This window comes from Ischnura elegans, chromosome 11 (genome assembly GCF_921293095.1).
Source record: "Ischnura elegans chromosome 11, ioIscEleg1.1, whole genome shotgun sequence".
NCBI lineage: Eukaryota > Metazoa > Arthropoda > Insecta > Odonata > Coenagrionidae > Ischnura > Ischnura elegans.
The window spans coordinates 46,959,732-47,024,558 of NC_060256.1; the positions used below are offsets into that span (position 1 = coordinate 46,959,732).

Here is a 64,827-nt window from a genome sequence, read left to right on the forward strand (position 1 = left end):
TCATTGTGCCCCCCCCCCCCCCAGAACAAAATCCTGGATACGGCCTTGCTTGTGCCTCCCCCCCCCCCCCAGAAGGAAATCCTGGATCCGCCCCTGACTTCTACTATCTGTAAATTATACATGCAATCAAGGGCGTACCGAGGATCAAAACTAGAGGGGTGCAATTCGTGGCTGTTCAAGTTATAACACAGAAAAGGTTAAAGAAACTAAAATTTCAAGAAAATTATAATAGCACTTTATTAGTTTTTAAAATTGTTTGCTCAAAAATAAAATATTTTATTTTAATTACATGCTTTATACTAATATCACCTTTCTTTGATTGAAAGAAAATATGTTCAAAACTTTCGCTGAGAGCTACATTCACTTTCGCTTCTAGAGGGGGGCAGTTCCCCCCCTCCTTCCCCCCCTAAAAGCCAAAATCGCAAATGTCTTTAATGAAAATAATATTTTTTCAAGCAAATAATTTTTAAAACTAATAAAAAGCTGTTACAGTTTCCTTAAAATGTTGGTTTCATTCACCTTTTCCATGCAATAAACTTAGGTACCTATAACTTGAACAACCATGCCCCCCCCCCCTTAGTTTTGATCCTGGGTACGCCCATGCATGCAATTATAATAAAACTAAACGGAAAATGGTAGTGTATAGATTATTTTAACTCTCCTTCATCTGAAAATATTCTTTTCCTGAAGATTCATCCTTCCTATCGATGTCACTTGCAGAAATTGAACCACAATAGATTATGATCTGGCTACCATGGTACCCATAAGGTTACCATGGGTACACCCAATGGAACTGTGTGGCTACGGGTAACTCTGAAGAAACAATTTGATGTATCAACAAAATATTTGATAGGATTACTAAATACGACCATAAGAGAAACATACCAAAATATCTTCACAATTCCAAGCAGAAAGTTTTCTGTGCGGAAATAGGGTGGTTTCCTATTATTTTTTTATTGCCTAAATCGAAAGATTATTACTCCTGGAGTACGTATTTCACGCTTTTATATTTTTAAATGACGATATCTATTAAATGAAAAGTGAAAATATTCAAGCGCGCGAAAACGCGACGCGTAAGTATGAATGCCGGGAAATCTCTCCGCGTGACGTATTTCTGGTTCCCGTTGCCGCCCTGCGAGGTGACCTTGAGGCGAGGCTTAGCGCTGATACGACGCAGGCTGCTAGTGGGTAGCCTAGTACCCTGCTGGCTGGTAGCGCTTGGCTTAAATAAGGATTATTAATAACTTATCAAACGAGGAAAACTTTCCGACCTTAGCCAGTTTTAATAAATGATTATTAAGACATGTTTCCCTGAGCTCTGCGCCTCATGCATGCATTGGTAACCTCAGACGATGTATAACTCCTATCTTCTCCTATAGAAACTAGGTCCCTGTGACGTCACGTGGAGTGGCATCGCATGGGCGCCAATCTGGCCGTTTTCAAATGAGGATAAAAATGGACCATTGCCATTCGTCTAACCCGGTATTTCTAAAACAAAATAATTTGTATATTATGAATACACTAACAGTGGGTAACGAATCGCAATCAATGCCTTTCGTTTTCTTTGATGAAGGAAACTACCCTATTGAGGATCCCAGAAACCAAGGGGTACATGTGCAATTTCTATAATTTCAGAGATGAATTCAGTCATTCATTTATATTCCTTTGCCACGCAACATTGTGTACCCCACCAGCCATAAATTATCTGCATTTACCACCAAAATTTAAAAAATGCACTCGTCCCCCTTGGCTTCTAGGATCCGCCATTGGTCATTCAAGAAAACAGGGATAGTAAGAGGTAAATATGGTGTATAAATTCGACAATTGAAAGAGCAGAGTCAACATTTCCTGAAAGACAAAATAGTCTTAGATTTTGGGAGTTTAATTGTAGATGATAATTGGTAGAAAATGTTGCTTACATACCTGCATAGTAAATAAGGAAGGAGTCAGAGTTGAGTGGAGACTCAATTATGTACTTCGGCTGTCAGCACCAATATTTGATTCTTGCATTTACCTTTAGGTCTGTCTAAAAATTTTCTAGTTGACAATTGCATAACCCAAGAATATTTTCCAATGATCAAATGCCAAAGCGTTGAATCACAGATGACTACACTGTGAACAACTATATCGCTACCAAGAGCAGAACATCAACTTTCCATTCAATTCATGGGAAAGCGTTCTTACATATTGAGGAACAGCTTCCAATATAAATGGGATAGCTCATTTATTTCATCTGTATTTCTTGGTGGAAAAACAAGTAAAATGACAATGTTTTCCACATATATGTATACTTTCACTATACAGGCATCCCCCGAGTTACGTATGTCTCGACTTACGTAAATCCGTACTTACGTAAGCGATAACCGTATTTCAAATAACTACGTTAATTTTCGAATGCGAGCGCGAAGAAGTAGATATTCGCTCGTACAACCTATGGTAGAAAAAATATCGAATAATTATAGAGTTTTTTACGTGCTAAAAATAACAAAGTGAACCATTTTTGTCATTCCTCGAAGGAAATTTCATTTATTTCTGTAGAAAAATTGCTTATAAATCCCAAGTCAGCAATCAACGTGAAAATTTGCAGTTCTAGCGATGGATGTGGTGGCGTATGTGGTTGCGCTCATTCCTGTGCGATACAACTTGTTATACAGCAATCTCTGAAGCGCCAACGCAAAGGTTCGACTTACGTAAATTTCGACTTACGCATAGTCTGCCGGAACGCATCTCTTACGTAACTCGGGGGATGCCTGTACTATAGTATTGGGTAGTTCATGTGCATTACAACACAATTGAGAACCTGCTTTTGGTGGAGTAAAAAGGGAAGACTTTTATGGTGATTGAGAAGGCCACAAAAATTATTAAAGGAAAGGATTTTAAATTATTTCGTAAATAATTTAATGAGGAAGCCCCAACGCATGATCTAAAGATCAATTAAATTATTCAAGAGCACTACCTTGAATGCCATTGACACTTTGATCTTCTTGACCTGGGTCTTCTTCATTAATTTTGCAATTGACCACACATTTTTCTCAGTTCCTCATGACTGTTTTTTCTAGAAATATCAACAAACATGGAATGACATGGAGCAACTTGCTATATGTAGCAAAAATAACACACTTAAGCCATAACGACGCTGTATCTTTCAAAATTTTTATGCAAAAATCTGAGTCAAAAGATAATTTGATGCATGCAGATTGAGTCCAAACATTAGCATTACTGACAAAGCATCAGAGAGAGATTAAGTTCAAATATTACAGGGCTCTTGCCAACTTTCTACTTTCATATAATTTGTTGTCTCACACGTGAATTCATGGAATCGACTAAACATAATGAAAAGTAAAACTTTGTAATTCCACAAAAATTGAAGGGATCAGGTCAAGAGAGTGCCAACAATCACTTTTGTCCAAATTGGATTGGCAAAAAATACAAGAACCACATCAGTTTAGCAAGGATTTAACTTATTACGTTATTAAACATTTAAATATATATGTAGACTTAATACTAATGTGTTGAAATCCATGGTTAAATAATTACAAAGATTTATGGATTTAACAAAACTTAAAAAAGTTAATACATACCTCAAAAACTAGAAATGACTATAAATGTAAACTATATTAGGTGTGACATAGGTTTCAATGTGGCACGATGCATGTGATGTCCCTAGATGATGACGTACCATCTCAAAACCTAGGTCGCTCTTTAATAAATTGATATGTAATTACTAAGTTTTACTTTTCACTATTTCTATTTTACGAATATTCCTGAGTATTCCCTCATTTTCCAGCCAAAATATTCAAATTTCCCTGACAATCAAAGGCAACACACTCAAATTTTTTTTAAATGCACACAGTATCGAGGTATACTTTGAAACAAGGTCAAGAAAAAGTAGTAGCACCCGAAATATTGTAGTGCCAAACCAGCATTACTTCTTTTCACCCAGCCAGGATAGCAACAAAACACCTACCTTATCCCTCAAATGCAGGACGTACCATGGGTTCAGCCATGATTTTAGTCTTTTACTGTGACTCAGGAGTTTTCCTGAACCATAATCCAATTTACCTGAAATTTCCAAGACTTCAAGTCTCAATTTTTATCTCTCTGACCAACATGAACCCTATATAAATATGACCCATGTCTATTGAGCTCTTCATCTTGTTCATTTTTTCAATGGTTTTGATAAACCTGCACCACCTGAGTCCTTTCTATTAATAACAAAAGTTCCGACCATTCCACAAAAATATTTAATCTACAGGGAATACAATAAATATTTGGCAAATAAATGAGGACTGCAGTCCATGCGGACTACACTATTCTGTTACCACAACATATCTTGCACTTCACAAGTACAGTAGATTCCGGTTAATCGGGACATATCGGGACTTGTCCACTTTGCCCCAATTAGGCGAACTCTCTTGTATATGGGCATAAAAACTTTGAAATGGTTGAAAGAAGGCTAAAAAATTATTATAATGCAATATAAGTTTATTAAAATATTAATTTGATTAATAAATCAGCGAATTTAGTTCATTTATTATCATTTTTAAGAATTATAACGTTTTCCTCAAAAATATTTTTCACAGCCACGGGCGACGCTGAATGAATGTCTATTACTAAGTCCTATTAAAGAAAAGTCCTATTCTCTTACTGATACTATAACAACCCACTTTTCAAAATAAAAAATCTTTTGAGCTTTCAAAATAGGGCAAGAATAGGAACATTTGTGAAAAATAAGAGTAAATCAAAAGAGAAAAATAAAAAAAAATAGTATTCTGAAAACAAATACAGTGCAACCTCGTTATAACGACACCCCACGGTGCACTAATAAACACTCGCTATAGCGAATTGTCGCTTTACCGAACGTGGAGCAAAAAAAAGCCAATATACCTGTTGCAAAGAGATATACAGGAACAGGAGTGGTGCGGCGACAGATAAACATCTATCCGATAAACGTAAGCATAAATCCAGACGGAAGGCGATGTTTTATTGCATCACTAAATTTCCTTACTCAAATAACGACTAAGCTTTCAAACAATTTATAAGCGCCGCACTGAATAATAATCATGCAAAGCATTGTTTCGTCAATCATTATATTTATCGAACGAAAGTTTACCACATAAATTTTAGACTAAGCACTCCATTAACCTCATTTCTAACAGATCGCTAGCAGTTACAAAGGTTAAGGAGTCTTAATGAAAGTCTTCCGGCGGTGAAACCCTCGCTATGGCGAGAGCCAACACCGAAAGGGTCTCGTAAAAATGAATTTTTTAACACGCTTATTATTGGGTCAATTGACGGTGCATCGGCTATCTCTCATAATAGCGGGGGTGTCGCTATAGCCCGTACTCGCTTTAACGAGGTTCCACTGTATTTAATTTCGTCGCAAGTATAGAGTCTATGTCGCCGACTCTTGGCCCAATAAAGCGGCATGCTGTCCCAATTAAGCGGAGAATACTCTGGGATATTCCTCTATTGGGTTCTGTTCTTCAAGATCTGCCCCAATTAAGCGGCTGCCCCAAGTAACCGGTGGACCCATTAAACGGAATCTACTGTATAAGGCGTTTATCTTTAGTTCAGGTGCAATGCAAATTGAAAATCCCTAGAGTAAAAAACCCATGTGATTACTATACCCCTTTGCTTCAAAGTATTAATGTTAATAAAACATATAGCAAACCCTCACTGCAATTTTACAAAAACCAGGGAAAATTATGCCTAATACCACAGAAGGGTTTCCGAAATGCAAAAAAATAACTAACACGCAATGAACATTTTCAAGGAAAGGAAAAAAATATTAATAAATGAGAGATTTTTTTTGTAAATATTTTATGTCAAGGCTAAAATTCACACAGATGATTTGGTTCATCGTGGCTCCTCCTTCACATGGGTAAGGATATTTTTCCAAATTGACAATCTTTTAAGTCATTCGAATATACAATATAATACCAAAAATAGTATCACAGACATGACATGCTGTTCAAACCTAGTTCTTATAGGAGGTTATCACATATGTACTACAAAAGACACTTGAACATTCACACATGCACACCAACACAAGAGAGATGTTTTTCTCTTCAACATACAAACGACATCCCTCCTGCAATTCTCCCTCAATAATATCCACGCATATAATAAGATAGATATCAGATCAAATAAATGCAAGGATTATATTATCCACTATAATCCCCCACTGATTCTCTATTCTAAACTATTACATTAGCAACACCTGTACATAAATGATACATGAGACTCAATAAAGATAGTATCACATTTCCATTTTTGAGCCCCGAAACGCCTGCAGGGCAAATTGAATATTTCGAACAAAGAAAAACAAGGGAAATAATTGAAACTACAAGTTACATACAATAATATAGAGAAAAAGAACTACAATGGAACCAAGTAATTATCACACACATGGAATAATTTCAATATTAATAAACATTGGTGAAAGATAAGGCCTCATATGACTCTTATGCATAGAAGACAACACAATTACTAAAGGGTTTTCAGAAAAAAATATATGAACAAAAAAAAGCTTGCTAATGAATCATTCCAAAATATTATCAGTACATATACCAAAGGAAAACCTAAATTTGCCAATCAAAAGAATCAACAGTGATTTAGAATATAATAGTCCTACAAGTAAACATTTTCATTCATTTCACCCACTCAATTAATACAGTCAAATATGCTCATGAATTACCATTTTATCATTTATATATAAAAAAATATTGAACAATACTCCCTCTGTACATCTTCTTGGGAGCTGAAAAATGACACAGTTTAACGAAAAATACTTTCAGCTCTCAAAGTACACATTTGTAACAATTTCCACATTGGGCGAAGCTCGATTACCTCAGAGCACGATACGCAAGGCCCTTTAAACTGCTATTGTAGTGAGGTGGCAGCTGCAAAGTAAACCAACAAACACAATGAGGTGAATCATTCAATGGTAAGCAATCATCAATGAAAAGATATCATAAATAATGTAAAATTAACACTATAAAAAATATAAAATTAAGAGATAGACTATAAATTCAAAAGTAAAAGACATGAATAACTATTCATAAAAGAAAACATATAATAATTAAATACTATTAAAACATACACCACCAAAGTTTAACAAAAAAAGATAAACTACATATAAAATAGAAAAAAAGATCAAAACTAACAGAAATTAGTTATAAATATTAAGTCTTTAAATCCAGTTCTCACATTATCATGCCTGTAAGTATTACTAGCATACAGCAAGATCATACAAATAGATACTACTAATGCACACAACATATTTCCAAATAGAACCTGACTACACCCACTAAGGCTTCATCCAAATCCATCAGTAAAAATACTAATAAGAACCTAACACACAACCTTCTCCACAAACAACATTTATGCAATCGTTTCCTCATTTTGCAGAAGACCCTAATTCTCAGACAGCACTTTACGTAAAGGTTACACTCAAGTGTAAAATCATTGAACTTAAAGGAATTGGTGATATGACAAGATAGTATGAATCACAACAAACGCTAAGAAAACCTTGATACAAAAGCATTTCAATTTCAAAAAGGCTACTCATTTTGAAATTTTCAAAAACATACACATCATTTACCAATTTGGTATATATAAATATTTCTCCAACTAAGAACATATCAAAATTTTCATTTTATAAACAAGTTTACTCTTCCCCTAGCTGGTTAAACAACTGCCTTGATAAAATTTATAAATACAGTAGAGCTTCGATTATCCACTCTAATGGATGTTTAGTGTAAACATGATCAAAAGATGGAAAATTCATTCATGATACTGGAACAACTAACAAATAGGATTCATTCCGAAGACTTGGTCGTAGGTCGTATATTCTGACTGGATGAACTGACTTACATTTGCTCTATGAAGTAAATACAAATAATTTTTAAGCACGATCCTATAATCTAAATTTTTCAAGAACTTTAGTACTAATGAATTAAAACAAAATTGTGAGAACTTTTACCCACAAAACAAAAATCGACACGGTATTAATTAATGGTTATTTGCATTATCTAATGAACTTCACAGTTGCAAGAAAGAGCTAACTTATTGACTTCAAAGAAGGAATTCGGCACATTTTCAAAAGTCATTTTCATAAATAATTTTGGTCCTAACTTTGGATGGTCATAAGTCAGACGGTCGCCAGTCAAGTACCTGCATTTGCTTATCTATTTTTATATTTTCTCCGTGCCATGCTTTCTCTACTTTTTTGTGCCCATTCAGTGGGTAAGTCAGTAACTTAAGTTAATTGAAAAACGGATACTCGAGGCTCTACCGTAAAGTATTACTCATAGTATTATTTTCCAAATTGAAAAGGGGTCAGTATGACAGGCTTCAGATACAAGTACAGCATGGGCATTTGCTTCCTATCAACCATTAACTAAGTTCAGTATAAAAGGGTAAGAATATATGTATCTTACAAAATATAAATTCTGAAAAAATTGCTTTTCACGACAGTTGGACTAAATCCAAACATCGTAAAAGGGTGGTATCCAAATACTGCAGCACACTACATTTTTTACACATACATATGTATTCCCAAATGACCACTAGAATGAAATCATTCTTCCTCACAAAAAGTACACTTTACAAAAACTTCTTAGTGCAGAAGGTAATTTACTTTTTTTTAATCCCCATAAGTTTAGAATCCCAACACAATATCAACAACTAGCATTTTTGTGATAACAACAAAGCAAAAAAAACGTAAAATTAAAAAATTACAAGCACATATCAGGGCTATGGTAGGCTTGCCTACAAGAGTAGGCTTTTGAAGGGGCTCATTAAACTATGTATGTATAATTGGTAGGATAAAAAATTAATATAATAAATTAATAAAATTGCCAGGAAAAATTATATAGAGTATAAAAAGAAGCCTAGAGAAATATGCATGAGATGATTTTTGGGAGAGAGAGGTAGATGATTCATTTTTGTGAGTTTAGCCATCTAGTTTGGGAAAGAGAGCTGCTAAGCCATGAGGAATGGAATCTCGATGCCATGGTAGAGATTAGAAAGAAGATCTTAAAATATCTACAAAATAAATTGAGAAAATGGGCTAAATTTCTTGTGGGCAAAGATTCACACTTAGTCCATCAAAATAGCCACTAAGAGGCAAGTTGCAAGGGGCACTGCATATTAAAAAGGGATATGTAGCATGTCAGGTTTAATATACAGTTGAAATAACCACATCTCTTAAGTGTGATATCATCAGCTTAAGCTAACAATGCCTGTATCTTTCTCATTTGATGTAAAAAAAATTTAAAAAAAATAATCAACTAAACTAAAATCATCAACCGAAGTATGTAAAAAGTACTGGTAAAAGACCTCTAGAATTATAGTAACATTTTCTCCAAAGAAATTGCCGGATATCAGCATTGATTACAGTTCAGCTTGACTGAAACATGAAAAGCATTATTATTGGTCAGTTTTTTCTTGCATAGTAAAGTAGACGGTAAAGATAAATAATAAAATTAACATGGGGACAATTATAGAACTTCCTCATCTACACATAAATTTAAGGCATATTATGCAGTTAGGTACTTAACAAAAATGAAAATACCTCTCCCAAAATTCCTAGCACAAATATCATATGTTTTCTTTGGCTTCATTGCTAATCAGTCAAAAAGCAGTTACATAATTAACATTGAGAATATATCCTATGGTTTTTCCTATGCCATGTCATATTTTAAGACAGTGAAAATTACTACAAAAGCATGGGATTCATAATGACTTGGAAGCCAAAGCTTTTGTGAGTACTCCCTAAATGCATCACTCTGAAAGTTCACAGAGTAAGTATACAACTTTGTACCCCTGAGATAGTTAGGATTGGTCATCACTAGAAATGACAATTCAGCCACAAAGACAAATTTCAGCAAATTATACAACAAATTACCCCATTTAACCAATACCATTTTCAAATGGAATGGGCTTAGCCAAATATACATAAGTGGACATAGCATACAATAAGATGAGACTAAAACCTTTGATTTTGAGACAATTTGACACTATTAACTTCCCTTAGAATTCACTCAATTCAATCACTCTTTCACGTACATGAAATAAAAGATAGAACAAATCTATGACAGCTGATGACAAATGATTATCATATCTCCACAAGCTTAACGCAGAATAATACTGAAAAAAAATTTTGACTTAACATTCTGAGGAAGATTTCCATTTCAGTAAGTATCGCCCTGGGAAAACACCACAGTGACATAATTACATACAACATTCATTCCGTCCCCTTGCCTTTTTTTGGCACAGCAGGGAGACGTAAATTAAGAGTTCTATCATCCTCACGCCAAAGTTCTCATTCTAAGGCTATCGCTGTCTCCATCACAGTCAGATTCTTCGCTTTCACTTGGAATCTTAATGAATTTTATGTGCTTCCTATTATCACTCCCACCAAAAGAATTCCACAACGATCCGAGCCAACCGCCTGGATCGCTTTCTTGTTCAATCATTTCCTCCGTCGTCCTACCTCTTCCGCCCAGTGGCAAGTGTGCCGAATCACACTGAGGCCTTGTGTGTGTACCTCGAGCGGTGGGGAACGGCCAGCAATTGCCAGAACTGTGCCCGGTTTCTCTGGATCCCTTTGAGGGGGAAAAAAACCCCGCCACCAGACCAAGTTCATGAACGTGGTTTCATAAGACTATGAGTCAATTACGACATTCATTGGTCAAGCTCCCAATCACTCCCAACCGAAACATGTAGTTTTCAGCATGGTGCAAAAAAGGAGTATGGTTTCCATAGAGGAATGAAAAAGGCACAGCTTGTATTTTGGCATTTCCTCAATATCGACCAACATCATTTTTCGCAAATTCTTTGCAATCATTTCAAGTTTCTTCAGGCAAAAAGTGAGAGCAACCATCTCTTGCTCATGCTAGTAGAAACACCAGCTAAACTGTGGTGACATACTAACCATTACAGAGGATAACCCAAAAAAATTAGCTGCACCCTACGTTCATATTCAAAAATAGGAATAAGACTTAAAAATGAAAGAGGTACTTTGAGTTTTCCACAGCATAAGCAATACACGAATCAAAATATTAACAACCACCACAGAATGCCCAGTGAATGATAACAGAGAAGCCTTTGACCAGAAAATGGGTCATGACCATGACGGAAAACTTTGTAGAGTAGGCCAAAGATATGTCTAGCCGAAACAAAAATTCTGAGCTGTGGCCCAAAGTTACAAAAAAAATTAACTATATAAAAGAGTTTAACTTTCTTTCCCCAACCCTATTCATTCCAGAGAATAATATATAGTGCCAAAAAAAATTGATACCTTGATCCAGACAAATTTGCAAGAATTTTTGCAAAAATACCACACTTAACTTCCTGGCCAGCATTACGCAATGCAACCATTCTAAGGCAACGCAGACCATCCATACTACATTTTCAATGCCACAGGGAGGCAGTGACATTAGTTCCCCAAAAAATTAACCCAGATCTCCCGATTTGCAGTTGAGTGCTTTAGACAGTTAAGCTACCATCTTTCCCCTACGTGGAAATTAATGGACTATATCGGACAAGGTGGTCTGGACTGCTGAGCATATTATGCAACTAGCAGCCCAAATCATGCGCACTACGCCACAGCCAGAGAGCAACTCTGAACACTAAGCGGAGTTCGCTGTTCACTAATTTATGTATACCAGGCCTAGCCAAAGTGAAAACTTTTCCGAGTCACCAGCAGTAGTGATGGGCACTGTGCGAGTGAGTCAGTTAAAATGAGCGACTCAGCAGAGCTGTGAGGCAAGAGTCTTATTTGATAAGTCGCGACTCCCTCCGTGCACACTGTGCGGGTTTGAGTCGTGAGCGGTAGAAGTCAGCTCCCTGCGCACACGACTCCCTTCGAGCACAATGTGCGCTGGAATTGTGCGAGACAAAGTCAAGACTGCGGTGCTCACGACTCCTTTTGCACACACTAAGCGTGCTGTAGTCGTGAGCGATAGAAGCCAGACTTTATTTTAATTGAAATAATGATTAAATTAGTATAATTTTGTTGTTGGTTTTTAAAATATTTTATATTGTAATTAAGGAACTCGGCAAATTAAATTTCCGCCTGTTTATCAAAAACATGTCCTATTGTATTATTTAATAGGTCTGGCCTGCCCAGTGATAATTTCAACGGCCGCGGTATATGCGCAACGATTCCTTCCACAAGCATTTTTCATGTGAGGCTCATCGCAGGTTTGGCGGGTCAAAGGGAGCACATGGCACTTTTCGCGGGTAGCCCACTGCTCACCTTTTTATGACGCTTGAAAGATTCTCCTGATTAATTTTCTGGGCATTACTCTCAAGAATCGCTCAAGACCTTGATCATAATTCTCTCTCCTGCATGTCCCATGCATCGTGAAAGAAAAATGGTGGAAGATGCTCGTGTAAAAGTTTTCGGTTACGGCAAATTTATGAAAATAATACGAGACAAAAATTAAAATTAGTTCCAACACAAACAACGAAGATTAATCAATGAAATTAATTATGAATTGTTAACATGATCATGTAGTTTTGGAGAGAATATTTTGTTCCAACAGAATTTTTTTAAATTGCCGTCATCCATAAGCACAGGAGATGGAATACATTTTCCATCTTCCATGAAAGATATAGCATATCGGCAGAAATGTTTCCTCAGTTATATCACCTATTAACCCTTTTACTGCCAGCCCATTTCAGGTGGGATGTATGAAGACTGCCAAGGCTATTTTCTGGAATTTGCAACATTTCAGATTTCAAAATTTTTCAGCAACTTCATTTTATTAAATACATCTAATTTTTTTCCCCATTCTTAAGAAATAATTATATCTTATAACCATAGATAGATTATGCGGGTTTACTTAAATTACAGCCGTTGAAAACGCCACAATCACGAAAAAAAAGTGAAATCAGTCGGGCCAATAAATCAGCCCCTGGCAGTTTTCGCTCAACCAGCGCGGGCCGATATATCGGCCCGGTGCCAGTAAAAGGGTTAAACATTTTGACTATGCAATAGGTGATTGATTTGAATACAATTTTTCAAATTGTTATCTAATGTTGCATTTTAAACGTTCGTTCAGAAATTCCCCCCCTCACCACTTTCCCCTCTTCCCCTTTCTTCCACTCCCCTCTTGCCCCCTACCCTTAACCTAGAAGTGCATTGCTGAGTCGCATTGTGCGAGCAGCTCTCAGGAGTGTGCTATGAGCGGTGAGGCAACTCCACAAAAAGTCATTATGCCATCACTAGCCAGCAGTGCATAAATTGTGCGAATATTTCCGTAAAGTTTTCACCATGGCTAGTCCAGGTATACTTAAATGAGCTGCACGATCTTGGAGTTGCATCATACGTAAGTGCTTCTCAGGAAACTTGTGCACGGCAAAACTGCGTGGTGTGGTGTTAGGCAATTTAGTTCCCAATGACAAACATTGGCGTGATGCATCCTTGCTAGCTACTTTCCTCAGATCAGTGATCACGCCCCCATGCAACAAGCAACCACTGAGGCTTGGTTCTTGGAAACCAGTTATTAAGATAGAGGAACTCCCAAAATTTGTTCAGAACTAGAAGGCAAAATCTATATTTCATCATTGTTTTGCACTTTGGATTCCCAAGACTTAACTTTTTAGTTGTCATTCACTAACATGCCACACAGATACCGACCTACCGACATCTGGAAATGCCTCATGTGTGCAAAACATGGAAATGGAGAATGTATTAGCTATTGAATAAAATACCAATGTATGAATATGCACCTAAACTAACAAAGCATTTGAACTCAAATGCCCAAGCCTAACTTACATTTGCACACTAATTTATGTAAACCTATCTTAATCTGACCTTTACCTGGAAATGTCTATTTCAACTAGGCGGAGTACCACAACTGCATTCAAATTATTGTCCACTTTTCCACACCAAGTCAAGTATTTTAATTCAGGAACTCGGATTCAATAGAAAACAAGGGATCTCATGGCTGATCCCACATGCATAATTGCACTTAAAAGAAACCTCAATCATGCCTCTTCTAACACCTATCGCATAACCAACCTAATTAAATTTTCTCATGTAAAGCACAAAACGTATTTATTATTTCATTAATCATGCAGTTCCACCAAATACCTTCAGAAAATTTCAGCGCATGGACTTAAATTGTAATAGGAACATTAACAATTGACTTATGTAAAGATTTATGCATAAGATGTTTCACTAATGCACACATTTTTGCCATACGATACCCATGAAACAGGCCATTATCCAATAGAATATGTCATCACATTAAATTTAAAATTCTGAATGTGGAAGATACAAAGTACCACCTTTATTCTGAAGTCCCTTAATACTCAAAGATAATTGAGCATAATTTTGTATACTTCAATAGTGGAGATACGAGAATTAATGATAACACCTAAACATACAAAAAAAACTCCACAGATTATCTAACTAGGAGTGTAGAAATACGAGAATCTCAGCTGCAAAACAGTGCAAAAGAATCAACAAAAGATAGTAAGGAAACTCTTAAGATGATATCAGTGAGGGGAGGATGAGAAAATTATGCTTGTATTCAAAATAATGATAGTTTTTAAGATGTCACTTCTACTTAAATGAAAAATAAATAGACAAAAGCTAACAAAAATATATCCTCAAAGGAACTATGAATCTACATTTGAAAAGAAAGCTATACAGTGAATTATGTACTTCTTCCTTCCTTTGCTTGTTTTTGAACAACTTCAAGCCTTCAACAAAGCATCCTTAAAAGTCACAAAGGAGGCTACAGCATTACTTGCCTCTCTTAAACTGAAAATGGAATAAAAATCTAAGGTGAGAAATGCTTTCCGATGACGAATTAATGATTTTAATGAATTTTTGTAAGTGAGCAGACAAACAAAGAACAAAAACAATAGTAAAGCTAAATGAAGCAGCCTTGATTTCTGAGCACAAATCAAAACTAAAAAAAAAAAAAAATTCTCCACCTTCTGAAGTTGAAATTCTTTCCCATACGGAATAAGGTATGCACAAGCATGTACTATACTGAGCCAGATAATAAAATGTACACATTTCTTTATGATGTAAGAGATTGGGACCTTGACGCCATGCTTTGACAGATTACTTAAACATGTAAAATCGGACATAGGTACAACTTGAGGAAGAAAAGTAAGTCATAATGCGACCTAAGATAAGATCTTTGCGATTGATCCTAATTCAAACGCACTATTTCCTCCTTTTATGAGAAGCACTACAAGCAAGTGGCATCAAGTCATTCCACCCTTTTATGTACAGCCGTACTCTCACATACGAAAATTAGCTCACACTGTCTACCAAGCAGAGGCCACACATGGGAATAACATAAGCCTGAATCTATTGCATCATTTTTAATCACTTAATTGAATGGTTATTATTATTTTCTCTATCGACAGAACAATTTGCAGGATAATAATAATGATCAAAAGTTCCTGGATTTTAGGCCAAACATACAAAAAAATTCCACACATTATCTAACTATGAGTGTAGAAACACAAGCATCTCAGCTGCAAAACAGAGCAAAAGAATCAACAAAATATACTACGGAAACTAATAAGTGGATATCAGTGACAGGAGGATGAGAAAATTATGTATTAAATTATTGGCCTAAACTTCTGGAACTTTTGATCATTAATAAATAGAGGTCAAGACAGGAAAATAGTAATAATAACATCATTAATGATTACATGTGCCCCCAATTACGTTCAATATATTCCAAAAATGCATTTAAAAACACCCATTCCCAGGTAGGACTGGAACCCACAACCTTTGGTTTAACAGGCAAGGACTTAACCTCAGCACCACCAATGTCAGCAATGTGATCAAACACTCAAAGACCGCAAAAAATACTGTTTTCATTCGTCCTAACATGATAGATAGAATATGGAATTAGAGGAATTGCTAAATGATGCAATTGACTAGACTTTAAAGGAGTTGAGCAACTAATTTTAAGCAACAAAGCTTTTTAACTCCATTAATAATTAGTCCAGGGTTGTAAGGCCACTTAACACCAACCAAGAGCTGGTACATATGTGAGAATTTCACCTGGAATTGAAAGTACTGGCAATCTTCCGATAATTAGGCACAAGTATTGTGGAGCTACAAGCAAATTTAGAATTAATCTGAAAAAAAACCTTAACCAATTAATTATGTTAGGATAAAACTTAACCATACCTCAACCAGGCCAAAGACACTGGAATTAATTAAAATGATAAACCTCGGAGCATAATTGACTCCTGCAGAATACCTTTTATGCACCAAATATGACTTCATGCAAAAATGTTTTAGCACTATGGAAGAAACAGCTGAAAAACAATTCATTAATGCTAACAGATAAAGTTTAGCATGGTCCTCTAAGGGACATTTTATGATGCCGAGTTGGAATTTAGCAGAGAATGAAAACCAGAGTTAACGAATTCTTTCATTTTTAGGTAATGAGCTTAGCGAGACATAATCTTGAACTACTTTACTAAGTGCCACTTCAAAATATTCCCAGGTTAGGACTGGCTGAATCATGATCTAGTTAACACTAACCAGACATTATAAAACTGCCCCTTAGAGTGATAAAAATTCATAAAAAGTAACGTCTTCAATTTAAAGAAACATAAACACTTCAATCCACAAAAATTAATGCCATCTATGAAAAACCATTAGTAATTTCTAATCAAACATATTCTTAGAGAAATCAAATCCATTACCAGCAGGAGTAAATGCATTCTTCACGATGCTGAAAGAGTTGCTCATGAAAGATAGTCATGTACAGGAAGTTAAAAGATGACTAAAAGCCAACTCTCCCTAGATGAAAACATAAAATCCCTGTCAGAAGGGGTAGGAATTCTATGCATACTTAAGATTTTTTAACAGCAGTCCAGTTCCAGTTTAAGGAACAAATGTGTTATGATCATTTACTAGGGAGTCTACAGAAGAAAATTAAAGCAGATCAAATTGGGTTTTGGAAAGAAACAGCTGCAGAGCATGCTTAAATCAAAAATAATTAAAGTAAAAAATAATGGCATTTTTCTTTAAAAGGTATGCAATTGAACAGAAGGAATGCTTTTCTAATTTGTTTAGCTCATAAGAAAACCTAAGCAGTTGATGCAACACTATCCCTTTAATGGTTGACTAAGCTTGAAGGATGAAGGCTAAGAGGATTACAGAAGTCCTTTCTCAGAATTGAATGATTTTTCCCCATTAATTTTTATGGGCAGAAATCAATGCTAACCCATCACATATAAGGAATTACCAGATTCTCTACACCATTATAGAGAGTTATTTCAGACTTAATCTGGTGGAATTCTAAAGTATTAGCAAATTAAAAGTAACCGACAATTTTCCACAAATACTTTAATTTAACTTTACATTAACTGATTTAACAATATGTATTTAAACCACTCCTACAGTGAAATTTAAGTATTTGCGGAAAATTGCAATAAAATCTTAATTTACTATTACCTTGGAACAATACTTCTTGAGTGGATAGGATGTACTTCATCCTTCCACTACCTGTTTATATTGCTCCCTCTAATAATCCCAGATCACCTTCATCACCTTCCCTAGAAAGTATTGTAGGGAATTCTCTATTCTCTGAACTGTTTTTATCACATTCTTTTCTACACAACAATCTCTCTTGGAACCAAAAAACATTACTACCTTTCTTTTGATGACAATTCACCGCCCAGCAATATGTGCTTCCTTCGGCGAGCTTCATATTCCCTTTCTGTGTCACAAATGCATAAAGTCTTTGAATATTACATTTTCCATAACTTGTAGGTGAGCTAATATATCCTTTGGTTTTTAACTGTATATATGATGGGTAATGTAATCATTGTCAAGCTCTTATGGTACTGTGTCATGGCTATAAAACAAAAGAAAGCATGAGAAACGTCCAAAAAATAATTAGCTGCTGTTTTATGAAAGAAACAGTAAACTAAAGATCTAATTAAACAGGAAATCAATAGCGTAAAATAAATGTTAGTAAGCTTCTAGTGTTTTTATGTATGAAACATTCACCGTTTTCACAGAAAAACATGATCATAAAGACAATGCAAAGAGTAAGGTATATTTTACAGTATATTTGTTAGTTCCCATTAGCCTTAAGCCTTTCAGTGATAATGTACATTAAAGGAAGCATTAAAAGCAGCAAGTAGCACAGCTGAATATTTAAAGACAAGGTTTTTGCCACACTTAACACAGATATATAAATACCTAATGGTGAATACCGATTAGGTAAAAATCATTGTGATACAAAATGTTTGCCTTAAGCGCTGTTAAAGTATTTCAATTTTATGTCAGCAAATACAGAAAGAATCTTCATTCGTGGAAAGACTGATTTTGTTAGACAAAAATATTTTTAACTTTCTAGTAAACTATTTATTTTATGCAAAGTCCAATATGTAAATTGTATGATGATCTATTGCTTGCCATGAAGCAGGTTTACAACATGAAAACAAATACCATGATTCTAATAACTACAGTGGAACCTCGATCTATTGTTCTCGCATTCATCATTCGCCTTTCCTGGTCCCAAATAAAGTCCCATGCAGACAATATAATTTTTTCCAGCATCTATCGTTCCCTGAAGTTTCAGTGTACATTTTCTCGCATCCATCGTTTGACAAAAATGAGAAAAAGTATTTACAATGTGTCATTTGTGTGTTTGAATCTTCCCCATGAGATGGAACTACCATAGGGAGAAGCTTAGTGCCGTGGGATAGTGACTACGTAGCACATTTCCCAAAATCTGATATCCCCCTCCCATCAGCCCTAGGAAACCCCTCCGACGCTTTCTATCCGAAATCAAACAAAAGGTCCCAACTCGCGCAGGGTTCATATTATGAAGACCATAAATCAAAAACTTCAAAAGAAAACATCAAGTCACAGGAGAATAATAGAAACCTGTTTCACCCTTCCCTCTTTTTCCCCCACTGACCTTTTTCAGCTGACCTGCTTCAAAGTTCCGCATTTCTGGAGGTCAACTGCTGTAAGGTCATCTATTACGCTACCTTGGTTTGACAAGGTTCTAACCGACATTTTTGCAAAATTTGGTGCTTTCACTCAAGATAGCTAAGTTTACGTTTCTCTATGTGTTGCACCGGTTTTTATTCCTCTATGTAAAATAATAACAGATTTAGAACAGTGACAAAGTTCCAACTGCAAGGGGAAAAAACTAATATTTGGTGTGACAAGGTTCTAACTGCATTTTACTTATTTTATTACTCATATAAACATGTAAAAAAATAAAATAAATAACATATTTCCTTAAAGTAATAATTACTAGTGTATCTAGTGGATCACTAGTGTATGTGCCAAAAATCAAAAACAAATTCCTATTAATAATAGAAATAGAGCAGTTTAAAACTTTGACAAGGTTTTTCTCAAAACCAGCTGAAGGTCAGTTAGAACCTTGTCAAGCCAAGGTAGTGATTAGTCCAAAAGGTGTCCAACAATGACTTTTGATAATTGATATTACACCTTTATTGGATTGAAATATTAGTAATGAGCTTCTCCAAAGTTGATGCATTTTTTTCCGAAACAGATATGAAGTTACAATTTATGAGTTATGCTATAAATCTCTCTTGTCACAGTCACAGACAAAGTGATATTTTCTCAGAATATTCGGTTTTACCCTGCTAACCATTAAAATTCATCTGCTTATCTGGTGAGAATTTTCAAAGATGGACTGAAAAAAATTGAGTAAGAAGAAAAGAATCTGGGGGAGAAGCGCGTGAATATTGCAAAACACCTCGGGTTGTCCACTAGTACATGACAGTAGGAGTGGGGGTAGACCAAGCTACCTATTGAAAACGAGAAGTTGGATGAAGCCAAGTATCATATGGCCTTGCTACTGTAATGGCGTTTGAAAGATAGGAATATACACACCACACAGAAATCCATCATAGCAGTATAAATACCGAGACATTCCCACATTGATTGTTTTCCTGCATTCATCATTTTTTTCGTCCACCCCCTTGAAAAACGATAGATTGAGGCTCCACTGCACCTAAATTCATTGCGTACAAGGAAAAATATCTACTCCTTTCAAGTTTTCTTCCATTTTTTAAGAAATAATAATCCATGACCTAACTCAATTGCCGAAAAATTGTAAAAAAAATTAATTAATGACATTATTCATTACCTTAAGAGTAAAAATCTCTTCGAAGCTACCCATTCCATTCTGCCTCAACCAAAGGAGTTCATAAACCAACGCTTCCCATGTGTCATAGGTTTGAATGCATAAATGATCTAATTTGATGGCCAAGGTATAGTAATGATGACAAGGATTTGTACCAAAATAATTTGTGCTCAGGCCAATTTGAAAACTTTTTACTTGAAACTTTACTTGAAGAAAATGAAGGCTTTAGACTTAATCCTGGTAGAATCACTGGTGAAGAAGCTCCGTGCATTATTTCAGGTAGTATTCATAACAAACTGACAAAAAGCATGTAACAAAAAGATGAAAAAATGAAAAACAATGTCATATTCTCATTGGTAATTATTATATGTAATTTTGTGGCATGTTTTCAGAATATCATCAGTTTTGTATTATATACCTTCAAGCATAGAGGTAAAGCTGGTTAAAGCTTAGACTGATTTCTGGGAAGATAAAAAGAATAGCAGCGTGTCCAGTCAATCAAAGCAGAATAATTCATGCATAATTCCAGATTTTCCAGGGAAATTTTACAAAATTCCAGGTTAATCTTGTATGATTACTGCCATGGATAAGAATTTTAAAACAGACAGAATTACTTCAATACTTATAAATGATATTATATTTATGAATTTACAAGGACAATGAATAGATTAGTTAAAACACATTGTATTTAAAATTTAAACTTATTCACTGCAAGCCAAGAAGCTGTTGTGCTGACCTCCCAAGTAGATGTTGATGTCACCTGGAATTCTATTCTTTATGTTTTTGAATCTGACTCGAGTCAAAAGTGCTACACATTTTGATTCTGTTGTCTAGTCTTATAAACCACATTTCGATGCAACTGTAACAATTCTACTAAGCTACTGCACTTAAAATTTCGGCAAACACATTTTAGGCGATAATATGGGTGTTGAACTGGAAAATTTTTTTTATGAAATTAATTCAAAATAAAAGATTTTTAAATTCCAGGTTGGAGAGAAATATTCACGAATAATACACACAAAGCTCCAGGGACTAAAAATTCGCACATAATCTATGATTCTCCTGGTTTTCCTGATCACTGGACACCCTGATATGCTGATTATCACTTGAGAAGGTGACAATAACGACCACCGCTCACAGGATAAGATGTAATAAGTAGAAATAATAATCTCTGATCCTGTGGAGGGGGAGAGCCCTTGAAATGCAAATGACTTGATTCACTACTAAAACAAGCAATTCTCACAGCCCCTAGAATTACCAATCTTTTAGGTAGAAATGAACAATATCATTTGAAATATTAATTTGAATTAATGTCATCCAAATATTCTGTAGCATCCAAGGATACGATACGACAGGAGGGAGAGTGGGGAGTTTTTCATGACCTTCCCGTAAATTACATTCTCACTTAATCTTCCTGGTATTACCTTGCACAACAGTGAATCTAGGGTGAATTAAGAAAAACAACACTGCCAACTAACTAAGGTTCCAAGAAATAGAAAGAAAGGGGAAGAGAGAAACCGGGCAACAGTATAATATTTCTCTTATGAAAAATACCAGTATAAAACACCTCTTCAGAGATGACATTTTTTCAGAGATATGGCCTACAAACATTCCTAACAAAATAGTGGCGACAGTGACTAGCCATTTTGCACGCTTAAACAGTGTAACAGTTTTTACAAAAAAAAGCCCTGATGTTAACACCCACAACATAAAATATTAGAGCTCGCATTTCCATTCAGAATTTGTCCATTGATAAAATATTCGGAAAGTAAAACTTTGCCTTGAACATCACATAGCTAATAAGATAAAATTGACCAACATTAGAATGACACATAATTGCATGCAACAAGATGTCTACATTCCCCTGGAAATTACCCTGAAGTTGAGTAACGCTCCAACCCCAATGCAACCCTCCCCAACCAACTCGTAATAGCAACCAAATAAAAAACAAAATACAGTGAAACCTCGATATAACGACACCCCACGGTGCACTAATAAACACTCGCTATAGCGAATTGTCGCTTTACCGGAGGTGGAGCAAATAATAGCCAATATACCTGTTGCAAACAGATATACAGGAACAGGAGTGGTGCGGCGACAGATAAACATCTATCCGATAAACGTAAGCATAAATCCAGACGAAAGGCGATGTTTTTTTGCATCACTTAATTTCCTTACCCAAATAACGACTAACTATTCAAACAATTTATAAGCGCCGCACTGAATAAAAATCATGCAAAGCATTGTTTCGTCATCATTATATTTATCGAACGACAATTTACCACATAAATTTGAGACTGACCACTCCATTAACTTCATTTCTAACAGATCGCTAGCAATTACAGAGGTTAAGGAGTCTTGATGAAAGTCTTCCGGCGGTGAAACCCTCGCTATGGCGAGAGCCAACACCGAAAGGGTCTCGTAAAAACGAATTTTTTAACACGCTTATTATAGGGTCAATTGACGGTGCATCGGCTATCTCTCGTAATAGCGGGGGTGTCGCTATAGCCCATACTCGCTTTAACGAGGTTCCACTGTAACAACAAAAATAACGAATTCTGTACCTGTAGATGTCGCCTCTGTGACAAAACCGGTCGTCTTAAATGAATTGTGTGAAAAAGTGCCAAACCTTTTTAATTGTTTAACATTCTACTTGATGAAAATGAAGGCTTTGGATTTAAGTCTGGTAGATTAAATCACTAGTGAGGTAACTTCATGTGTTATTTCAGGTATTTTGCAATAAACTGACCAAAATCATATATACCTCACCAACATTAGTCAACTAAAATGAGAGGCTTGATAAAAATTCGGAAATGAGGACTGCCAGGAACCAAACTGAAATCGTAGCCAAAAAAACCTTGAACCGACCCTGCCTCAGTTTTCAAAATTCCATGACAGGAATGACAGACATGAAGCAACTATTAAAGGAAAAGTTTGAACAGAGTATTATAATCTCAGGTTAAAGCCTATGACAACTTAAGCACCAACATTACCATTATTCTCCCATGAAAGAATACCTGAAATGTTGATGCTAAAAAGAGGTATTTAAAAACTTTGTAGAAAATTAACGTCATCATTAACTACATGCAGACAGTCACCAACAAATTACTAATTGAGATGAAAAAGAGTTCTATAAATTTCCTGCCTGGAATTCACAAAATACCAAAAATCACAAAAATCATGTAAATATGATAGCTGACTTGCTTAGCCCACTCCTTTACACCTATTTCCCAGGGTTATCACATTCATACTAGGGTACCTTCGCAGCCATGCATATTATTCACATAAACAATAAATCATCCCTCTTTAGATAAAGAGAACCATATCTCAGTATTGGCCTGAATGGAATGTATATCTGAATGGAAAATAGAATTTGACAGTGATTTAAAGAGGGAAGATCTATAAGAGAATTATATTTTACCCCACAAGAAGTAAGTGTACACTTATACATAAAGAAACACCAAGACCCAGAATATAACAGCTAGGCATAGCTCCAGCCTCTTAGATAAGTGGCAGACCCAGAAAAATGACACCAATACCATGAGTTCAAGTCACCACATGATTTCTCCAAAGTCCAACATCAATTGTTGCCTTGACTAAAACTAAAATAAATTTGTGAATTCAAGAAACTACTCAACTCTTCCCTTAATATGACTGTATAATCAAACCAAACTCATGCCCTACTAATGCAAAATAAAATCCTTGTTCATTGAATAAAAGTAGACAGTTAATAATATCCCTACTTAGTGTGAATACATCATGTACTATCATAATTGAAGACCAGTAACATAGCCTCTCATTAAACCTTCCTTGTAGTTGGGTGTCTGCTGGAGTTTTTTAGGAGGATTAACTTTTCATGATGTGTTATATCAATGGCATCTAATGCCAAGAATGTAAACTTGGCCCTAAATGGAAATATTGCATGAATTGGGGATGTATAGTCAAGCGCAAATGTTATGAAAAAAACTAAAATCATAATAACACAGAAATGTGATTGCTGTGGAAAAAATGGCATTAAAAAATACTAATCACATAATTATAGGCGATATAATTCCCCATTAGCCAATCAAGTGCCCTTAATATTTACTGGTAACTTTTTACACTATAATACACATAAAAGAATGTGGCTATTTTGGATATCCTCCATGAATGCTGACGATATTCATCTGAATTTGAGGTATTCACATACATTTGGCAATAAATATTCTAATGACAATTAATGTGAAGCATAAATGATAACATAAATGAAAGCAAAGCCACAGGATTTTGTCAACAATCAAACATTGAGGATAGGGATGTTAGAGAGCATAGCAATATGAAATTAAGGAAAGAAAGAAAAGCATCCAATTCCACACAAGAATTTATCACTTAAAAACCAAAGTATAATAGGTAAACCTTCACAATGAAAAGTTACTTTCCCTTAAATGACAATGTTATAAGAGATGAATTAATGTGCAATGTAAGTATCATGGGAAATGTCAAGTCCTAAATCTGCCTTATTCAGAACATAATCCAAAGATAACTACGCAAATGTGCATTAAAAAAATACTGTATTTATATGCATTTATAAATGAAACATTCATTTGTAGCAGTATTTTATAGGTGGCATCTATTTTAATTATAATATTAGTCATGACACAGAAGTCACTTTAACAAAACAAGTTCAAATAACACTCAATAAGGAATCAAGGGAGATAAAAAATAGCATATAATCCTTCCCCACACATTGTTAGAATGTAACATATTGCTAATATCAGATTAGTCAAAAAATACAAGGTTGACTTGATGTAACTCTCAACTCAATTCCTCTATCACTTCATGTTTTCACGCTGAAGTAGTTTGTCACTAACACAACTACTTCTTCATCTAATACAAGTAAAATGATTAAGGTTAAGGATGGCAAATGTTAAAATACAATACCTAGAGCTACTATTATTTACAAAACTATCATCAATAACATTCTCTCCCTAAAAGCACTTCCCCTTCACTTTCAACTCATGATACAGGAAAAAATGCTAAGTATAACCTCCAAAAGGAGCAAACCCTGTTTTTATTGGCCACATAGATAGCATTGGGGAAAACCAATGACTGCATATATGCATGGTGGTGCAATTTTTTTAAAGGTTAAGGTAGGAGACAAAACCCTGTGTTAATAAGGTTTAGCCAATAGGCATTTTAAATAATTAGTAAGCATGCCAACATAAAGTTATAAGTTTTACAGAACAGAGTTATTTCTCCAATAAAAAGCCATGCCTAATTATTAATGCTTGAATGATAGAGAGATATATTCCTTTTATTAAAACACAGGAAATTAAATTAAATCAGTAATTATTCTAAAAACTTCTGTGCCAAAATCGCCAGCTCATCATTAACTACTTTTACCCTTGATAAAATTAAAATAATGGATTACGTTTAAGCAAGCCTCTCAAATTGTTCCAATGCAAACATTTTCTTGGCAGTTGAATAAAAGAAATTTTGAGGCCAATGAAGAAATGAAACAGCTTGTATTCAAATCTCAAAAGCTACCATTTTTGCTAAATTTATTTTTAAGTTAAGTTATTGAAAAAAGACAAAAAATCATGAAAAACATCCATCCAAAAAAAAATTAATAGACTTGAAGGCAAAGCACTGTAAGAAGATGAACTTGCAATTAAGACTCAAGATGTTACAATGTTTATAATTTTAACTACGAGCAAATCTTACATCCTTAGAAATACTTACATTGGCTCCAATTCTAGATAGGTATCTATTTCTTATGTGGAAATCCGAATGTGGCTGCAGCAGATCATGTGGGGTAACATCCGACATTGATCCGGAAGCAAGCAGCTTCTCCCTTTCTAATATTTCTGATGCTCTAAAATTTCATAAACAAACAATAAAAAATGTTTTACTAGCAGTCAAAATTCAACAGAATACACAAACTTATTTCGGGAAAAACTATATCTCCTATGTTTGGGAAATTCCATGTCCCTTAGCCACATTTTGCATTTTATTTTGAAAACAAAGAGGAAAAACAAGGCACCCTTTTCCACGTGCCTAGTGCCTTATTCAAAAATGGGAGGAAAAAAGCAGAAGGCAGGTAAAGAGTTTAGTTTTTTTTTATTTATAACTTAATTTATACAAATTTATATTAATTAATATTAATAATAATTTATATTATTTTATTATTTATAACAGGACACACTATATATGACAGAACAAGTGTAGAAAAGTCGTAACCAAACAGTAGTGGGTTCATTTTTTAAATTAAAATACATGCACCATAACAAAAAATGGATGCATATAATGAAATATCAATGATTCTTACTTATTTAGATAGCATTTCACAACACCGAATAATCAAGGTACCATCAACTACACATGAATTCAGAGACTGAATAATTTGACCAGTAGATTGAAAGTTTCCCAGATAAGTCATAAAGCTTAAACAAATAAACGTCAATCCTTATTGACATCAACATTAGTAACAGTCATTACTTATGTGACCTCATCAAGAATCTGAAGTAGAATGTTGAAGTTCTCCAGCATAAAGTGAATTATACCAGCAAAGGATTTGAGAAAATACCTGAGATATTTCCTAGCACTCCTGAACTGCTACCATAGGATATTCTACATGAAGGAAGTTATGAAAAATAAGCATATATCTCCATTTTTTTTAAGTCTGCATGCCCTCTTAACCATTTATGGCTAACCTGTCCTTTAACTAGTCTATGATTATGATCCTTGATTTACACAATGCTTTTTACTCAATAATATGATTTAAGAATACATCAGTTGAAAATGAATCAACTGGCAGAATCATGACATAATAAAAGGAGTTGGGCACCTGAATGAATGATTAGCACAATAAAGTTCATACAATTCCTAAAGACCAGTAACTGTACACTACGCTTTCCTCAACATCGTTTGCTGAGCCAGAAATATAGTCAAGTGAAAGGTCAGAAAAGAAAGTAACGTAACAATTAGAAAAAGTCATAAGCTACTTACATAATTTAAAAATAGTTATTTGGGCTTGAAAAGGTATGATATATCACAAAAGTGGAAAAAAATCATAAATTAAGATTAAGAAAAATAATCAACTACACCAAATTATGAATTTGAAACATCCGATTAATGCCAAAACAATAGATTGGATAAATAAGTAAGTAATTGGTAAATCAGGATGAATGTAATACTCACAATCTGTTACGTTCATAAACCTCTCTCTCCCCTGCAGACATGTTAAGAATTCCAGTGGACATTGAATCTAAAATCCATATCACAACAGTTATAACAAGAGACACTGCAAAAGAGTGCAAGAAAAATCAACATTTAGAAATATGGATAAATTAAAATTGGCTAAATAATATTTGACATTACAATCCTAAAAATGACAAAAATTCAAATAATTACAACAATTAATGAAATTTAAAAATCAAATGTGAAGATATATAATATCAGTATTCACATCCTTAAAATACCAAAATCATTTATTTTAAATACTGATAAAAACCATTAAAGTCACATACAATGGAATGCAATGCTTTCCTCATTAAGAGAAGTAATTCACCAGTTGTTGTACATTTTTATGGAGGCAGGGACATCCACAATATGCACAAGCAACTATTTTATTGTTTTGTGCAACAACAACAGAAAATGATTTGTGGTGGGTGGAGTTCATTGTCTCTACAAGGACTCGTAATCTTCCAATATGTGAGCCATGGATTATAAACAAGGATATTATAATAACATACTTAGAAGTCCATGAATATCATGGAGTGCCTCAGATATATGACTAGCCATCATTGATTGAAGAAAAAAATAACCCAAGCAGAAGTTCTACAACCACTGCTCATTGCATTACAGTTAAATCTGATATATTTCATAATATAACAAATAAAAAAATTATTACAATTCATGCAGCCAACCTTCTCCATAATATACTTTCCACTTCAGTAATTTCTCTGTAAAAATACCCACTTTGATTCCAGTTTGTAATGAATTGTTTTTGTGAATCAACTCAATGCTTCATACAACAGGAACCTCTTTAAAATAATGAAAATTGTAGGTACCTTGAAAATCTTTCAACCAGGATTTTCATACTTTTGCCACCCCTATGGAGTTCTTTCCTGATAGTAATCCAATTTACACTAATTCCAGTTCCAATTTATATTTCCCTGACCAACATGAACCCTGAATAGGCACATATGTGTTACAAGGACTTAATAAACAAATGCATACCCAGTGATCACCCACAGAGGCCACAAAACATTAAAATACAGCAGATGCCTTCATGATATTAACATCTGAGAAAAGGGTTAAAACATAGAATAATGAATCCCACAAAGAAATGACTTGAAGAGGGATTTGCTGATTTGCATTCAAATAAAGTGGGATATTTTAACAACGAAATAGCGTTACTTTCAGAAGTTAATGGATTTCCCTTCACAAAATGGGACTTTGCTGTGTCTAGTTTTATTTTACACGATCTCCACTGTATATACTGGCACCTGAATCCTTATTACATGTCCTCATAGGCACCAAAGCAAGTCTTACAAATGGAAAGTAATCTTTATGAAGGACAAAAAGATACTCCTCCAACCAATAGCAAAAGTCATTAAAAATCAGAGGAATTAAACCGTACTAGTGTGGACCTCACAAATAAAACTAGTAAAATAAATATTGAAGAGATGGAAAACATGTCGTTGAGCATCCATACCACAGAGCCAACCCAGGAAGAACACCTCCAGAAGGAAATAACCTCCTTTGTCAACAATGGAACCGGCAGCCATAGTTATGACAGCAAGTCCAAGATTTTGCACTGACTGGGCACTATAATAGTAATTGATACAAATATTAAGTTATGAAAACAAGAACTTGAAAGAAGTGAAATTTTCTACAATACACAAATTTTCCAATGATCCCTCATATAAAGTTTGAGCAGAAGAGAAGTTACATAATTGTATGTACTGCATCCATACTGCCATGATATATAATAACTACTTTCCACATTACAAATAGCCTTCGTTTTGGGTGAATTCTTCAAACTTATGAATCTTCAATCTCAGCTAAAAAATGGAGATCAGAGACCCATAATTTCAAAATATGAACCCTATACAGAATAATCCCCCAAAACTACAAAAATTGGATAACCATTATACGCAAAAGAAGCCTCCAGCACAAGATGGGAAACATCAGTGAATATGATAAAAATAAGTGGAATTCACCCAAAGAAGGTTTTAGTAATCAATGGTAAACGAAAATTTTTATCATTTACTCATGCCATATCTGTTTCATTTATATTCTATTCATGCTCTGAAACAGTCATGAAAGTTCAGCAGATATTAATGATTATGATCACTAGGAAGACAAATTCACAAGTAATGAGCTAAAATTTATTTGTGTAAAAGGAATTAATTCAGTAAGTCGTACATTACAGTGGAACCTCGATAAAACGACACCCCACGGTGCACCAATAAACACTCGCTATAGCGAATTGTCGCTTTACCGGAGGTGGTGCAAATAATAGCCAATATACCTCATATTACTCCTTTATTTTTATTTTCTCGCTTAGACGTGTTTGGTGTTTTTTTGGCCACGATGTGTTCCATCAAATGCTTTCTATTCATGCAACTCATGGACGTGCGGGTATGCTGACGACTGCTTTCTGCCGTCCGAGGAACAAAAGAAGATCAAGCATTCGCAAATGCTAATGCCACAATATTTTCACCAAAATTAACTACTTCTTTATCGAACGACAGTTTACCACATAAATTTGAGACTAAGCACTCCATTAACTTCATTTCTAAGAGATCGCTAGCGATTACAGAGATTAACTAGTCTTGGTGTAAGTTTTTCCGGCGGTGAAACCCTCGCTATGGCGAGAGCCAACACCAAAAGGGCCTCGTAAAAACGAAATTTTAAACATGCTTATTATAGGATCAATTGACGGTGCATCGGCTATCTCTCGTAATAGCGGGGGTCTCGCTATAGCCCGTACTCGCTTTAACGAGGTTCCACTGTAGTTATTTTCCATGCTAACATAAAATCCAAACAAATCCAGAAAAATCTCAAGACAAAACTTCATTTCATTCTAATCAAAGGGGTCTAGATCTATAACTGATGTTATATATGTATGTAGGTACAGTGCATTCTGGCTGCTGATGCCACTGGATATTAGGGGGGAGTGGCTAATATGGGATCAAAGGGGACAAGAAGGAAACGAAACATTTGGGGACCATCAACTCTTATCTATTATTCCACATTAAATTTTCGATCCTATAGTAGATTCTTTTATCATATGGATTTCATAGGTAGAGCAATAAAAATACTTATTAAGAACTTAAAACATTCATTCACATGGACAAGCCCATTTACTTACATTCCATAAGCAGTTCCAAGTTGGTATTCTGGAATAACAAGGGCCACCATTGGCCAGAGAGCACTGGCAAGCATGGAATAGGCAAGACCCATGATGCTCTGGAAAAAAAATTGAAATTCATTAACTTCATTAGCCACTCCTTTGCTCTCTGTATATTGCGGAAGTCCTCTATGGGGCATCCACTGGTTAAAAAAAATTTAAAAATCCCAGACATCCCAGACAAAAATCCAGATTTTCCAGGGTAATGAATTCATTTTCCAGGCTGCTATCCAGTCCAAAACCTAGGGATATTTTAGGGGTAAATATTATTCATGGGGTGGAATTACCATCACAATTGTTGAGTCATTTTAAAGTTGTCTGTAATATCATAAGATGATAGGAACTTATCTATACATGAAATTTACCCAATTAGAAGAAATTCAGTAAACTATCTACATACTCTATTAAACTTCACGTTAACGCATGAGGAAAAAATAGCACAGTAATTAAGAGATTAAGTGTAAAAAAATCCTGGATCCATCCATCCATACTTTTAAAGATTGGTAGCAATACACTCTAATGAAGTAATGGATATATCAAGTTGAAACCTGTATTGAAGCCATAACATTAAAAAGAGTACACGACCCAGACTTGAGCACATAATCACTTTCTTCAAAGCATAAGATTGTGTTCATAACCCATACCAGGGTCGTGTCCTCTTTTTAAAGTTGTGTACTCTTTGATATTGTGGCTTCCGTAAAATTTTTCACACGATATATCCAGTATTTCGTCTAAAAATAATTGAAGTTCAAAGGAGAATAAACTCACCATAGCAATGAAGGGGTTGAGGAATGTGAAGGCAAGAAGAGCGTGACAACCCAGTGTCACCAAAATTGACAACAAGACCCAAAACACATTGCGTCCCATTTTATCCACCAGCAATCCCAAAAGGGGAGATGCAAAGGCTGATATAATGTACACAATACTGTTCACTTGATTGGCAGCCACTGGCTCAAACTCAAATTTCCTTTCGAAGAAAACCCTGTCGGACAGAGAGAATCAACAGTCATTAGCCTCGTAAATCAACAAAAATTATACAAATGAATATTCATCAGGTAGTACAGCCAGCCACGTATACTTCAGTCATCTCAACTTGGATTTGTACACCATGGTTAACATAATGACTACTGAGCTCTTTCATTGACCTGATGCATCACTTTTAAAAAAATGGTGTTTATGATCATTCTAACTGGAAAAATGAAGGATATTCAAAACCAAGCAGTGCTTATTACAATCTTAATAATATTTTAAAAGCTCTGATTAAATAAAATCCGTTTTCCATTCTATCTGTTGCTGTTACACTTGGGTATAAAGCACAAAACAATACAAATACTTGAAAGTAATACTCACTTTCCGAGAGCTATGAATGGAAATATACACACGTAGTATGACACACACACTCCAGAAACCATCCAAAAAGTGGCAGGAAAATGTTTAACGTCAGTAATTCTGACAACCTCAGCAGGGCCATTAGCATCATTGTCTGCACCTCTAATCTTCTCTGCACGCCAGTCCATCCACCCAAGGGCAAATGCGCATGCCAATGACATTAAACACGTCGAGGATGCTGAAAGATATAAAATGCAAGTTGCAATGCAAAATTCTCATAAACGCTGCATTGCATCACAAATAGAAGACACAAAATAAATTCATTGAATAGTGAAAAAGGCACTACCCCAATTTCATAACACAGTTACATCTTCAGATAGGTGCTATAAAACCCAGGCTGTGCCTTTTTAGATATAAAAGCGAACCTAAAAAATTTTAATTCTTTTATTCTCAACAATGGAAAGATTTCACAAAGTTAAGCCTGAAGTTATCAGCTATAAATTCACTATGGTCACATCAATAGGCTCATACATTTTATTCAACATTTTTGACACCTAATGAAGAGTAGTAAGAAGTAACATAAGTATAAATATCTATGATTCAAATATAATTAATTATAATTTTGTAATATTTAGAGAGTTAACTAGTCTTATACAAACACAAGAGATATTTTTTAAAGTTTGTCAAAAGAATTAAAGCTGAAGCACATATCAATGACGTAAGAGCATCATTGTCATGCTTGGCAGGTTAAAATGACATTACTATTTCTACATAATATAAAAAGTATTTACACTACTATTGACTTTGTCGAATCATATTTCATAAGAAACAGTGAATATGGAAGTAGCCAGTGCCGTGCAGAAGCCAAATGTAAAAAGTGGAACAGTACTATGCATTTGCTGAGATTCAATCATCACATAAAACTTAATACGTACTAAAAAATAGTCCTGTTTTAACCAGTACCAAACAGTGGCATTAATTGGAAGAGGGGAGGTCTTATGATTAAATATACAAGGAAGATGGGGGTGCCAGGTGGGATTACAATTTTAATGATTTCCTTTCCTTATGAAGTTTTTTCTGCTAAATACGAAAATCTTCCTTCCTATGGAAGCACTGATACTGATTTAACCTCTACCAACAGTGTGATATCACAAGCTTGGCATCCTACTCATAAAGTCCACTTCAAGTGGATTAGTCATTCCTCATCATCTGGCCACCACATGTTACCAAGTAATCACAATATTCAAGTGATTTTACTCTGCTGCATTGTGAAATGCATACTCCTAGCAAAACTCAACATCGACATGAATTTTTATACTTTACTCCTATAATAAGCAGCAATCCAAACTAAAAAATGCAAATGGCTTAATCACCAAATAACTGTAAAAATTAATGCATTGGTAACAATAAAAAAATTAAGGGCAAGTATGGAATATCACAAACCAGCGTGAAACACCTGACACTTCAAATAATACTTTTCCTAAAGATGTGGACAATGGGATCATAAATTTTAAAATAACACATACACATCACATCTAAGAATGTGACAAACAAAGAAATCATATCAATACTCAATTTTAAGATTATTAAAAGGAAATTACGCCCACAATGGCACATAACTTGATAAAAATAGTTGAGCCACTTCTTCCATGGACTACCCCAGGGCCTGAAATGTGAGTTGACTACGTAAGATGTGGACTATTACATGCCAGTAAGACAAAGAGTGGCAATTTTCTGTCTTACATTTACGTTTGCTAGCCTGAAGAGCAAAAATTTAGGTACTACACACGAATCCAAGGGACAGATTTCTATTGTAAATAACCACGAAAAATCATTGGAAGAAATAAATTCTATAAGAAATTACATGAAGTATAAGGTTATTTCATGCAGGGCACATCTAAGAGTTATTTTCCATTTTTATTTTTTTTTTATTATCACCACCCCGAAAACAGCTCATTTGAGGCCTTTTACATCAGGGAAAATAACATTAAAATAATTCAGCATTAACAGACATGGATGATTCTCCTGAATGTACAGGGTATTTCATGAGGAATTTGCATTATTTCAGGTGGTGGTGGGGAAGACAATTTTAAGCATTGTTTTGTCCATAAACATGGGATCGCCACTCCATGGTGAGATTGCGCAATCTTTTTGTTGATACTCATGCAAAGCTCATTTTATTTTTGTTTAGGAGTTGCGATCACATGTTTATGGACAAAAAATACTTAAAATTGTCTCCCCCACAACCTCCTGAAGTATTACAGATTCCTACTGAAACACCCTGTAGTCATGGCCATCATACTTTTGACATATGGTATCTATGGCATTAGGCCCGTATTCTTAGTCGACCCTACATAACAAGAGGCCCCTATTTGCATTTCTCAGTCGACCCAACAAAAGTGGTGGGGGATTCCGTCGTCAAGTTCTCAGAAATGATGTAGATGATGGCACAGTGCCAGTTTTCACTCTGATTGCGTAATGAGACCTAACTATGAAACTAAGAAAAGACATCCGCTAATTTTTGCATGTATTGTTAGGGCAACGGCTCAAGGTAAATAAACAATCGGTGTCGTCCGCCAGGTCGTGTCGGTTATTAATTATCCCTACAAATAGTCTCATATCAAGCCAAAAGTAGAATCATATTGACTTTATATTACTTCAAAAGCAGTACATACAAGATAGTGATAAGCGCGGGGCAAATAAGATCATTGACGTGAGAACTTCCGTTGCATCACCAAGGTTAGTCATTCGCTTTTACCTTCCATATTTAAGTTTATTATGTGGCAAATAGCAACATGAAAATATGTTTTATATGGTTTCACGTAAACAATATTGGTTTCTCAATAGCGTACCAAGGGCCAAACATGAACAATATTAATAAATATTTGCAGAAAGAAGGTGATGTATACTACCATATTGTACTTCTTATACTTCAGCCAATTTTATTATTTATTTCACTCGATGGTATAATAATACCACCACATTATTGTGGTGGTATTATTACCTTTCTGCTGTGTTACTGTACATTTTAAAATGGCTGGTGTGAGGTCATCTCCCTTAATATCCATTGTAACGTAGATTCTTTAATCAAAGTGATTAACCGACAAAATTTGGCCGCCATGTTTTTGCAGGGTGTAGGGCTGGTTCAGGTACCCTACATTAATTAGGGCCCATTTAGATCCAAAAACGGCCATATGTAGGGCTTGACGTGCTGTATGTAGGGGCTGATGATGTATCCAGGGTTGGTTGGCCCTACAGGGTTGACTAAGAATATGGGCCTTAGAGGGGGCGACCCACAGCTGATATCATTGCCCCATGAGGGAAGGGTAGGGACGGAGGGTGGAGAGCAACCCAGCATCAGTATGAGCCAGCTCTCAACAAAAGATGCCAAGGTGACCACAACTCAGCATTCCATCCAACGGACAAAGCACTCTCCATAGAGCACTAAAGCAGGGATCAGGCAGTCTGAAAAATCGCTTCCGCCACTGAGATTTTAAAATGGGCGTACAGGGTGGGGAGCCAGCACTCCAGCCACCACATCAACCTGATCCCCTTTTGGACATAGGGGAGACATTTGAAGTACTAATTTATGTATCACCTACATTTACATCCTACGCTGTCAACTAAATAGGGTGGTTTCCTTTTCTTTTTTTATTGCCTAAATCGAAACGTTATTACTCCTGGAGTACGTATTTGACGCATTTAGATTTTTAAATGACGATATCTATTTTTCGAGATTAAATGAAAAGTGAAAATTTTCAAGCGCGCGAAAACGCGACGCGTAAGTATGAATGCCGGGAAATCTCTCCGTGTGGCGTATTTCTGGTTCCCGCTGCCGCCCTGTGAGGTGACCTTGAGGCGAGTTGAGCGCTGATACGAAGCAGGCTGCTAGCGGGTAGCTGAGTACCCTGCTGGCTGGTAGCGCTTGGCTTATATAAGGATTATTAATACCTTATCAAATGAAGAAAACTTTCCGACCTTAGCCAGTTTTAATAAGTGATTATTAAGACATGTTTCCCTGAGCTCTGCGCCTCATGCATGCATTGGTAACCTCAGACGATGTATAACTCCTATCCTCTCGTATAGAAACTAGGTCCCTGTGACGTCACATGGAGTGGCATCGCATGGGCGCCAATCTGGCCCTTTTCAAATGAGGATAAAAATGGACCATAGTCATTCATCTAAACCGGTATTTCTAAAACGAAATAATTTGTATATTATGAATACAGTAATGGTGGGTAACAAATCGCAATCAATGCCTTTCGGTTTCTTTGATGAAGGAAACTACCCTATTGAAATTCCCTAAGGTTTGCAGCGGCTATAATGAAAGGCAGCCACACCTAATGAACAATCACTATTATCTTTAAAACATCAGTACTTAATTGCTCATTTTTCAGTTCATTACTTAATTCCTCAATAAAAATCTGAATACTATGAAAAATCTGAAATAAAAGACTATGCGCATCAACAATATAATATTGTTCAATTTACGTAAATTATGAAAATTACGAGGAATAAAGAGAAATTTTGGTTTATCCATGTTTTCCAATTACTCGTGCCACTTCTGCCCACCACTAGCCCGGAAAATAAGGAGTTTGCTGTTCTTAACAATATGCAAGCATAGAAAAATATCCTACGACAATGAAAAGTACAAGTAAGAGAGGTAGGGAACTCACCAATCAGAAGGACAATTCCTGTGCACATATAACCTTGGTAGTACTTGGCCACCCAGTCATAGAGATACTGCATAACAAGGAAATTCACAGTTGAACCAACACGAGCAAAGCTAAGCTGCAGTCCAAAAACCATGTTGAGTTCCTTCCCTTTGAACCACAAGACAGCGTAATTGTTCTGAGCCACCGCTAATGACTCTCCTCCAATTCTTCATAGCACATTAATTATGAAATATACAAGAACACATATTTCAATGATCATAGATTGATTAGATAGGCATGGTAACTTTTACATTTAAGTTTAACTGTCAAGGCAAAATATTGCAAAACCCTAAAACAAACTTACAATACTAAAGATGATGTTTGAGAGTACAGACAAATAGTTGATGAATAACTAAATCGATAGAAGAAAATCATGTTTTCTGGAATGTATGCTGTACCTATAATGTATTTCTTTCATAGGATAGTGATTCTATATAAGCATGAGGCTTCGCAAAACTTCTCTCACTCAATGAGATGCTTAGCTCTTTATAAGGAGTGACTATGTAGTCAAACAAATATGACTCTCCAGACAGGCAGAGAGCTTGGTTATATTCAGGGTGAGACATGAAGTTTCTGCTGAAAAAATAAATTCACCAATGGAATGGCATCAACTATTAAATACTATACTTTTATTTACGTGAAAAAGTGAGTTTAACAGAATTTAAATATATTGCTGCCGGCTTTAGCACCACTTAATTACACTCCATGAAAATGCCAAATTTGAGTTGGACTCATGCATTACTGCACACAATTTAAAATAAAATCTTAAAAATAGAGAAATATACAAAATCCCTGACGAATTGGCCTCCCTCAGTAAAAAAAAGAAAATGATTTCAATCATTAACATTAATACATTTAATATAAGGTTATATATCACCGAGGATGTATTTATTGAACATCCATGGATGCCTTGCACTCATGTGACGATGAAAGTGATACCTACATTTCACAACCTTCTTCTGAAGGACAAGTGACTTCACATTCTGGCAGAAAAGATTATCACCAATAAAAATGTCTAATTGTTGATTATCTATTTCCAATTTGTTCACCTAATATTATTGAAGAAATGCAAAATAATCATCACACACAGATAAAACTACCAGAAGAGAATGATATAGTCGGTGGAGAAACTTATGAAGGTAAAATCAGAGATGCTTGTTTAAGGAGACACATTCGACTCACCCAAAAATAAACCTGCCAACAACCATCAACCAAAATGCGTTAAATATTCCTCCCAATGCAAAGATAATGGCGCCAATGAAAACGAGAGTGGCGTAGATCACAGTTCCTACTCGTATACCAAACACTCTGGAAAAAGCAAAAGCAAATTCAGGTGGATCCATAATAAATTATAATATAAAATACACAAATAAATATAGGGCAATAACTACCTATCAATTAAAAAACCGCCTATAAAGCATAATATTACGTTAGGCCAAGAATACCAAGAATATAAATTAACGAATTGGGCAGTGGATAGATGCATATCAGCTTTGAAATTGTCTTGTAAAGCTCCGGGATTGTCATAGCAGAAATAGGAACCTAGAAAGATATTAAATGGAAATTAATTGAGGTAAAACCATATATAAATGCTACTTTCTTACTGACCACTTGTGATCATGTAGTCACGATGTGATACACATCTACTCACCAAATCCCAAAAGGCACATAAATAATAAGGCAATAAACCTATGAACCGTGTGCTTAGGGTTGCAACACGCTGGTCCATTATATTCTTGATTATTAGGTAGAAGGGCATCTCTAGAAACATCCTCCCTGTTCACCGAACGTTCCGTTGATATATCCTCCATGTCTACACTCAATAGTGACTAATCGTCACGAGAAGAATTAAATGAGAAGCCTGATGATTTTACAGCCCACGGTAAAGTCTGCTAGCTCTGTACAATATTATGTATTCCTCCGTTACTGCGAAATTGAAAGGACAGAAATGAAATGCACATGCAATAACAACAACAACAATATGTTTTCCAAATACTTCATCGTAAAGCTTATTCGATAAAACTTTCAAACAGTAAATACAACTCTAATTACATTCTGTCGAGTCTTACCCATGATTTAAAACCATTTTCCGCCAAATATCACCATAAATTTATTTCCCTTGCCCTGAGATACCACAGATACCCTCCTTCGTAAATCGCCTCGTAATGACCAGTGAAGTTGGCCACTATGACGTCATGATCAGTCATCGCCTTCTAAACAGAACGCAACCAGCGCAGCTGTGCACAGCGTAGCCAACTAAAAATATTTTTGCAACTTCAATCCTATCCAAGCATTAATTATTACGGGCTTATAATAATGCTCATAAGCTTAAAATTTATTGTATGGTTGTTCAACAAGCCATTTTCAATTATTTCCTTTAAAAATTTCACATTCTACAAAATATTTCTATCGTTAAAATATGAAAATATAAGGTGCACAGCATAGACCATGCTATTTTTTTATATGGGATAGAAATTTACCCCTTTAAATGCTGGCGCATTAAATCAACGTGGATACCTTCACCAAAGATATTTCGCTTTAATAGTACTGAAATGCTCGAAGATTTGATGTTTCTATTATGTTGGTACCGACTTCATTTCGTTGTCAGTTTTTGCCCCTCCCTGTGTATCTTTATATTTTCCCCCCTCTACAATCCAAGCTCACTATCAGTACATGGCCAGACGGTCAGACACTGGGTCGAACGTCATCCAGAGTCACTCACATTCATCAGATGATCATCATTGTGATTCTGTCCATAGACAATTACTTCAATGGTACTCCAGTTTGGCATAGATTTTTCAATGGAATATTTAATTTTCTACACAACAAGGAGACCATTTAGGGCGGAGCACTCTGTCCATTAAATATTATTTGAAATAGAGCAGATCTTTACCGTCCTTTCTACAAGAACAGGATAACACTAATTATACTATTCATCCATCGCCCACTTACACATACATAATGCAAAATGACCTTCAGCATCTGCAGAACCTAAGCCCAGTTAGGTAAGTACGCTGTGGCCCATCTGTATGAACCCTTTAAACTTGGGCAAGTCCTTTTCTGGGAATCAGGTGAAAGGTTTCCATCTCCTTCCTCTCCATAGCACCAGCTACTGGGAGATGGTATGCCTTTCTTTCCAAGTTTCCAACTACGGACCTCAATTCACCACCATTTAAGGGTCCTTCAAGGATCACTAATTTCCAGCAGACTACCATATGGATGGCACAGGGCAGTTGACTTATGGAGCTGTAGAAGACCCTGTGATCAGCATAATAGCTTATATGACACTGGTATTTGTGTTACTAGGATTTAAATATGAGCCTCTCCTCTCACAGGACACTTCCTGGCTAATTGTAAGTGCAGGAATTGAAATGCTGAGGAAAGGAGAGGACTTTGAAACAGGTGCCCTGGCACTGCTTTCTCAATTGCTTACTTAAAGTATTTATAGGTGTGTACATTAAACTGTGACTGTAATACATTAACCAAAACAGAGATGATGATGATTTGCAATAGGGTAGTTTCCTTCATCAAAGAAACCGAAAGGCATTGATTGCGATTTGTTACCCACCATTACTGTATTCATAATATACAAATTATTTCGTTTTAGAAATACCAGTTTAGACGAATGGCAATGGTCCATTTTTATCCTCATTTGAAAAGGGCCAGATTGGCGCCTATGCGATGCCACTCCACGTGACGTCACAGGGACCTAGTTTCTATAGGAGAAGATAGGAGTTATACATCGTCTGAGATTACCAATGCATGCATGAGGCGCAGAGCTCAGGGAAACATGTCTTAATAATCACCTATCAAAAATGGCTAAGGTCGGAAAGTTTTCTTCGTTTGATAAGGCATTAATAAACCTTTTTTAAGCCAAGCGCTACCAGCCAGCAAGGTACTCAGCTACCCGCTAGCATCCTGCGTCCTATCAGCTCTCAGAGCCTCCATCAAGGTCACCTCACAAGGCGGGAGGGGGAACCAGAAATACGTCACACGGAGAGATTTCCTTACCCGTCGCGTTTTCGCGCGCTTGAAAATTTTCACTTTTCATTTAATCGCGAAAAATAGATATCGTCATTTAAAAATCTAAAAGCATGAAATACGTACTCCAGGAGTAATAATCTTCCGATATAGGCAATAAAAAAATAATAGGAAACCACCCTATTGTGGGACAAACTGGCAGCTGGGGAACATATTCTTATTGGCCAAGATACAGCCCCCATGTCCGCTCTTGGCTAGTGTACATTCATAACTCATTTCAGGGCATAAAAGAAGTTCCTATTTAACACTGCGATCAACAATAGGGTTTGAATGAGGTATTTCCATAACATGTATGGCAGTGGGTGGTACATATGTGGTTTTAAAAGGTCTCCATGAAAATATCCAAATCATTTAAAGCCAAATTACTAAGTTTTTATTTTTACTTTTCACTTGCATCTTTTTCACACTTTTAATATTAATACCTACATGACAGGCCATCGTGATGCCGATTTTGCACTTCATTTGCCAGCTTAGTCATCCTTAGACAAATACTTTCTATACAGAAAAAAAAACTGGAATTCGTAGAAATGATCTTCACAGCAGAGCAAATGCCATGATGGAGTGGCATTGTCTTCAAATACATCGAGTACCAATCATCCACTTTCTCTCAAGTATATACTTCCATGTGGGAATGATTGCCACGCTCACAAAAACCTTTACCACAGTAGAAATACTCATACACTGCAAGACCATATTCTCACCCGGTCTTATAGCACGGAATATCTTTTGATGAATTACTTTCCTCCCTCACAAGGAATTTTTAGTACCAATAATCTCTTTATTACAAGAAGGTTCAATTGAATAGCATACATAAACAATCCCTTGAGAATTCCATAGAGAACTGTGACTGTCTATTTACCAAGTAACAAAAATAAACAAATGCCAAAGAGCAAACTCCACGTAATGAGTGCAAGCTGACGTCACATCAAAAAACATGGGAGGTCGTATATTTCAGCATAACCGCTTTTCGTTGATTCTGATCGATTATAAATTGATGATACATCCTGTGCAAATTTATTCTTTTTGCTGGGAAAGTACGTGTTAAATCATACAGAGCAAATACTCTATTGTGTGCAGGCAGTCATATTATTAAGCCTACCTTACCAGCTTAAAATACTAATTACAGTTGAGGACCTCAAATCCGGAAAGCTTGAGACCAAAGGGTTTCTGGATGTATGGTCTTCAGCACGCGGAAAAAGTGGTGCACTTTTTCTTTGAGAATTTTAATGCAATAAAACCACAACTCAGAAATTTCACACGAAAGGGATTTTAACGTTAATTGGCATAAACTTTCCTGCAGTATTTCAGTTAAACATAAAAAACTTTTCTTTAAAATTATTAGAGAAAAAGTAGTAAGTGATTTAATACTCATACAATGCAAAACGTTACTTGGATTTTGAGCAACAGGCCCCAGATTCATCACTTAGGTCAACAGACATACTATTTTTACTGAACATTTCATACAAAGTTAATTGCTTCATATTGCTGTTTTTTGTTTTCATGCAAAACTTCTAGAATTTTATTCAGCCCCATTATATGTTGTGATATCTATCGATACCTCCCTTAGTTGGACAGTAAATCTGTTCGTATTCTTCTATATTTTGTTGATAAATTAATTTATAAATGCATTCAGGCTCTTGTGCTCAATATTTGAGATCTCTATGTGTCCCTGCCCAGGTTTTTAGAGTATGTTCATAGCACGTGCTAACTTCCTACTCGTCCCAGAACAAGGCTCGGAGAATGGTGCCAGGAGGTGGAAAGTCGAAACACTACACAGAGTAATTTTCAAATTTTCCAGATTTCTGGATTTTGGATTTGAGGTCCTCAACGGTAATTGTTGATTGTAATCTCAAAGAGTCAAATTAAAAATAGTAATTTCCATAATTGCAAAATTTAATTTAAATCAGGTACAATGACTTACATTCTTCCACTGGTAATTTATTATATACATTATTGCCATTATTGACACTTAAATCATAACATGCTATAACAATATATTACACACACAATATTTCATCTTAAACTCCACGAAAATTAAGTTTTATCAAAATACTTTGGCCATAAATGTTTCCAAAACTGCAATACTACAGATTTTCCAGAAAAATATGAATACTGACAGTGCTACAAAGGTAGGTAAATGGAATTTCACTGCCCTCAAGAATATTTACAAAACAACATTCGATTGTAAAATTTGTTTCAATGTAAAACTCCTAGCATGATTCTCTAAAGTAATTAAAACTCAAAGAAACATATTGGAACTTCTTTGCATAAATTTTCCAGCAAAAATCAAGGCACAATGATAATGAATGTACATATTTTGCAGCAGCACAAATTTAAAGCAATGAGGTGACAACACCATATGCATAGCTTTAGCTACCAAGAATCACTGGTGAATTGAATTAATTTTTTGTAAATTGTATTCCATTCAGCTAAATATTTCAAAACATTAGATTCACTACTATTGAGCTTGTTAGAGTAGATGCCATTGAAATTTTCACTGAAGTTTTTCAATTTTCTGCACATTTGAAAATGGCATGAATTGAACTCGCACTGAATAATTGCATAATTGCACTCGTATTTCTTAGTGGAAAACATTAAACTGTTGACTAAAACAATAAAACTCATCAGAGGAGACCAACATTTTCAGAAAGAGTGCACTTTGATAAATCAATTACTTACATGATTGTTTCTTATAAAAATCTCAATACATATTTATAAGACTGTGTAAATTCTCAAGCATCATGAAATCATCAAACCCTTTATAAAAAAATCAACATGCATTTTCGTGCTAAATAATTCCCAAAAGAGTTTCCCCATGTGGAATTTACAAGGTAACTTCATAATTATTTTGAAATAAATACTTAAATGTGTACAAAGAAGTCTTTTAAAGCGCAGCTATACGGAAATAATAACGAAATTGCTAAAGTTAATAATGAATTTGCCCAGCATCATTTCCTAATTGCTGTCACTGCTTTCTGAGAGATGCACCTCTTCCCTTCTCAACTTCTTACCTCTGCCAGTGCTTGATTTTTTGGGTGCAGCTCTCTTCCCACTGCCCATTGATGACTTACGCATCACCTCAATGGCTTTCATTCTGCTTTGAAGGGCTGAGTCATTGTCTCTTTCCCTTTGTGGTATCTTTTCTTTTGTGTACAGAGAAGATGCAAAGCCAGTATCCATAGCTAAGGTTTTATTGCCCTGGATCATATTACCTAAATTTCTTGGTCTAGAGCTCGGCCCAGGACCAAAAGATATTTTGGAGGACTTTGTTGCCCTGGGTTTTTTGACTTTAGCCAATTCTTTGGCAAATTTTTTCCGCCAAAGTTCAAGTTTCCCAGTTGGATCCCTGCGATCATAATCATCTTCACAGATTACCCTTTCCTGGGCTGCTGGTTGGGGTTGCTGCTGTATAACTGGTGACTCTTCCATTTCAAAGTCATCATCACTCAAACCCCTTTCCTCCACAAGTGCTAACAACTCCTTGATTTCATTTTCAGCAGCTTCTTTGGTTAATTGAGGACTTTCCACTTTCTTGGATGACATTTCTTCCTCATTTAAATCTTCAGCACTTTCTTGAGAACATGTTCCTTGCTGAGACATAACAGACTTCATTTCTCTACCTTTAAACAGTTCCTTGCAATAATTTTTCCTCAGAAGTTCATGCTGACCTGAAGGTTCTCCCTGATCATAATCATCTTCACAGATTACTCTACCTATTTTAGGTGGTGTTCGAGCAGCTAACCTTTTACCTGGTGATGAACTCATATCAAAGTCATCATCACTGCTGATGCCTTCCTTTTCAAAGACCAAAAACTTCTTGGCATCACATTTCCCAGCTTCTATGGCCACCTGACCTACTTTGGAGGATGAAGAAGGGACACTACTCTCACCCTTTTCTACAGTCTTTCCTGCTGCAGGAGAAACACTGGACTTTGAAGCCTTAGGTGCACCCATCTTTCCCAATTCCTTGGAGAACTTCCTCCGCTTTAATTCTAACTTCCCGGTAGGGTCTCTTCTTTCATAATCATCATCACAAATAACCCTTCCATCTTTGGAGGACTCCTTGACTGGGGTTCGTTTCCCTGGTGATATACTAAAGTCAAAGTCATCATCACTACTAACACCTCCCTTTTCACTCGAAAAAATCTTCCCATCACTTTCACTGACTTCATTGGCCACTAGGCTGTCTTCAGTGGATGGGAATTCCTCATATTTCTCTTCAGCATTGCCTTGTGTCTTTCCTGATTTGTTAGAAATGCTGGACTTTGTAGCCCTGGATCCCCTAATCTTTCCTAGTTCCTTGGAGAACTTCTTTCGCATGAGTTCCAACTTCCCAGTAGGATCTCTTCTTTCATAATCATCTTCACATATAACTCTCCCCTCTTTAGATGATTCCTTAACTGGCTGTTGTTTCCCAGGTGACTTGCTGGTATCAAAGTCTTCATCACTAATAGGCTTTTCCTCTTCTGGAATCACGTTAGCCTTTGCAGTAGTTTTCCTGGCAACTCTTTTCTTTTTCTTTGGAGGAGAAGACTCAATTTCCTCACTTATTCCTGATATCCTTTCCAGTGCCTTTTTAGTCCTCACCCCCAAATTTGTACCCTTTGTATTAATCACAGTTGGTCCTACACTGGCACGAGAAAAGAATGAGTTTATTGACATTTGCTGTCGGTCAACACAATCTGAGAGCTTGAGACGAGCGAATAGTGGACGAAGGATAGAGTTGATTCTCTCCTCTGACCAACCAAAGTGTACCTTTGCAAAACATCTCAGAGCAGCTTCATCTGGCTTCAGCCACGTAAAGGCATCAGTGCAGCCATCAACAGAAGGCTTGAGGTAAGCTTGCACCACAGCCCTGCTAGGAAATCCAGGGGGAAGGAGTGAACCACTCGACTGCTTTGTGTCCAACGCTTTCAGACAAGAGCAAAGCCTGCGCCTCAGAGCTTTGGCAACGGCTTCAGGAGGGTCGTGAAAGGAATGACCAACAGGGGTTCCTTCCTTTTCATTTCTCTCGACTCGTTTCCACCAATCTGCAAAGCGCTGCAAGCCCGAAAGTGCGGCATCTACCTCTGGATCTGTATGAAGTGAATCAATAACATGATTATAGGCAAGAATTCTTATAAAAATTGAATTTAGAGCAGAAGGTGGATTTGGTCACAGGCATGTAGCCAGAGGGGCGGCTTTGGGGGCTTCAGCCTCCACCCCTGAAAATTTTTCTCAAGTGGCAACTACCCAAAATATATCTATTCACATACCCGTAGACACTACATTTTTCAATATTTCATTATTTATTTAACGATAAAATTATTCTTGGAGTATAGGTGAAATAGTTACATAAATAAATGTTAAGAAAGAGTTTTTTTACAATAAAAAAAGAAAGTTTTTTTTAAGTCAAAATTTTTGTGCATTCTCTTCTTATTTTTTTAAATTATATTATTGTAAAAAAACTCTTTCGTAACATTTATTTAAGTAACAATATTGTATATATTTGTATTTTATTGTGTTTTCATGTTTTCATTCATAGCCCTGATGACAGTTTTAAATAAACCGAAACGTTGGCTAACAACTTTTTTTGCATTACATACAGTGAGTCCTCGTTTAACGTCACTTACCGTTCCTGAAAAATGTGACGATAAACGAAATGACGTTAATCGAAACATAATATCCCATAAGAAACAATGTAAAAAGTTAATATCGGCTCCTAGACCTCACAATTCCTACGCGAAAAAAATGTTAGCGTATCATATCTGGGGCATTTTTTACGGTGGGAATGCCAAACTATCGTATAAATACAAGTTCCTGTCTTCATCGACGTAAATAGCAGCAGTGACGTAAATCTTTCTCCATTTTTGTATCTTCCAGCATTTGCTTTTCGGCTTCGCTATGGTGGTCGCCCGGGCGAGCGTCGCCTGGGCATCATCATCGCTGAAACATCGTCGCAGTTACATGAACCAAAATTATTGTGAACTCGGCGAAAAAAGTGACGACAAAAACTGCAAATTCTACACAGAAAAATGCCTTGAAATCACTTTTTAGGTACCTGAAAACCATTATGTCAAGTAAAACCTTGCGCACCTACCGAAGAATTCATTTTGCAGGAAATTTGCTAAAACCGTAATCGCAATTAACAATAAACACACCGTTTTACACTTCGTTTAGACTGACTGTATTACCGCCCACAAAACGAACAACCTTCAACGCCCGCCGCTTCGCATTTTTTTCTCGCACGAAATTTAAAAGCCTTGACGTTATCGCAAAGCGAAGGAGCGATAAACGAATGACGGTCTCAAAATTTTCGTGACGTTATCGCGAAATGACGTTAAACGGGGCGACGTAGAACGAGGACTCACTGCATATACATTTTACCTATACTCCAAGAATTATTTTATCATTAATTAAATGAGGTCAAGATAAAAGGAAAAAAATCTAAATATTTATTTATATTATGTTCATCCAGCATATGCTGGAAAAACATTTTTAGTGCACAATATAAAAGTCATATATAACTGCAATAATAATATCTGTATGAGTGATATTCTTTTTTCAAATTCCACTTGGTCATATAATTAATACCATGTACTCCGATACTCATTAAATTGGAAGTTTTACAAGGATTTCTCAAATCGGGAAAGTTCCTAAACATATTTTTCTTCATATGCAATGCTTGGGGCGAAATAATTTATATACGTGGTGATTACAATGCAGATATATTACATGACCAAAAATATGCGCTAAAACGCATGTAAGCTATTACATCATAATACATATGTGTGAATTTTTAATTTATTTCATCTCTTGAGTTAATGGCAAATGCCTGAAAAGAGGAAAAATCAGGTTTCCCCTAAAAAATCCTTGATATTTATTTTAAGCACTAAGAAGTGTTTTATAGAACAACTCCATTATTTCACAAAATGCAGTCATATTCCATACGCATCATACACACCTGCACTGCGGTGCAAATCCTCTTTTTTGTCTCCAGGAAAGGCAGCAAGAATCTCAAGGGCACTCACAGTTCCAATTCCAGGAATTCCTTCAGTGTAATCACTACCTGTCAGGAGGGCCAGTTGAACCATTCGGATCCTAAAGAGATTCAAAGGGAAAGAGAGAAATATTACAATCAAATCTACATAACCAACGACAAAAGATTAGTGTCAAAGAAAATAAATTAAAGCAAACTTTTTAACCAGGAGAAAAAGTAAAAATAATAATACAAACCACTTGATTAAACTTCATTAAATAAATGACGAAATAAATAAAGATATAGTCCCAATTTTAGAATGTTAAGAGTTTTCCAAAAGCAGCATTACATAGTCCAAACAAATAATCACCCATTTGGATATTTGGGTTTTTGAATGAATGATCATTTGGATAAGCAATCAGTAACAGTATTGTGCAGGTGGCACAAGATTATTATGAAACAATTGATCAAGAACCAACAATTAATACCTTCACTATTGGGGTGGCAAACCTTTTCATGATAAGAGTACCAAAGTTTATGAAATAAGAGTACATACATACACTAATCTCACATAGCAAACCAACCCATTCCCCTTAGCACCCTTCCAGCTCTGTGTACCAAAATAATTGCTCTGCACGCCACTCAGGGCACGTGTCCCATAGATTTGCCAATCCCCAATCTAGAGAAAAAAAGCAATTCTCTAACTCACCTATCAATTCCCAATTTCCTCTCTACCTCTTCCCTGGAGTACACCCTAACCCTGATTCTCTTCCTGTCGAAAACATGCCGATAGACACGTGATGCACCAAATGCCCAGACATCACTGTCCTCCGTGACAGTGCCTTCCACGAGTGAGCGAGAGAACGTGCCTTTCCGAGGACTGCTGAAGGTGACAGATTCAAGGAATGCACACTGAGCCTCAGCTTCGTAAGGAGCAACAACCCAAGGCACGCCAAACAGTCCCAGCAGCTCTTGTGACTCAATGCGAGCCCTATCCGTGACTCCTGCCTTGCCTTCCAGCTCCTTCTTGCGGAGTTCCAGGGTCAGCTTGCGGCGATCTGCATCAGTTAAATCTGAAGCCTCCTTACTTTGAGCTGGAAGTGGGACATCTGCTGCCTCTGGATTCTCAGCAACTTTTTCTTGTGGCTCCACCTTTAAACAGAAATCAAAGCTTGAAGCCCAGAAGTATAGGCTTTTTTTGAATGTTCTAATGATGCTATCTTCAATAAGTTAGCAGACTATACTACGTCAGAATCACATAATTAATAACAGAAGTACAAAGTACTGATGTTGCTATTGATGGCACAATTTTTAAGTATTGAAGAGTCTATTTCCAGAATGAATTTAACATCTTTGGCACTTTTGGAAATGGTCTTCAGTAGGATAAAGGAAAAAAATCTTAATTAACATCATAACGGTTTGTTTTCAATGCATTCATTACACAAAAATGTTCTAAATAATTTTTAACTATTCAAAAATTCTATTTTTACCAACTACAAAGTTGAAAATACAGAAAAACCATTGTCAACACTGTGCAAGGAGAGCACAAAAAAATGGAAACTATATTTTTGGAAAAATATTTCTTGAATTTGAAATCAAGCACTACTAAGTAACAGCATGGTACAGAAATATAAATGCAAAGACTTATGAACAGAAAAGAGGCTAATTTTCTGACTACACTGAGAAACTACACACCTGAGCATAAGACAAATAAACTTGAAAAAAAAATTACCTCAGTAACATCACCTGGCTCACTGCCAGAGGTATCATCAATGTATGTGACCCCACTATCAAGCTGTTCATGAAGTGGATTGTCCAATTCCTCCTTTGCTTCAGCATCTGTAACTGTAGTATTGATCACCTCCTTGCTTGCAGTCACTTTAGACTCTGAATCTTGTTTTGGCTCCTCAGCGACGAACACATCTGCAAAGATATCATCTCCAATATCTGCGGCAGCATCTACGTTCACAACCACCTCCAACTTTTTATCCTGAGGTATTTTTTTGGTGAAATCACCAGCATTTTCTGCTACCACTTTTTCAAGCTCGGCAGATTTCACACGACTTTTTTCAGTGTTAGACTGTGAATGCTCACTGCCATCCTCCACCTCAAGGAAATCTGATTCCTCTGATTCAGAATTGTCACTGATTTTCTCCACTACCACTTCATCATCTGTAGCGGCAGGGGTTACTGGATTGCTAATATTTCTTTCTGCTGACTCCGTGAGGGATGCAGGGTTCAAACATTTTTTTGGATCATCAACAATCTTTTTGACCAGTGAATTGTTTAATGACCTTTTCTGATCACTTATGATTCTCATCATCTGCTCTTGAGTCAGACCATTTTCATCTTCACCACTCGAGAATCCTTCGATTACTTCAACCACATCCTCTTTCCCTGCAGCTGGTTTTGCACACAAAAAAATATCATTGGAGACTTTAACTTCACTTGATATCACTTTCTTAGCTGTAGAACTTCCTGCATTGGTAACTTCAGTCTTAATTATGGCCATGATTTCTCCCTGAGAGAGATCACCTTCATCCATTGCACTCGATATGCTTTCAAACTCTCCACTTTCATTCTGTGTCCTTTCAGTGTTGTTAGAAGTTTCAGTCACAGACATTAAGAATTTCTTCACAATTTGGTTAGAGGTCAGCAGTTTTTCTTCAGTTAAAGTGGGCAGGTGTGCTTTTTGGTTTTTATTTGGGCTCTGTGAAATACTTTCATTGCCCTCACCCTTACATTCATCAGCAGGGGTAACTTGATTTTTGCTGCTCTCAAAAAGTAACTTTTGGAACTCCAATTCTTTCACATCAATATAATCCGAGTCCTCTGGCTCTTCTTTCACCACAGCAAGGCTGCCAGGATCTGGCTTCCTCTCGTCATCTTTCCCCCCACCTAGAAGAAACAAGAACAGCTATGAGATTCACTTCCTCTCGAGAATATCTCTATGAATAGTCATTCCCCATCCCCATAAACCATTCAGCACAATAACAGAGAAAAATACAGTTGAGGACCTCAAATCTGGAATCCAGAAACCCAGAAAACCAGAACGTTTGAAAATTCCTCTCCGTAGTGTTTCTACTTGCCACCTCGTGGCACCACTCTCCGAGCCTTGCTCTGGGACGAGTAGGAAGTTAGCACATGCTATGAACATACACAAAAAAACCTGGGCAGGGACACGTAGGGATCTCAAATATTGAGCACAAGAGCCTCAATGCATTTATTAATTTATAAAATATACCATGAAGACTAGAAATCCAGAAACACTTTGGTCCCAAGCTTTCCGGATTTGAGGTCCTCAACTGTATAAAAATTGTAAGTCAAGGACACAAATTCAAATACTTTAAGTCACTATGGCTCTTTCATCCTCTTCCTCTGAAGGAGTATTGGGAAAGTCGAGCAGAAAAAGGAAGACTCACATGTCGGAGCAATCACACTTTATTGTTACTTCATTTGCATACCCACGCCGACTGCCCCAAGGAGCCGTCATCTTTCTCTCGTCAGGGCTTCCGTTATTGGATCGGGTGCATGACAAGATGACATTTATAGCATTACTTACCTTATGTTTCAGCACTTCCTGTGGCCATTAAAATGCCTGTGCGTTTCTTAAATCTTACTTAAGGAAATTTTGAGTGAATTTCAAATTAAATGAGAAATGTATTAGTTCCATTTGATATTTCCATTTTTAGATTGTTTTTGCTCTCAGTTCAGTTCAGGTAAGTTAAGGCTTCATAAAAATCAATGAACCATAAAAGTGTTAAAGTGAAGACAGATGTATAACCTACCACATATATAATTCACACCAGAATAAAATAAACACAAAAATTTCCCAACTCAATTCAAGTGGCAAACTTTCAAAATAACCTTAAATGTTTTTTTTTTAAATTAGCAATTACTTTGAGCTAAATATTGTAATTTGTACATCTACAAATGTTATCATCATGTACATTATTTCCGATACCATATAATGGAAACACATGATACAAAATAAAAGCAGATACCGAATACTAAAACCTTAGCTTTCTGATTAACATTAAGATTTACAGCCAAATTTGCAATTTGACGGCAATATTTATTTCAAATGTTGGCATTAATGTTTATCAGAGTGATGGACAATTGAATGAATAAATACTAGAACCTTTGCTATCTGATAAACATTAAGTATTACAGCCAAATGGTTGGAAAATGGGAAACGAAGGGATGGAAGTAGTGCTGACTTTGAATGGAAAAGGAAATGAGGCAAGGAATACGACAGCTGCCTCTTACAACATCATAATAAGGAATAAAATACCTTTGCTTTGGTCCTTCAATCCACTGACAAGAATGAAGCCTTTCCTTTCGTCAGATGCAATTCGTTGACTGGTATGCCTCTCAACTGTCACACCTTTCTCAACCAACATAGCTTCCAGCTCACCAAGGGAAGCACCTTGTGCCTCACTAGTTGATATCTCCTCCTCAACTTTCTCCAGAACTTCCTGGACCTTGCGACGATGTAACAGGCGTGTCATTTGGAAACTTGAGAAATTTCCAAGGTCCTAGAATGAAATATCTATGCAAGCCCACATCTAATCATATTCAATATGCATGCCTTTTTTAAATCTTACATAAGGGTAATTTTGAGTGAATCTCCAATTAAATGAGAAATGCACTAGTTCCATTTGATATTTTCATTCTTAGATTGCTTTTGCTCTCAGTTCAATTCAGGTAAGCTAATGCTTCATAAAAATTAATGAACCATAAAAGCATTAAAATGAAGACGGATGAATAACCAACCACACATGTATATATATGATTCAGACCAAAATAAAACAAACATCACAATTTGCCAAGACAATTTAAGTTGCAAACTTTCAAAATAACCTTAAACATTTTCTTTGCAAAAATTAGCAATTACTTTTGAGCTAAATATAGTAATTTGTACACCTTCAAATGGTATCAGCATAACATCATACACATTATTTCCGATACCATGTAATGGAAACTAAGATGCATGATGAGACAAAATAAAAGCAGGTACTGAATATTAAAACCTTGGCTTTCTGATAAACATTAATTTTTACAGCCAAATTCGCAATTTGATGGCAATTTTATTCCAAATGTTGGCATTAATGTTTATCAGAGTGATGGCCGATTAAACCAAAACTTGATTGTGCAATAATGAAAGCTCAAAACATGCTTCTGAAAGTCTCTTTTCATGCATATCACATATGTAACTGTAAAAATTACCTTAACAAATTTATGTACAGGGTTATTATAGACGAATGGTTTGGTTTTGAACATGATTTAAATGAAAACAGAATTACTCACAGGTTATGTTTCATAGATTTTGAATTTTTTGTCTCAAACAGTTTTTTATATAATTAATTGATCTTAATGAGAGCACCCTTAGTCACACGTCAAGAGAGAAACCAGGCATCACCATCAACCTACTCATAAAGAAAGGCATCAAGGGGACCATGGCTTAATGTCCCATTTGACAGACAGAGTGCAGCTCTTGCAGTACCCTCCTCAAGGCACTCAAGCAGGTATCGGGTAGCCTCTGAAGATTCTCTGTCACCAACAGGATTTGAACGTGGAACCAATACGTGGGAAGTCAGCACTTCATGAATAGGCTGATGCAAACTCTGGGTTTCTCTCTTGACAAGCAACTAAGGGTGCACATACTGACATCTATTAATTATGTAAAAAAACTGCTTGAGATGAAATTTTCGAAAATATAAAAAAAAACATCAACAGTAAGTACTTTTGTTTTCCTTTAAATAAAGTGCAAAACCAAATCCTTCTTTAATAATAACTGTGTACTATTAGATCATCATAAATACTACACCTAGACCTAACCAAATGTGGCATGATCACCTTAGGCATCTTATGCAGCCGTCCCCAAGAACTCTCTTTTCTTGCCTCCTTTAAGTCAGTGAGAATTTCATGCCTCACTTCAACTGGTAATGCTTTGAAGCTTTCGCTTTGCAGATCAACTTCATGAGGGTCCACCCATGAACTCAACTTCTTCCAGCCCCCTCCAATTTTTCCCTTGGCCTGGTACTTCACTGCTGCCTTACTGTCCTCATCAGAATCATAATATGACATGTAGTCACGATCATCTTCATCCGACCTGATTGGAAACACAGGGACGAAAGAATGAGAATTTGTTCAAATTAATTTTAACTAAATTAAACTAGATTTTCTTTCAAAGATGGACATTTAATACAATGGCCAATAAAGGAAGTACGAGCGGCCGAGTTTTCAATTGTTTCTTCAAGAAGCAGCCGAATAATTCCTTCATTACGTGACTAAACCGTCAAGTTAACCATAGACGTGACTTTTCACATAAATTATTCAAAATACACATTTGCCCATTTGGAGACATTAATTGTGCTTGATCAATCCATTTAAGAGTTTCATTATTTTTGCATAGGGAATAATTTTTGAAATTGTATGTGCACAAGGGAGAAAATAGCCCAGACAATCCACAAATCAGACGTTTTGGAGCCTGTTAATCAAGAGTTCACAGTACATGAATGGTGATAATAGCTATTTTCCACTCTTAACAGCATCTCTAGCCTCATAATTCAAAGACACTACATACGTTAAATCTTAATTTAAAATCTTACAGTGAACTTTCCCCTGAAGACTCATCTTGTGGACTGGCGGCCACTTTTTCAGGAAGCGGAGGAAGTTTGTAAAGGTCTTCTTCCTCTGCTTTGGCTGAACTGCCTTTCTTTGGTGTTGTCTTTTCTGAAAGAAAGAAACATGAGCATTATAAATTACTAAATTTGAATTATACTGAAACCCTGATCACAAGACAATTAGAAAAATGCAGTGGTTAGGAAATTGGGCTTTCATCACATTCCAAATTGCTTGGAGTTAAACTAACAGGTTTACAAGCTACATGACCAGTCTATACTTCAATTTTGTCATGAAGAATAAAGCGTATGTTCACTTGGTAATGGCCTATTCCTTGGACTCAGGGGGAGTAAACATTCCAGCCATGGTATTTCCCACAGCTGTGAAGGCTCCATGGACATTCAATTTACGAACAACCTTAATATGAAGTTTTCATTATTCCGAAGCAAATTGTTGGTACCAACGAAAAGGCCTATCCAATCTATAGGCATTTAGGTGGATATACTCTACATTAGGACATAATTATTGTGCTACATTTGAGTTCTCCTCGAGTACTGTGCCCAAGAGCTTCAATTATGGTTCTTTCTGCAGTAGGAAATACTTCAGTATGCATGAAACATAATTTAATAAGCTTCATTCCAGTGGAATCATGGTGACCCACTCATTACCGCTCGTAAATTGAATGCATAGTTAGTCCTCTTTCTACACACATTTGATTTACAAACTTTCAGAGATACGAACATTAGAAAAATTCAAGCATGCCCAAAATTTCAAATTTGGCACCTTTAAAGTTGGCCGATGTGACGAGTTGTGGCATGAAGGAACTTGCACTTTCAGCATAAAATGAACAAAGTTTCATTCAATCCATTGTGAAGTCAGGAACTGTGCAGTGTTTCACCCATTCTTCCTTCCTGCAGACAGTGACTTTTTTTGGCTCAAGCTGTATCGCATGCTCAGCTAGATCAGTTTTTCACAATTGTGATGCAGTGTTGCATTCTGAAGGATAACCGCGCTCCTTGATGCCTTGCATAGGTTTATCAACTTACGAGCAAGGTTTCGGAATGCGTCTTGTTCGTATGTTGAGGACTGACTGTATTCAGGAAGATATCAACCCTCGATTGCGTCATACCGCATTTTTCCATATAGAAAATCAAATGAATGTGCTTGTTTTTATATAATTGCATGTAATTTAATCTCCTGTATTATACACTTGACTCCGAAGCTTTTTTGCAGAGCGACTATAAGTATGGGAGATTGAAGAGACAAGAAATTTTGACAATAAATATATGTTTTTTTTTCAATGATTCCTAAAAGAAATTGTCATCCGAACTTCGTTAGCACAAACCCCTGGTGCTTTGATCCTGTGAACTTCGTAATGACGAGAGTCTACTGTATTAATGTATTTTTAAAAGTTTTAATAATTCTTGAAAAAATTAAAATCATCTCCAAAATGAACTACCGTATTTCACGGCATATAAGATGCACTGGTACATAAGACGCACCCTTATTTAGAAGGCCACACACAAGGAAAATAAGTTTCAATAGTCCGCGTGACAGCACGGTACTATAAAAACTTAAAATGTGGTTTCTTTTACATAGTTCTCACGTTTCGTAAAAGCCAAATAAACAATCATTGAATGCAATTACCAAACATTATTTATTAAGGAAAATTAACAAACGGCAAGCAATCAAACATAATACAAAATAAAGCAGATACAACAAAAAACACTGATTCTTTTAGTTCTCACGTTTCGTAAAAGCCAAGTAAAGCAGAAACATAGGCGGGCAAAGCAATCAGAAACAAAAGAGGGCAGAGCGAACGTTACTAGTTTCGTTTACTTTTTGATGGGAACAGTGCGGAGTCGGAAGGAAACCATCCCAGTTCTCTCTTTTGAGCTATATTTTTGTTGGCAAAAATTTAGTTAAACCTGATAAAATAAAATCAACTGATTCGGGCGTTACTTGATGGAACGATGAAATGTTCATGGTGAAACAAAACTCAGTACTAATCCACAAACTTTTATTTTAACAGTCTACTAGTTTTGACGTTTATACCGTCATTATCAAGACTAACCAGGTCTAACTAAGGTCAGGTGGTAACGAGGTTAATTGGAAGGGGAGGAAGAGGATTGTCAAGGAAGAAGTCAGATTTTAAAACAGTAGAAAAAAAAAATTAGAACATTTGAATACAGTCATGTCATTTAAAATTTTGGTGTTACGTGCAAGAGTGCATTTCGTGATTTCTAAAATTTCTAAAATATCCAGTTTTACACTTGTGTCATGTACATGTAAAATTTTAATATTGAAGTCACTTTTGTGGCCGGATTCGGACAGGTGTTTAGAAAAATGGGATTTGGAGTAATTCAGTTAGTCTTGATAATGTCGGTATAAACGTCGAAACTAGTAGACTGTTTAAATAAAAGTTTGTGGAATAGTACTGAGTTTTGTTTCACCATGAACTGATAAAATAACTATGGCAGATGAAGAAAAAGTTACGCGTGCCTAGACCTTTATCTGGGCTAAAAATAGCATTCAGTATTGAAAGCTAACCTGTGTCCTTCACGTATAAGATGCAGGTAACTTTTTTGAGACCAAATTTAGGAAAAAAAAGTGTGTCTTATATGCCGTCAAGTACGGTAAGTTTGTTACACAGCTTCCGGGGTTGAGATATTTTTTTCACTGTTCTCCATGATCAATAACAATGCATCGTAAAATTTAATAAAGAAAACAAAATGGGAAGGAACGTACTAGGACTGGGACCAGCAGTAGATGCTTGAGCTTGTATGTAAGCGGGATCAACAACTCCAGTCTTAGCCAGTGATAGGAATAGCTGCTGTCTCATCTCCTCCGCTCTGTCACGTGCAACCTGCTTCTTCTGCTTCCTGGCAAACTGCAGACATGAAATGAAAATAACAATAATAAGAGCACTCATTTTCCATTAAATGAAATAAATACTATTCTCAAAATCATTGGGAGTACAAATATTATAACAAAATTACAAAATAAACTATGCAGGCACTCAACAAAAAAGAAGCTACCCAGGTGAGCTATATTTCAACGGTGCCGCATGAACAGTGGTGGAATCCCATTAATTCCCATGGCTAAAAATTCCCCTGTATCAGGAATAGTATCATGGATCTTGAGCTTCACTGGCCACTGCACCAACAACTATGCAATCCAGGTTCCTAAATTCCCATAGCAATTCACCAAGGTTCATGGTGCTAGGTGTTAGGTTTGTGCGGGCCATTATATACGGCAATGCAAAGGAATTGAGCTTCCAAGAAGCCACTAACAGTGGCAATCCTGATACCAGCACATGAGCCAATTAAGCCACCCTTGGCTGCAAATGCCATTTCGTTGCCTGCCTTGGTGGCAGCAGGGTGAAGCCCTGGCCTGACACACAAGAGGTTGTGGGTTCGAGTCCCGCCTGGCTAGGTTAACCCAATCCACAATATGGATGTTCGTGTATGTTTGATTGTTGAGTTAAAAACCCTGATGTAAGAGGGCAATGGTGCTTTTATCAGTGGTACATGAATAAATAAATAAATAAAAATGCAGTTCATTTCAATGCTTCCACAGAAGTGGAGGTGAAATACAAATTCCAATGGGAAAAATTACCCCTGAACAAGGAATCAATTAAAAAAACCTCGAAAGTGCTGTGGCAAGCATGTTAGCCAAGTGGGTAGAGGGTAGTGGGTAGCGATTGACGAGTTCCAGGTTCAAATACCGGGTGGAGTCTTCTGACACCCCCAAATAAAAATCCTCGAAGTGCAAGGTGGCCCACGCAAAAGAACTGGCCCTCCTACCATGAATGAGTAATATACACACACCTTTGTCTTAGTCAGGGGTGAGCTCTACCCTCACTTATCCAAAGAAACCTTAGGATGGAATCACTGAGTCAGTGAGTGAAATAGTGGTGATGCCCATTAAACCAAAGATCAGTGGTTTGATTTACAGTCCATGGGAATTTTTATGAAGAGATTTACGACATAAATTTACTAGAGTTGTAAACACTTATTTGTTAAAGAAGATACTTCCACTTCAATAATAACTCCCTCCCATTAAGAGCTTATGGTGTCCCATGGTTTGTTTTGTAATCAATTATACATTCATACAATCATAGTTTACAGCAAAATACATTTCCCTACACAAATCCAGCAAAAACAATTATGTACTTTCTATTTCAACGAGTAAAATAAATAGGCCAATTCATCTCATTGCATTGAATATCATAATTATCAGTTGATATTTTAAAACAACACTTCCTTTCTCATAAGTTCTCTATTTCAATCTAAATACTGCTAATATAAATCCTTAATTAATTATAAATTGCCTGCCTTTATCACTTGAACTTGCAAGAATGATAATAGAATTGCTTATCCATGAAATTGATGTGATTTGACTGAATCTTTTACTATTGATTCTACAATTACTTCACAGAAAAATGAATTCTTACAATTGTTTTCTTCTTTAAACCTGGAGCTTCTCCATCAAAAACGAAGACTGGTTTCACTCGATAGAAGAGCAGCTTTGATATTCGATGGAATAATGTTAGAAGGTGAGCATTTGCTGCAGTGGATCCACCGTATGCAGAGCCTTGCTGTGCTTGGTATAACCAGAGTGAGACATCTATACAACATGTTAAGGAAGCACACAGAAATAAAGAACATCACCCACATGAATCGCATAAACATGCATACGAATTTATTTCTCCCATGTCTTTCTAAGGTCGTCCCAAAGTAAAAATTTTAATTTGATAGATCATATCATCAATATTTTCAGCCTCAAATCCATAGTGATTTGAAAAATGAATGAATCAATCGATTCTGGCCTTGAAGAAAGAGAGCACTGATTTTTAAACAAAAAATTTTTCATCTTTAGATATTATTTCATGACAAACCATTCTCATGAAACTATGGACAATACCAATTGAAATAGAGAAAAATAAATCCATTCTTCCTTGAAAAAAAATTAGTTGACCAGAATTTTTTCTTGCCTTCATTAAAAATTCTTCTCAATTTTTTACAAATAAACATGAAAATAACTACACATTACTGTGATATCTCTATTTAAATCTGCTGAATGAAGGCCTTAAAACATAACACAGAGGAAGAATGAGTAAGATGAAGTAAAATTGCTCATGTAAAGTACTGAGTAACACCCAATAAAACTGCATCCAACAAGGGAAAACAGGAAAGATAATTCAGAGTTATTGATTGAGGAAAACCTGATGATTTCCCCATTTTATAAAATGGTGAATAGAAATAAGGTAAGTTCATACTCAAATGAAAGGTCCTAATGATAAAAAAGGATATAAATTCCTATCCTTACATACCAACACATGCATGTATGCATTAATGAAAAAGGATACCAATGGCAAGAACTTTGTTCTGTAATGACTCCAATGTGACATCTCTTCCAGTAGGTTCCAGAAGTCTCCAGAGGCCGTGAATACCCATCTTAGTGACTTATATATTTGGCCTAAAAAGGGAAAGAAAAAAGATAAAATTCAACGTAGAAACAAAAATAATCTGTGATTAAGCTTTCAGGACCAAATATGAATGGAAAGATCAATATTTAATATCCCTACTCATTATTTCATAAAAATATCAAATCAATAACTAAAAAAATCATTATTAATTCAATAAAATAAACCCAGGTCTAAGGGGGCCCATTAGGTCGAAACTTACACTTAAAAATTAAAATTTTTTCCATACTCTCAAAAACTAGATGAAATGACATCATGAGTTCTTTTTATTAATATTATCAGCACATATATCAATTTAAGCCCACAATGAGTACCATAACCCTTTTAATAGTAAAAAGAATTAATGCATGAGTATTTTAATGATCTGTTATTCCGTTTTTTAGCTGAGAATTAGCTTATACCTGTCATTATTGCGTTAATTTGTTGTCTCGGGCATGACTTCATGGATTTGACTAAATATAATGAAGTGTAAAAAGCTTTATAATACCACATAAATTTATTACTATCTGACTTAGGTTTTGATGTGGCACATCATCATCTGACTAGTCATACAATGATGCGCAAAATTTTTTACATTCCATTATGGCATTTTTGTGTCTTGAAAATCCAAAATTGGTGGGGAGACCCCGAATCCCTTTTGGATATGGGGTATTTCTCTTAAAAAATGGTGGTGTTAAGATAATTCTCCACTTTGGATGTAGTGGTGGATATAGGTTAGCCTCACATCCTTGGTTCAAAACTATAACTGCTACTGTACACATCAGCCAGACTGAATGGAACTTAGTGATCCAAATAAGTGAACACAAAAATATCCTTCCTAAATACGTGACTATAAAAATTATTCTTATTCAAATACCTACTAACCCTTATAGTGCTAGTGGGCCAATCCATTGGCCCGAGGAGTATGTGCAAAGAGTGCCAAGGGCCGATATATCGGCCGGGTTTTTTTTTACACTCACCCCTTTTATTTTTTGTGTTTCATGTAGCTTTGGTAACTATTTTTAGTATCTGTCATGCTTTAACATTCCCATAAGTTTTGGGAGCAAGTTTTAAAAAATTGTTTCTGAAGATGGATATTACGCTTTATGTAAATTATTTAGTGCAAATCTACAAATTAGCCAAAAAAAAGCCCTGGCATTCTTCATCATACCGGGAAAAATAGACTGGCACTAAAAGAGTTAAGTAATCCCATCTGAGAGAGTTAAATTCAAAATTTCTGATTTTGGAGTTTATGAGAGGTGTAACTTCTCACAACAAGCTCTTATATTTTGATGTGTTAGATGCATTGGTTGGGTCGCGTGTGAAGACATGCAACATGCGTATGTTGCGTTGCCAAGGTTTTATTCAGAGGGGAGAGGGTTTTGTTGAAAAGAGATTGAAGGCTACTCTTTTGGAAAATAATTTTGTTGTAGCAGCTTAAAGGAATAAACTTTGCTGTCAGATGGTAACATGCAATCAATGTTACAGTAGGCATATATGAGGGTTGTACCAAAAGTAAGGTTCCCACATTTTTTACAAACATAAAAATTTGTTAATTGCTATAAATTTTCACATCATTGAAAAGCTTACACTTTTGTCCATTTTTCAACTTAGTCTCCATTTTTTTCGACTCACTTTTGAAGACTGTGCTCCAGCTTTTATATCCCTTAGTTGAAGAAGCCTCCGGCCAACCCGTTGAGGAAACATGTGACTTCTGCTCGGACTTCATCGTCGCTCTTGGAGCATTTGCCACCTAAGTGTTTTGTTTCGGGGGTGTAATGGAACACCCACATTTCATCTTTTGTGACGATAGGCTCCTGAGACTTCTCCTTGTTGCCTCCCTTCACGTTGTAAAAGAAATTTACGAACACAGTCAAGGCATCGCTCCTTGTGTCTGTCAGTCAGCATCCGGGGGACCCAGCGAGTACACATCTTGCAATAGCCTAACGTTTTTGTATTAGTTCTTTCAATTGTGCTGTCGGAAGCTTCAGGAATGCATTCAACAAGTTCATGGACAGTGACCCTCCGATCTTTGAGCAGCTCACCGATGATCTTCTGCACAATTGCATCCAAAACCGGCGGTCTTCCACTTCGTTCTTCATAATGAACTTCCATGCGGCCCTTAGCAGAAGTCCTGGACCATTGACGGACGTGCTGAGTGGACATGCACTCTTCACCATAAACTTCAGTCAGTTGCCGATGAATCTCCATGGGCAGTATCTTCCTTGCACAGAGAAACCGGATTACTGCTCGATCCTCACACTAGGCTGGAACGGGGATGATCACTTACATTGTTGACGGTTGCTAAGCCAATAATGAGCGTCACAGTGAATCGTGGACTGGCCGACTCGACAACAGGGGAACCACTGTGCACAACACAGTTTGTGGGATTTAGCCTAGCACCTTCCCTCAACATTGTAGCCCTTTCGGAACCTTTCTTTTGGTACAACCCTCATACATGGATACATAAGTATAATGAAAGATCGTCAATCAATGAAAGAAGGGCCAAATTTCAAATTATATTAATTTTCTTCACAATTTAAAAAAAAACCTTGACGAATTAATTGTGCATGTGATTCAGCTGTAAAAGTTTGATGACAACAATTGGGGATATTTCTGTGGTATGCACTGGAATCTATGGTAATAGTCTATCTGGCACAAAGTGATCACTAACAATTGAAATCTACTTCCTATGTATAAGTAAAAAAGTTCTAAACTAAGATTAAATATTAAGTGCTGTACAACCAAGTACATATAGAGTATATTTTGAGAGATATATTTTATATTTTTCCACAATATCATTTTCGGCAACCTCAAATCGGTGCATTGATAGTAGATAAGTTTTTGGCATCAGAAGGACCCATGGGAGTACATCCCCCTTTCCAAATGTCAACGTCAATGTTTAACGATGAGCTCTTTTCCTCATCCGACCACACCCCTCAATCTATGACATACCTATAATACTCCCATTTTCAATACCCCGTTTCTTTTCAACTTATAATATGGATAAAAAGGTATATCCTGTTAATTTGTAAGTTTCTTCTCATCACATTGAAGACCGGATTTTTTTTTTTACCTAACCACATGGCCAGGTTTTCCCAGCAAGCTTGGTTTTCTGTAGTCAGCAACAATTTATTTGATAACTCAATAACAAACAAAAACAAAAAGGCAATTGAGTTTAATACATTGTATATTGATTTTATCAGTGCTTAGTCAAAGTAGTTACGATGTATCTCATTACAGGAGGCATATAAAGGCAGAATATAGAGAGTTTGAGAAACTATTGACCCATCCTCAACGTGTTATATTGATTATGAAGTATGCAAATGTATCAAAATTTAACCCAGCAAGAGCACGTGCAGCATTCAGCGCTTGTGTCTGTTTAATGTCGCTTTCAGGGTAATGGTAATCCCTGGATGTGGGATTACATTTAGATGTGGCTCTAATACCTTATGCCGCTAACACCTAGCCGTGGGATCGTGCTCCGTGGAAAGTACACAAGTAATGTGAAACGCTGCTTCCATTTCCAGCCAATAGGAAGGCCTCGAGGGGGTCACAGGGAGACATGGGTGCTGAGCGCCGCATGGGGGCAGAGACACTCACAACGTCTCATGCTGGGTGACTAATGGTAAACATGTATTTGTTGTGAGCATGAATTTAAGCGTTAGTTAAAACGGAACGTCTGACTTGCTCCCATACTGCACCTTCCCCGGATGCAGCCCTTTTTATTTAAGCTAAGCGCTTACACAGCACTGTGGACATTAAAAAATCATCCTAGTTTTTATACATAAACAAGATGGCACTCCAATGCATCTTGATTTACACAGTTGTTTAAAAGTACTCAATATCAACTTCCACCTTGTCATACTTGAGTGGGAGTCAAAATTCCAAAATACTTACATAACAGTTAGCTCCTAATGAGAATAAGATATGCACATACAACCAATGTTCAGGATGTATAATTTAAGTACTAGAAAATAGATGATAATATTTATACTCCCTTCAAAACCCACAGCTTTAATTCAGGGCTAAATCATACCTTTCAAAAAGGTAAGGTCATCACCTACATTCTTAAAGGTCCACATTAAAAAGAATCAACCACGGTTTCTAATTATTAATAACTCCATAATATTCCCAGGTGATCACAACTTACAAGTCTCGCATTTAGCAAGTGGTACGTAAGATGGAGCTACGACTACAATACAATAGCAAATGCCCATGTTTCTGAACAACCTATCCATTTCAAGAGCCTAGTGAAAGAGGAGTTACGATGATATAACTCCCACAGTAATGCACAAAAGAAACATCGCTCTCTGCAAATTCAATTTGTTTTCAAGTAAAAATAGAAGTACAATTTTTTTGCCAGTTTAATATTGCAAAATCTGATTAACATTAACCAACTCTTACATAAATGATGATGAGAACTTAGCAACCCTACAATATTTAACTGAAGGGAGAGTTCATTTTTTAAATGGATAGCACATCTCAAACCTTTACTTGACTGACGTGGGCCATTTCTTCCAGTCACACGATAACTCCCAAAGCAAATAGAAGACCTAAGACCTTAATCAGATTGTCACCCAAATCCTATTTTAAAAGGCGTCACCAGCCTCAATGGAAGGCTAGCAGAGGAGGCCAAGGCAATAAACTGGTCACAGACTTACACAGCAAAGCTATGTTGCAATATTGAACAAAGATATGTTGCCAAATGTCTTCCAAAACTGGCAGTAAAACCTCTACAAGAATTTCAAGGTCAAAAATTGGACAGATGAAATAAATTACCTTTTCCCAGGGAATATACCTAATGACATCCCTAACAAATACTTCCAAGACACTTTAGTTTATAGTACAAATGTTGGCTGCACATAAAACAAGCTGCTCTAAAAAAGTTAAAATTACTAAACAGAAATTTTGAAAGCATTACCATTATTTGAAATGTTAATGGAGAATGATGCAATAAATTGAAAATAGAATTACTCACTATAGAGACAAAAGAATAAGCAAGGGTTCTCCTAATATCAAACACACCAACAGAACCCAACCTATCAATCCAACGCCACTATCCATTAAGACCACCATTCTCAGCACCATATTTTAGAACAAGATTTTTTTACATTAAATTATCCCAAAATATTAATGATTACACATTT

The 64,827-nt window shown here is 36.1% G+C and overlaps 2 protein-coding genes across 3 annotated transcripts; both read right to left on the reverse strand.

Moving 5' to 3' along the window:
- Positions 1–5,906: 5,906 nt before the first annotated feature.
- LOC124167522 (major facilitator superfamily domain-containing protein 1-like) lies at positions 5,907–38,793 on the reverse strand. 2 transcript variants are annotated; one of them, XR_006866704.1, is made up of 13 exons: positions 38,654–38,793; positions 38,236–38,510; positions 37,976–38,126; positions 37,767–37,892; positions 36,546–36,751; positions 31,891–32,107; positions 31,309–31,522; positions 30,502–30,599; positions 28,840–28,952; positions 27,321–27,423; positions 25,863–25,995; positions 17,660–17,864; positions 6,819–6,905 (listed from the first exon to the last, which is right to left on the reverse strand). XR_006866704.1 is itself a non-coding variant. In XM_046545459.1 (12 exons), exons 2-12 carry the CDS (start codon positions 38,393–38,395, stop codon positions 6,849–6,851), a joined length of 1,578 nt encoding a protein of 525 aa, XP_046401415.1. In that variant the 5' UTR covers positions 38,396–38,510; positions 38,654–38,793; the 3' UTR covers positions 5,907–6,848. The 2 variants fall into 2 exon arrangements, 1 of the variants encoding a protein (XP_046401415.1); XM_046545459.1 differs by lacking the exon at positions 17,660–17,864 and having other exon boundaries at positions 5,907–6,905.
- Positions 38,794–41,397: 2,604 nt separating this feature from the next.
- On the reverse strand, positions 41,398–59,685 carry LOC124167940 (DNA excision repair protein ERCC-5). The gene is made up of 10 exons (XM_046546007.1): positions 59,582–59,685; positions 58,667–58,839; positions 56,959–57,100; positions 54,198–54,321; positions 53,443–53,698; positions 51,878–52,121; positions 49,316–50,481; positions 48,293–48,735; positions 47,569–47,705; positions 41,398–45,700 (listed from the first exon to the last, which is right to left on the reverse strand). The coding sequence occupies exons 1-10, from the start codon at positions 59,667–59,669 to the stop codon at positions 43,581–43,583; spliced, it is 4,893 nt and encodes a 1,630-aa protein (XP_046401963.1). The 5' UTR covers positions 59,670–59,685; the 3' UTR covers positions 41,398–43,580.
- Positions 59,686–64,827: the final 5,142 nt, after the last annotated feature.

Bases quoted from the DNA above. Each gene is read 5' to 3' on its own strand.
- LOC124167522 (XM_046545459.1), bottom strand. From the start codon at position 38,395: ATGGAGGATATATCAACGGAACGTTCGGTGAACAGGGAGGATGTTTCT. The intron at 37,893-37,975 runs GTAGTTATTGCC...TGCTTTTTCCAG, and splicing joins GGCGGTTTTTTAATTGATAG to AGTGTTTGGTATACGAGTAG. The intron at 31,523-31,890 runs GTGAGTATTACT...TCTGTCCGACAG, and splicing joins CCATTCATAGCTCTCGGAAA to GGTTTTCTTCGAAAGGAAAT.
- LOC124167940 (XM_046546007.1), bottom strand. From the start codon at position 59,669: ATGGGTATTCACGGCCTCTGGAGACTTCTGGAACCTACTGGAAGAGAT. The intron at 58,840-59,581 runs GTATCCTTTTTC...CATGTTGTATAG, and splicing joins GAACAAAGTTCTTGCCATTG to ATGTCTCACTCTGGTTATAC. The intron at 48,736-49,315 runs GTAATTTTTTTT...TTCTGTTTAAAG, and splicing joins AGCCAGGTGATGTTACTGAG to GTGGAGCCACAAGAAAAAGT.